Source organism: Triticum aestivum, chromosome 1A (assembly GCF_018294505.1).
Source record: "Triticum aestivum cultivar Chinese Spring chromosome 1A, IWGSC CS RefSeq v2.1, whole genome shotgun sequence".
NCBI classification, from domain to species: Eukaryota; Viridiplantae; Streptophyta; class Magnoliopsida; order Poales; family Poaceae; genus Triticum; species Triticum aestivum.
In genome coordinates, this window is record NC_057794.1 from 260,903,800 (window position 1) to 260,975,888 (window position 72,089).

Consider the following 72,089-nt stretch of genomic DNA (forward strand, 5'->3'; position numbering starts at 1 on the left):
ATGTTTAGGGTAAAAACTCTTGTCATGTCTCTTATTGGCTAGGCTCAATAGCTACGAACTTGCGTCGTTACCTTTTTAAAGGCGTTGTCTACTTGATGTTGTGATGGTCTTCACTGGCTGGTCTCAGCAAATAGGATGTAAATCCCTATCTTAGCCATATTCAGTTGGACGTGGTGACGCCAGCATAAGGAAGTGTATCATTTTAAAGGTGTTGGCGTGGAAGAAGTCGATTTAGCCAATGCTATTTGTTTCGTATCTTGTAACGGTTTGAATGTGATTGTATTGTTATGTGCTCTACTAATAATTGGTAAGAATGCTTATATGACAATAATGCAAAGGCCGGAGCTTTGAATCTCATCTTTTAAAATGAAAAAAAATGTTCATGTGATATACTCCCTCCGTAAAAGAAATTTTAGTGATCTAAACGTTTTTATATTTCTTTACAGAGAGAGTACATATGATATGGTATGTACTTTTTCTTTATAACTTGATCAAGGTTAGTTAAGTTTGCCTTTTGCGAAAATTGATGAACACTTATGTATGGCATAGATGGTGCGCATTAGCTTGTCTGATATGCATATCATTATTACTGAAAAAAATGTGTGTTCATCTCCCGTTAATTCTATGATTGAAGCTTAGTGGTTAGGCTGCACGACCGCAGTCCTAATCACTGAGCTAAGTCTCTCTCTGTATCATTATCACTAATTAAGAGGTTGACATGGATCACAAATTAAGAGGCCGACACCAGCGCAACTATCGCCTATATAGGGCCTCCGTTTCTTTTGGCAGAGCATATGTGATTTAGCAAACAAGTCAATAATCAATAATTGTTATTTAATATATTGCTTATAAGATACAAAACTACAGTCAAAATAAATTTTGAATAGAAATTTAATAATATCATACTTATGTTGTACAAATTAAATATTAGTAACATAATTATTGTCAAAATCTTGTTTGAACATAATATGTTTTTAAGACCTCTGATCGTGGAGAGTATCATAAGATAGTATTATGCAGATGAAGCTAGTTTATGATACCAACTCATCTTTCTTTGTGTGGTTATGATATCAACTCGTTAATCATAATATCGTAGACTAGTATCATATATTGCCACTTTATTTATTCGTTTATAGAAGCTCAATAATATTTTGTAAGGGAAACCGGAAATTGCTGGCTTTTTCATTATGATAGGTAGAAAGCGATATTTACAGGTGGCCAGTTGAGTGGCAAGAAGAACGAAATATCAGAGAAAATAGGGAAAAAAACAAGGTCTATCAAGGGAAGATCTCTCAAGGGGGTCCCCGAAGGGGGCCAACAGATACGTGGCTCCTGCTAATCTCTAAAGCTCCATTGCCCGCCTGATGGCTTGAATGGTGGCGGCCGGGGCAACAAACATTTTGTTGAACACCCTGTTGTTTCTCTCTAGCCAAATTTCCATGAGACAAGGATCATCATGGACTTTACTCCCTTTTTGTGTTCATCCGGAGTTGCGGAGACTATAGCTAACAAATAATCCTTCGAGGTATCTGCTCGAGTCTATGTTGTAGGGTACAACGCCGCATAGCCAGTCCAAGCAGCAATCGTCTGCCAAATCTTCCAAGCCTTAGGGCATTCCCAGAGGAGGTGTAATGATGTCTCAAGGTTGCAGACGCATAACGAGCAAAAGTAATCGCTTGGCCATCCCCGGCGCTGCAGTCGATCGGCACACCACAGCCTATCTAACATGAGCAACCACATGAAGAATTTGCGCCCGGGGGAGGGGACAGGCCCGCCAGAACATATTGGGGAAAGGAGAGTCAATCCTACCAGCAAATTGAAGCTTGTATGCAGCTCAATACTATTGTGCCTGAGAGATTATTTCTAATAAGTTTTCTCTTTTGATGCCATTGTTGGAAATATGCCCTAGAGGCAATAATAAAAGCATTATTATTATATTTCCTTGTTCATGATAATTGTCTTTATTCATGCTATAATTGTGTTATCCGGAAATCGTAATACATGTGTGAATAATAGACACCAACATGTCCCTAGTAAGCCTCTACTTGACTAGCTCGTTGATCAACAGATAGTCATGGTTTCCTGACTATGGACATTGGATGTCATTGATAACGAGATCACATCATTAGGAGAAAGATGTGATGGACAAGACCCAATCCTAAACATAGCACAAGATCGTATAGTTCGTTTGCTAGAGTTTTCCAATGTCAAGTATCTTTTCCTTAGACCATGAGATCATGTAACTCCCGGATACCGTAGGAGTGCTTTGGGTGTACCAAACGTCACAACGTAACTGGGTGACTATAAAGTTATACTACGGGTATCTCCGAAAGTGTCTGTTGGGTTGACACGGATCAAGACTGGGATTTGTCACTCCATATGACGGAGAGGTATCACTGGGCCCACTCAGTAATGCATCATCATAATGAGCTCAAAGTGACCAAGTGTCTGGTCACGGGATCATGCATTACGGTACGAGTAAAGTGACTTGCCGGTAACGAGATTGAACGAGGTATTGGGATACCGATGATCGAATCTCGGGCAAGTAACATATCGATTGACAAAGGGAATTGTATACGGGATTGATTGAATCCTCGACATCGTGGTTCATCCGATGAGATCATCGAGGAGCATGTGGGAGCCAACATGGGTATACAGATCCCGCTGTTGGTTATTGACCGGAGAGCGATCTCGGTCATGTCTACATGTCTCCCGAACCCGTAGGGTCTACACACTTAAGGTTCGGTGACGCTAGGGTTGTAGGGATATGTATATGCAATAACCCGAATGTTGTTCGGAGTCCCGGATGAGATCCCGGACGTCACGAGGAGTTCCGGAATGGTCCGGAGGTAAATAATTATATATAGGAAGTGCTATTTCGGGCATCGGGACAAGTTTCGGGGTCACCGGTATTGTACCGGGACCACCGAAAGGGTCCCGGGGGTCCATCGGGTGGGGCCACCTGCCCCGGGGGGCCACATGGGCTGTAGGGGTGTGCGCCTTGGCCAACATGGGCCAAGGGCACCAGCCCAAGAGGCCCATGCGCCTAGGGTTCAAGAAGGGAAGAGTCCCAAAGGGGGAAGGCACCTCCTAGGTGCCTTGGGGAGGAGGGATTCCTCCCTTGGCCGCCGCCCCCCTAGGAGATTGGATCTCCTAGGGCCGGCGCCCCCCCTTGGCCCTCCTATATATAGTGGGGAGATGGAGGACTTCTTACCCCACGCCTTTGGTGCCTCCCTCTCCCTCTCCAACACATCCTCCTCCTCCATAGTGCTTGGCGAAGCCCTGCCGGAGTACTGCAGCTCCACCACCACCACGCCGTCGTGCTGCTGCTGGAGCCATCTTCCTCAACCTCTCCTTCCTCCTTGCTGGATCAAGAAGAAGGAGACGTCACGCTGATCGTACGTGTGTTGAACGCGGAGGTGCCGTCCGTTCGACGCTAGGATCTCCGGTGATTTGGATCACGTCGAGTACGCCTTCCTCATCCCCGTTCTTTGAACGCTTCCGCGCGTGATCTATAAAGGTATGTAGATGCAATCCGATCACTCGTTGCTAGATGAACTCATAGATGGATCTTGGTGAAACCGTAGGAAATTTTTTGTTTTCTGCAACGTTCCCCAACAGTTGGATCATGAGCTAGGTCTATGCGTAGTTCTCTTGCACGAGTAGAACACAATTTGTTGTGGGCGTAGATGTTGCCAACTTTCTTGCCGCTACTAGTATTATCTTGCTTCAGCGGTATTGTGGGATGAAGCGGCCCAGACCAACCTTACACGTACGCTTACGTGAGACCGGTTCCACCGACTAACATGCACAAGTTGCATAAGGTGGCTGGCGGGTGTCTGTCTCTCCCACTTTAGTTGGAGCGGATTCGATGAAAAGGGTCCTTATGAAGGGTAAATAGAAGTTGACAAATCACGTTGTGGCTTTCACGTAGGTAAGAAAACATTCTTGCTAGAACCCTATTTCAGCCACGTAAAACTTGCAACAACAATTAGAAGACGTCTAACTTGTTTTTGCAGCAAGTGCTTTGTGATATGATATGTCCAAAGTTGTGATGAATGATGAATGATATATATGTGATGTATGAGATGTTCATGCTATTGTAATAGGAATCACGACTTGCATGTCGATGAGTATGACAACCGGCAGGAGCCATAGGAGTTGTCTTTATTTTTTGTATGACCTGCGTGTCATTGAGAAACGCCATGTAAATTACTTTACTTTATTGCTAAACGCGTTAGCCATAGTAGTAGAAGTAATAGTTGGCGAGCAACTTCATGGAGACACGATGATGGAGATCATGGTGTCATGCCGGTGACAAGATGAGCATGGAGCCCCAAGATGGAGATCAAAGGAGCTATGTGATATTGGCCATATCATGTCACTATTATTATTTGATTGCATGTGATGTTTATCATGTTTTGCATCTTGTTTACTTAGAACGACGGTAGTAAATAAGATGATCCCTCATAATAATTTCAAGAAAGTGTTTCCCCTAACTGTGCACCATTGCGACAGTATGTTGTTTCGAAGCACCACGTGATGATCGGGTGTTAGATTCTAACGTTCACATACAACGGGTGTAAGACAGATTTACACATGCAAACACTTAGGTTGACTTGACGAGCCTAGCATGTACAGACATGGCCTCGGAACACAGAAGACCGAAAGGTCGAGCATGAGTCGTATAGAAGATACGATCAACATGAAGATGTTCACGATGTTGACTAGTCCGTCTCACGTGATGATCGGACACGGCCTAGTTAACTCGGATCATGTTATACTTAGATTACTAGAGGGATGTCTATCTAAGTGGGAGTTCATTGTATAATTTGATTAGATGAACTTAATTATCATGAACTTAGTATTAAATCTTTACAATATGTCTTGTAGATTAAATGGCCAACGTAGTCCTCAACTTCAACGCATTCCTAGAGAAAACCAAGCTGAAAGACGATGGCAGCAACTATACGGACTGGGTCCGGAACCTGAGGATCATCCTCATAGCTGCCAAGAAAGATTATGTCCTACAAGCACCGCTAGGTGACGCACCCGTCCCACAGAACCAAGACGTTATGAACGCTTGGCAGACACGTGTTGATGACTACTCCCTCGTTCAGTGCGGCATGCTTTACAACTTAGAGCCGGGGCTCCAAAAGCGTTTTGAGAGACATGGAGCATATGAGATGTTTGAAGAGCTGAAAATGGTTTTTCAAGCTCATGCCCGGGTCGAGAGATATGAAGTCTCCGACAAATTCTTCAGCTATAAGATGGAGGAAAACAGTTCTGTCAGTGAGCACATACTCACTATGTCTGGGTTACATAACCGCTTGACTCAGCTGGGAGTTAATCTCCCGGATGACGCAGTCATTGACAGAATTCTCCAGTCGCTTCCAGCGAGCTACAAGAGCTTTGTGATGAACTTCAATATGCAGGGGATGGAAAAGACCATTCCCGAATTATTTGCAATGCTGAAATCAGCAGAGGTAGAAGTCAAAAAGGAACATCAAGTGTTGATGGTGAATAAAACCACTAAGTTCAAGAAAGGCAAGGGTAAGAAGAACTTTAAGAAGGACAGCAAGGGAGTTGCCGCGCCCGGTAAGCAAGCTGCCGGGAAGAAGCCAAAGAATGGACCCAAGCCCGAGACTGAGTGCTTTTATTGCAAGGGAAGTGGTCACTGGAAGCGGAACTGCCCCAAGTACTTAGCGGACAAGAAGGCCGGCAAAACGAAAGGTATATGTGATATACATGTAATTGATGTGTACCTTACCAGTATTCGTAGTAGCTCCTGGGTATTAGATACCGGTGTGGTTGCTCACATTTGTAACTCAAAACAGGAGCTGCGGAATAAGCGGAGACTGGCGAAGGACGAGGTGACGATGCGAGTCGGGAATGGTTCCAAGGTCAATGTGATCGCCGTCGGCACGCTACCTCTACATTTACCTTCGGGATTAGTTTTAAACCTTAATAATTATTATTTAGTGCCAGCTTTGAGCATGAACATTGTATCAGGATCTCGTTTAATTTGAGATGGCTACTCATTTAAATCCGAGAATAATGGTTTTTCTATTTATATGAGAGATATGTTTTATGGTCATGCTCCGATGGTGAATGGTTTATTCTTAATGAATCTCGAGCGTAATACTACACATGTTCATAGTGTGAGTACCAAAAGATGTAAGATTGATAATGATAGTCCCACATACATGTGGCACTGCCGCCTTGGTCACATAGGTGTCAAACGCATGAAGAAGCTTCATGCTGATGGACTTTTAGAGTCTCTTGATTACGAATCATTTGACATGTGTGAACCATGCCTCATGGGTAAAATGACCAAGACTCCGTTCTCAGGAACAATGGAGCGAGCAACCTGATGGGGAACGTTGCAGAAAATTAAAATTTTTCCTACGGTTTCACCAAGATCCATCTATGAGTTCATCTAAGCAACGAGTCGAGGGAGTGAGTTTGCATCTACATACCACTTGTAGATCGCGTGCGGAAGCTTGCAAGGTGATGATGGAGTCGTACTCGACGTGATTCGAATCACCGATGACCAAGTGCTGAACGGACAACACCTCCGCGTTCAACACACGTACGCGACGGGAGACGTCTCCTCCTTCTTGATCCAGCAAGGGGGAAGGAGAGGTTGAGGAAGACAGCTCCACCGGCAGCACGATGGCGTGGTGATGGTGGAGAAGCAGTACTCCGACAGGGCTTCGCCGAGCACACAACAGAGGAGGAGAGGTGTTGGGGAGGGCAGGGCTGCGCCTTGGAGGGTGGTGCGGCTGCCCTCCCCTCACCCCTCTATTTATAGGGGGAAGGGAGAAGGGGGGCCGGCCCCTCTAGATCCCATCTAGGGGGGGGGGCGGCGGCCAAGGGGAGAGGGGGAGAGGGTGGCTTGCCCCCCAAGCCAAGGGGGCGCCCCCTCTAGGGTCCCCCCCCCTCAACCCTAGGCGCAAGGGCCCAAGGGAGGGGGTGCGCCCAGCCCATCAGGGGCTGGCTCCCTGCCCCACGCAGCCCATGTGGTCCCCCGGGAGGGGTGGCCCCTCCCGGTGGACCCCCAGAACCCTTCCGGTGGCCCCGGTACAATACCGGTATGACCCCGAAACTTCCCGGTGCCAGTTTGACAACTTCCCATATATAAATCTTTACCTCCGGACCCTTCTGGAGCTCCTCGTGACGTCCGGGATCCCATCCGGGACTCCGAATAACATTCGGTAGTCACAAACTAGTCTTCCTAATAACCCTAGCGTCACCGAACCTTAAGTGTGTAGACCCTACGGGTTCGGGAGACATGCAGACATGACCGAGACGCTCTCAGGTCAATAACCAACAGCGGGATCTGGATACCCATGATGGCTCCCACATGCTCCTCGATGTTGTCATCGGATGAACCACGATGTCGAGGATTCGATCAAACCCTGTATACAATTCCCTTTGTCAATCGGTACGTTACTTGCCCGAGACTCGATCGTCAGTATCCCAATACCTTGTTCAGTCTCGTTACCGGCAAGTCACTTTACTCGTACCGTAATGCATGATCCCGTGTCCAACACCTTGGTCACAATGAGCTCATTATGATGATGGATTACCGAGTGGGCCCAGAGATACCTCTCCGTCATACGGAGTGACAAATCCCAGTCTCGATCCGTGTCAACCCAACAATACTTTCGGAGATACCTGTAATGCACCTTTATAGTCACCCAGTTACGTTGTGACATTTGATACACCCAAGGCACTCTTACGGTATCCGGGAGTTACATGATCTCATGGTGGAAGGAAGAGATACTTGACATTGGCCAAGCTCTAGCAAAACGAACTACACGATCTTTTATGCTATGCTTAGGATTGGGTCTTGTCCATCACATCATTCTCCTAATGATGTGATCCCGTTATCAACGACATCCAATGTCCATAGTCAGGAAACCATGACTATCTGTTGATCACAACGAGCTAGTCAACTAGAGGCTCACCAGGGACATATTGTGGTCTAAGTATTCACACGTGTATTACGATTTCCGGATAATACAGTTATAGCATGAACAAAAGACAATTATCATGAACATTGAAATATAATAATACTTTTATTATTGCCTCTAGGGCATATTTCCAACAGTCTCCCACTTGCACTAGAGTCACCAATCTAGTTACATTGTGATGAATCGAACACCCATAGAGTTCTGGTGTTGATCATGTTTTGCACGCGAGAGAGGTTTAGTCAGCGGATCTGCGACATTCAGATCCGTGTGCACTTTGCAAATCTCTATGTCTCCATCTTGAACATTTTCATGGATGGAGTTGAAACGACGCTTGATGTGCCTGGTCTTCTTGTGAAATCTGGGCTCCTTGGCAAGGGCAATAGCTCCAGTGTTGTCACAGAAGAGTTTGATCGGCCCCGACGCATTGGGTATGACTCCTAGGTCGGTGATGAACTCCTTCACCCAAATCGCTTCATGCGCTGCCTCCGAGGCTGCCATGTACTCCGCTTCACACGTAGATCCCGCCACGACGCTCTGCTTGTAGCTGCACCAGCTTACTGCTCCACCATTCAACATATACACGTATCCGGTTTGTGACTTAGAGTCATCCAGATCTGAGTCGAAGCTAGCGTCGACGTAACCCTTTACGACGAGCTCTTCGTCTCCTCCATAAACGAGAAACATGTCCTTCGTCCTTTTCAGGTACTTCAGGATATTCTTGACCGCTGTCCAGTGTTCCTTGCCGGGATTACTTTGGTATCTTGCTACCAAACTTACGGCAAGGTTTACATCGGGTCTGGTACACAGCATGGCATACATAATAGATCCTATGGCTGAAGCATAGGGGATGACACTCATCTCTTCTTTATCTTTTGCCGTGGTCGGTGACTGAGCCGAGCTCAGTCTCACACCTTGTAACATAGGCAAGAACCCCTTCTTGGACTGATCCATTTTGAACTTCTTCAAAATCTTATCAAGGTATGTGCTTTGTGAAAGACCTATGAGGCGTCTCGATCTATCTCTATAGATCTTGATGCCTAATATATAAGCAGCTTCTCCAAGGTCCTTCATTGAAAAACACTTGTTCAAGTAGGCCTTAATGCTGTCCAGAAGTTTCGTATCATTTCCCATCAAGAGTATGTCATCTACATATAATATGAGAAATTCTACAGAGCTCCCACTCACTTTCTTGTAAACGCAGGCTTCTCCATAAGTCTGCGCAAACCCAAACGCTTTGATCATCTCATCAAAGCGAATGTTCCAACTCCGAGATGCTTGCACCAGTCCATAAATGGATCGCTGGAGCTTGCATACTTTGGTAGCGTTCCGAGGATCGACAAAACCTTCCGGCTGCATCATATACAGCTCTTCCTTAAGATGTCCGTTAAGGAATGCCGTTTTGACGTCCATCTGCCATATCTCATAATCATAGTATGCGGCAATTGCTAACATGATTCGGACGGACTTCAGCTTCGCTACGGGAGAGAAAGTCTCGTCGTAGTCAATCCCTTGAACTTGTCGATAACCCTTAGCGACAAGTCGAGCCTTATAGATGGTAACATTACCATTCGCGTCCGTCTTCTTCTTAAAAATCCATTTGTTTTCTATCGCTCGCCGATCATCGGGCAAGTCTGTCAAAGTCCATACTTTGTTTTCATACATGGATTCTATCTCGGATTTCATGGCTTCAAGCCATTTGTTGGAATCCGGGCCCGCCATCGCTTCTTCATAGTTCGAAGGTTCATTGTTGTCTAAGAACATGATTTCCAGGACAGGGTTGCCGTACCACTCTAGTGCGGAACGTGTCCTTGTGGACCTACGAAGTTCAGTAGTAACTTGATCCGAAGTACCTTGATCATCATCTTTGTTTTCCTATTCAGTTGGTGTGGGCATCACAGGAACGGTTTCCTGCGCTGCGCCACTTTCCCGTTCAAGAGGTAGTACTTCATCGAGTTCTACTTTCCTCCCACTTACTTCTTTCGAGAGAAACTCTTTTTCCAGAAAGCATCCGTTCTTGGCAACAAAGATCTTGCCTTCGGATCTTAAGTAGAAGGTATACCCGACAGTTTCCTTAGGGTATCCTATGAATACGCATTTTTCCGACTTGGGTTCGAGCTTTTCAGGTTGAAGTTTCTTGACATAAGCATCGCATCCCCAAACTTTTAGAAACGACAGCTTAGGTTTCTTCCCAAACCATAATTCATACGGTGTCGTCTCAACGGATTTAGATGGTGCCCTATTTAAAGTGAATGTAGTTGTCTCTAGAGCGTATCCCCAAAATGCTAGCGGTAAATCGGTAAGAGACATCATAGACCGCACCATATCCAATAGAGTGCGATTACGACGTTCGGACACACCGTTTCGCTGAGGTGTTCCAGGCAGCGTGAGTTGTGAAACGATTCCACATTTCCTTAAGTGTGTACCAAAATCGTGACTTAAGTATTCTCCTCCACGATCTAATCGTAAGAATTTTATCTTTCGGTCACGTTGATTCTCTACCTCACTCTGAAATTCCTTGAACTTTTCAAAGGTCTCAAACTTGTGTTTCATTAAGTAGACATACCCATATCTACTTAAGTCATCAGTGAGAGTGAGAACATAACGATATCCTCCGCGAGCCTCAACGCTCATTGGACCGCACACATCGGTATGTATGATTTCCAACAAGTTGGTTGCTCGCTCCATTGTTCCGGAGAACGGAGTCTTGGTCATTTTGCCTAAGAGGCATGGTTCGCATGTGTCAAACGATTCATAATCAAGAGACTCCAAAAGTCCATCAGCATGGAGCTTCTTCATGCGCTTGACACCAATGTGACCAAGGCGGCAGTGCCACAAGTATGTGGGACTATCGTTATCAACTTTACATCTTTTGGCATCTACACTATGAACATGTGTAATATTACGCTCGAGATTCATTAAGAATAAACCATTGACCATCGGAGCATGACCATAAAACATATCTCTCATATAAATCGAACAACCATTATTCTCAGACTTAAATGAGTAGCCATCTCGAATTAAACGAGATCCAGATACAATGTTCATGCTCAAACTTGGCACTAAATAACAATTATTAAGGTTCAAAACTAATCCCGTAGGTAAATGTAGAGGCAGCGTGCTGACGGCGATCACATCGACTCTGGAACCATTCCCGACGCGCATCGTCACCTCGTCCTTCGCCAGTCTCCGTTTATTCCGCAGCTCCTGCTGTGAGTTACAAATATGAGCAACGACACCGGTATCAAATACCCAGGAGTTACTACGAGTACTGGTAAGGTACACATCAATTACATGTATATCAAATATACCTTTGGTGTTGCCGGCCTTCTTATCCGCTAAGTATTTGGGGCAGTTCCGCTTCCAGTGACCCTTTCCCTTGCAATAAAAGCACTCAGTCTCAGGCTTGGGTCCATTCTTTGACTTCTTCCCGGCAACAGGCTTACTGGGCGCGGCAACATCCTTGCCGTCCTTCTTGAAGTTCTTCTTACCCTTGCCCTTCTTGAACTTAGTGGTCTTATTGACCATCAACACTTGATGTTCTTTCTTGATTTCAGCCTCTGCTGACTTCAGCATCGAGAACACTTCAGGAATGGTCTTTACCATCCCCTGCATGTTGTAGTTCATCACAAAGCTCTTGTAGCTTGGTGGGAGCGACTGGAGGATTCTGTCAATGACCGCCTCATCTGGGAGGTTTATGTTCAGCTGGGTCATACGGTTGTGCAACCCAGACATCTTCAGGATGTGCTCACTGACAGAACTGTTTTCCTCCATCTTACAACTGTAGAACTTGTCAGAGACATCATATCTCTCGACCCGGGCATGAGCTTGGAAAACTAGTTTCAGCTCTTCGAACATCTCATATGCTCCGTGGTGCTCAAAACGCTTTTGGAGCCCCGGTTCTAAGCTGTAAAGCATGCCGCACTGAACGAGGGAGTAATCATCAGCACGAGACTGCCAAGCATTCATAATGTCTTGGTTCTCTGGGACGGGAGCGTCACCTAGCGGTCCTTCTAGGACATATTGTTTCCTGGCAGCTATGAGGATGATCCTCAGGTTCCGGACCCAGTCCGTATAGTTGCTGCCATCATCTTTCAGCTTGGTTTTCTCTAGGAACGCGTTGAAGTTCATGTTGACATTAGCGTTGGCCATTGATCTACAAGACATATTTGCAAAGGTTTTAGACTAAGTTCATGATAATAAAGTTCTAATCAAATTATGAACTCCCACTTAGATTAGACATCCCTCTAGTCATCTAAGTGTTACACGATCCGAGTCGACTAGCCCGTGTCCGATCATCACGTGAGACGGACTAGTCATCGTCGGTGAACATCTTCATGTTGATCGTATCTTCCATACGACTCGTGTTCGACCTTTCGGTCTCCGTGTTCCGAGGCCATGTCTGTACATGCTAGGCTCGTCAAGTTAACCCTAAGTGTTTTCGCTGTGTAAAACTGTCTTACACCCGTTGTATGTGAACGTAAGAATCCATCACACCCGATCATCACGTGGTGCTTAGAAGCGACGAACTGTAGCAACGGTGCACAGTTAGGGGAGAACACTTCTTGAAATTTTGTAAGGGATCATCTTATTTACTACCGTCGTCCTAAGTAAACAAGATGCATAAACATAATAAACATCACATGCAATTATATAGTTGTGACATGATATGGCCAATATCATATAGCTCCATTGATCTCCATCTTCGGGGCTCCATGATCATCTTGTCACCGGCTTGACACCATGATCTCCATCATCATGATCTCCATCATCGTGTCTTCATGAAGTTGTCACGCCAACGACTACTTCTACTTCTATGACTAACGCGTTTAGCAATGAAGTAAAGTAAGTTACATGGCATTTTTCAATGACACGCAGGTCATACAAAAAATAAAGACAACTCCTATGGCTCCTGCCGGTTGTCATACTCATCGACATGCAAGTCGTGAATCCTATTACAAATAACATGATCTCATACATCACAATTCATCATTCATCACAACTTCTGGCCATATCACATCACATGATCAATCGCTGCAAAAACAAGTTAGACGTCCTCTAATTGTTGTTGCATCTTTTACGTGGCTGCAATTGGGTTCTAGCAAGAACGTTTTCTTACCTACGAATAACCACAATGTGATTTTGTCAACTTCTATTTACCCTTCATAAGGGCCCTTTTCATCGAATCCGCTCCAACTAAAGTGGGACAGACAGACACCCGCCAGCCACCTTATGCAACTAGTGCATGTCAGTCGGTGGAACCGGTCTCACGTAAGCGTACGTGTAAGGTTGGTCCGGGCCGCTTCATCCCACAATACCGCCGAAGCAAGAAAAGACTAGTAGAGGCAAGTAAGATGACAAAATCCACGCCCACAACAAAATTGTGTTCTACTCGTGCAAAGAGAACTACGCATAGACCTAGCTCATGATGCCACTGATGGGGAACGTTGCAGAAAATTAAAATTTTTCCTACGGTTTCACCAAGATCCATCTATGAGTTCATCTAAGCAACGAGTCGAGGGAGTGAGTTTGCATCTACATACCACTTGTAGATCGCGTGCGGAAGCTTGCAAGGTGATGATGGAGTCGTACTCGACGTGATTCGAATCACCGATGACCAAGTGCTGAACGGACAACACCTCCGCGTTCAACACACGTACGCGACGGGAGACGTCTCCTCCTTCTTGATCCAGCAAGGGGGAAGGAGAGGTTGAGGAAGACAGCTCCACCGGCAGCACGGTGGCGTGGTGATGGTGGAGAAGCAGTACTCCGACAGGGCTTCGCCGAGCACACAACGGAGGAGGAGAGGTGTTGGGGAGGGGAGGGCTGCGCCTTGGAGGGTGGTGTGGCTGCCCTCCCCTCACCCCTCTATTTATAGGGGGAAGGGAGAAGGGGGCCCGGCCCCTCTAGATCCCATCTAGGGGGGGGGGGGCAAGGGGAGAGGGGGAGAGGGTGGCTTGCCCCCCAAGCCAAGGGGGCGCCCCCTCTAGGGTTCCCCCCCTCAACCCTAGGCACAAGGGCCCAAGGGAGGGGGTGCGCCCAGCCCATCAGGGGCTGGCTCCCTGCCCCACGCAGCCCATGTGGTCCCCGGGAGGGGTGGCCCCTCCCGGTGGACCCCCGGAACCCTTCCGGTGGCCCCGGTACAATACCGGTATGACCCCGAAACTTCCCGGTGCCAGTTTGACAACTTCCCATAAATAAATCTTTACCTCCGGACCCTTCCAGAGCTCCTCGTGACGTCCGGGATCCCATCCGGGACTCCGAATAACATTCGGTAGTCACAAACTAGTCTTCCTAATAACCCTAGCGTCACCGAACCTTAAGTGTGTAGACCCTACGGGTTCGGGAGACATGCAGACATGACCGAGACGCTCTCAGGTTAATAACCAACAGCGGGATCTGGATACCCATGATGGCTCCCACATGCTCCTCGATGTTTTCATCGGATGAACCACGATGTTGAGGATTCGATCAAACCCTGTATACAATTCCCTTTGTCAATCGGTACGTTACTTGCCCGAGACTCGATCGTCGGTATCCCAATACCTTGTTCAGTCTCGTTACCGGCAAGTCACTTTACTCGTACCGTAATGCATGATCCCGTGTCCAACACCTTGGTCACAATGAGCTCATTATGATGATGCATTACCGAGTGGGCCCAGAGATACCTCTCCGTCATACGGAGTGACAAATCCCAGTCTCGATCTGTGTCAACCCAACAAATACTTTCGGAGATACCTGTAATGCACCTTTATAGTCACCCAGTTACGTTGTGACGTTTGATACACCCAAGGCACTCTTACAGTATCCGGGAGTTACATGATCTCATGGTCGAAGGAAGAGATACTTGACATTGGCCAAGCTCTAGCAAAACGAACTACACGATCTTTTATGCTATGCTTAGGATTGGGTCTTGTCCATCACATCATTCTCCTAATGATGTGATCCCGTTATCAACGACATCCAATGTCCATAGTCAGGAAACCATGACTATCTGTTGATCACAACGAGCTAGTCAACTAGAGGCTCACCAGGGACATATTGTGGTCTAAGTATTCACACGTGTATTACGATTTCCGGATAATACAGTTATAGCATGAACAAAAGACAATTATCATGAACATTGAAATATAATAATACTTTTATTATTGCCTCTAGGGCATATTTCCAACACAACCAACTTATTGGAAATCATACATACTGATGTGTGCGGTCCAATGAGTGTTGAGGCTCGCGGTGGCTATCGTTATGTTCTCACCCTCACTGATGACTTGAGTAGATATGGGTATGTCTACTTAATGAAACACAAGTCTGAAACCTTTGAAAAGTTCAAGGAATTTCAGAGTGAGGTTGAGAATCAACGTGACAGGAAAATCAAGTTCCTGCGATCAGATCGTGGAGGAGAATACTTGAGTCGCGAGTTTGGCATGCACTTAAGAAAATGTGGAATAGTTTCACAACTCACGCCGCCTGGAACACCTCAGCGTAATGGTGTGTCCGAACGTCGTAATCGCACTCTATTAGATATGGTGCGATCTATGATGTCTCTTGCCGATTTACCGCTTTCTTTTTGGGGCTATGCTTTAGAGACTGCCACATTCACTTTAAATAGGGCTCCGTCGAAATCCGTTGAGACAACACCATATGAATTATGGTTTGGGAAGAAACCTAAGCTGTCGTTTCTAAAAGTTTGGGGATGCGATGCTTATGTCAAGAAACTTCAACCTGAAAAGCTCGAACCCAAGTCAGAAAAATGCGTCTTCATAGGATACCCTAAAGAAACTATTGGGTATACCTTCTACCTCAGATTCGAAGGCAAGATCTTTGTTGCCAAGAATGGATCCTTTCTAGAAAAGGAGTTTCTCTCGAAAGAAGTAAGTGGGAGGAAAGTAGACCTTGATGAAGTATTACCTCTTGAACCGGAAAATGGCGCAACTCAAGAAAATGTTCCTGAGGTGCCTGCACCGACTAGAGAGGAAGTTAATGATAATGATCAAGATACTTCTGATCAAGCTCCTACTGAAATTCGAAGGTCCACAAGGACACGTTCCGCACCAGAGTGGTACGGCAACCCTATCTTGGAAATCATGTTGTTGGACAACAGTGAACCTTCGAACTATGAAGAAGCGATGGCGGGCCCGGATTCCGACAAATGGCTGGAAGCCATGAAATCCGAGATAGGATCCATGTATGAAAACGAAGTATGGACTTTGACTGACTTGCCTGTTGAGCGGCGAGCCATAGAAAATAAATGGATCTTTAAGAAGAAGACAGACGCGGATGGTAATGTGACCATCTATAAAGCTCGGCTTGTCGCTAAGGGTTATCGACAAGTTCAAGGGGTTGACTACGATGAGACTTTCTCACCGGTAGCGAAGCTAAAGTCCGTCCGAATCATGTTAGCTATTGCCGCATTCTACGATTATGAGATATGGCAAATGGACGTCAAAACGGCATTCCTTAATGGTTTCCTTAAGGAAGAATTGTATATGATGCAGCCGGAAGGTTTTGTCGATCCTAAGAATGCTGACAAGGTGTGCAAGCTCCAACGCTCGATTTATGGGCTGGTGCAAGCATCTCGGAGTTGGAACATTCGCTTTGATGAGATGATCAAAGCGTTTGGGTTTACGCAGACTTATGGAGAAGCCTGTGTTTACAAGAAAGTGAGTGGGAGCTCTGTAGCATTTCTCATATTATATGTAGATGACATACTTTTGATGGGAAATGATATAGAACTCTTGGACAGCATTAAGGCCTACTTGAATAAGAGTTTTTCAATGAAGGACCTTGGAGAAGCTGCATATATATTAGGCATCAAGATCTATAGAGATAGATCAAGATGCCTCATAGGTCTTTCACAAAGCACCTACCTTGATAAGATATTGAAGAAGTTCAATATGGATCAGTCTAAGAAGGGGTTCTTGCCTGTGTTGCAAGGTGTGAAATTGAGCTCGGCTCAATGTCCGACCACGGCAGAAGATATAGAAGAGATGAGTGTCATCCCCTATGCCTCAGCCATAGGTTCTATTATGTATGCCATGCTGTGTACCGGACCTGATGTAAACCTTGCCATACGTTTGGTAGGAAGGTACCAAAGTAATCCCGGCAAGGAACACTGGACAACGGTCAAGAATATCCTGAAGTACCTGAAAAGGACTAAGGAAATGTTTCTCATTTATGGAGGTGACGAAGAGCTTGTCGTAAAAGGTTACGTCGACGCTAGCTTCGACACAGATCTGGATGACTCTAAGTCACAAACCGGATACGTGTATATATTGAATGGTGGGGCAGTAAGCTGGTGCAGTTGCAAGCAGAGCGTCGTGGCGGGATCTACATGTGAAGCGGAGTACATGGCAGCCTTGGAGGCAGCGCATGAAGCAATTTGGGTGAAGGAGTTCATCACCGACCTAGGAATCATACCCAATGCGTCGGGGCCGATCAAGCTTTTCTGTGACAACACTGGAGCTATTGCTCTTGCCAAGGAGCCCAGGTTTCACAAGAAGACAAGGCACATCAAGCATCGCTTCAACTCCATTCGTGAAAATGTTCAAGATGGAGACATAGAAATTTGTAAAGTCCATACAGATCTGAATGTAGCAGATCCGTTGACTAAACCTCTCCCTAGAGCAAAACATGATCAACACCAGAATTCCATGGGTGTTCGATTCATCACAATGTAACTAGATTATTGACTCTAGTGCAAGTGGGAGACTGTTGGAAATATGCCCTAGAGGCAATAATAAAAGCATTATTATTATATTTCCTTGTTCATGATAATTGTCTTTATTCATGCTATAATTGTGTTATCCGGAAATCGTAATACATGTGTGAATAATAGACACCAACATATCCCTAGTAAGCCTCTAGTTGACTAGCTCGTTGATCAACAGATAGTCATGGTTTCCTGACTATGGATATTGGATGTCATTGATAACGAGATCACATCATTAGGAGAATGATGTGATGGACAATACCCAATCCTAAACGTAGCACAAGATCGTATAGTTTGTTTGCTAGAGTTTTCCAATGTCAAGTATCTTTTCCTTAGACCATGAGATCGTGTAACTCCCGGATAACGTAGGAGTGCTTTGGGTGTACCAAACGTCACAACGTAACTGGGTGACTATAAAGGTATACTACGGGTATCTCCGAAAGTGTCTGTTGGGTTGACACGGATCAAGACTGGGATTTGTCACTCCGTATGACGGAGAGGTATCACTGGGCCCACTCGGTAATGCATCATCATAATGAGCTCAAAGTGACCGAGTGTCTGGTCACGGGATCATGCATTACGGTACGAGTAAAGTGACTTGCCGGTAACGAGATTGAACGAGGTATTGGGATACCGACGATCGAATCTCGGGCAAGTAACATACCGATTGACAAAGGGAATTGTATACGGGATCGATTGAATCCTCGACATCGTGGTTCATACGATGAGATCATCGAGGAGCATGTGGGAGCCAACATGGGTATCCAGATCCCGCTGTTGGTTATTGACCGGAGAGCGATCTCGGTCATGTCTACATGTCTCCCGAACCCGTAGGGTCTACACACTTAAGGTTCGGTGACGCTAGGGTTGTAGGGATACGTATATGCAGTAACCCGAATGTTGTTCGGAGTCCCGGATGAGATCCCGGACGTCACGAGGAGTTCCGGAATGATCAGGAGGTAAAGAATTATATATAGGAAGTGCTATTTCGGGCATCGGGACAAGTTTCGGGGTCACCGGTATTGTACCGGGACCACCGGAAGGGTCCCGGGGGTCCACCGGGTGGGGCCACCTGCCCCGGGGGGCCACATGGGCTGTAGGGGTGTGCGCCTTGGCCTACATGGGCCAAGGGCACCAGCCCCAAGAGGCCCATGCGCCTAGGGTTCAAGAAGGGAAGAGTCCCAAAGGGGGAAGGCACCTCCTAGGTGCCTTGGGGAGGAGGGATTCTTCCCTTGGCCGCCGCCCCCCTAGGAGATTGGATCTCCTAGGGCCGGCGCCCCCCTTGGACCTCCTATATGTAGTGGGGAGATGGAGGACTTCTTACCCCACGCCTTTGGTGCCTCCCTCTCCCTCTCCAACACATCCTCCTCCTCCATAGTGCTTGGCGAAGCCCTGCTGGAGTACTGCAGCTCCATCACCACCACGACGTCGTGCTGCTGCTGGAGCCATGTTCCTCAACCTCTCCTTCCTCCTTGCTGGATCAAGAAGAAGGAGATGTCACGCTGACCGTACATGTGTTGAACGCGGAGGTGCCATCCATTCGGCGCTAGGATCTCCGGTGATTTGGATCACGTCGAGTACGCCTTCCTCATCCCCGTTCTTTGAACGCTTCCGTGCGTGATCTACAAAGGTATGTAGATGCAATCCGATCACTCGTTGCTAGATGAACTCATAGATGAATCTTGGTGAAACCGTAGGAAATTTTTTGTTTTCTGTAACGTTCCCCAAAAGCCATGATGTATCATAATATGATACTAAAACCCTCTCTCGTGTCACTAGTTACAATACCACACCATATTTCTACTTACTCCTTGCTGACTTACACTAAACAAACAACAACAATCTAACTGTCTTTAGTAGCATCTATTAATGGCCAACCGATCCATGATCGGGAGTGAGCTCACGCTTGGCTAGTTGTAATGGGGAGTATCATATATCATGATACTAATATATAATACTACCTTCATAATGCATAGTATCATAAGTTAGTATCTTAGGTTGGCTTATTAATTGTTATGCATGACACAAAGTAGTACAACACTTAATATGATATGGTATCATGATATGATACCACACACTCTCTTTCCTCATTTAATTGTATTCCACTTCATCCAAAAAGTCTAGTTCGCATGCATGATACCGCTTACGATACTTCCATTACGACCAGACTTAGTGTTCACACATTTAGAGACGATGTGGACGGTCAACGAATGCCATGTACTAGTATTCTTTTATATTCGTAAACACTGTACTTAATTAAATCGGAACATCATTGGTGCTAACCCAATTAATATTGCTTTGCTTTTAAGATCTAAGTTTCTGATTTGTTCTACACACACCTAACTCGGATGTTTCCAACAATGATCTTGCCATGATTGACCACTATTTTTTTTACACTTTGCAAATAGAGAGAAAGATTTGTCTCATTTCATTGATTAAGAATAACTTTTAGTATGTGCAATAGAAGCGCTCTTATGGTAATCCATAGTTGATCATGAACACATATGCTCTCGCGTGAATAGTAAAACCAAAAGAAATACTCTCATGGCGATTTGACATCGAAGCTTGGTCCCAAAATAATTTTTTACATATCAAAGATGAATAAGTTCTCTAAGGGCGTGCAAAATCTTATGGCAATTTAACAGAGCAGCTTTGGATAGAAAAAAAAGGAATCATTGTTGCAAAATAAAAAAAACTTTTTCTCCACTGCTCCTTCGATGCCCGACCGCCACGGAATTTTTCACACCCTTAGAGAACTTGTTTATCTTTGATGCCAAAAAATGTTCAGATTCTTTTAATTTGTTATCTTGTCATCTCTTTTGATTTTACTATTATCATAGGGAGCAGATGCTCCCGCGTGAAGCTAGATAAAAAGAAATACTCTCGCGGTATGATTGTGCTCAAATGCTTTCCAATGCTTCAACCGGTAGCCTCTTCCTTTATCTTCGTTAAGATTGTTGTTATAGATTAAATATTTTGTCACTTTGTCTAGTGTACGATAGCCTTCGCTATAGGGCCATCGTACACGCCCCCGCCTACTCTTCACTAACCACATTGCTATGGGTACCAGTGGCGGATCCAGGACCCAGGCCGGGGGGGGCTGGGCCTGGGGCGTGAAGAATAATCACATGCTTGACTGTAGCATCTCAGGTACTGTAGCGGCATTTTTGCGCATTGTAGCAGGCCTGGGGCCCGGGGCTTGGCCCAATTCTAGCTCCGCCCCTGATGAGTATCCCCTATCAAAAATTGATTCTTGAACAACAACGTTGGTGACGACCATGGGGAATCCTTGTTGTGCGAGAAGTCATTAACCCATGAGGCTAGATGGCCCCGCCTAAAGTAAGTTCCGATCAAAGCCGAAGGTAAGGCACGCCAACATCGAAAGGTGAAGGATCCTCGACTACACTCACAGACACAATGTAGCCAAAAACATTGGCTACGTGAAGTGCATGAGTGCAGTCAAACGGTTTGGCACGACTACAAGTCGACTTTCTAAAGTGGTTTGGAGTCACTACAAACTGTTTGGATCTACTCACACACTTATAGTGCATAAGTATAGTCCAACGGTGTGCGAAAATTCAATTCAGTGCTCGGGCTCATCTACACCGAGTGAACGGTGAAAAAAAAGAAAATTAAAAAAAAATCCTAATTCTTTAGGGTGCAAGATGCTCAAATGCGTGGTGTTTGTGCAACATTTCACCTTGTTTGGACATTCAAGGAGCTCGTGAAAAAAAAGATAAAATCAAGTATGAATAATGTTGTTTTCAAAAGTTTGTGAGACATCCAAATTTGTCTTTTTTGTCGCAACCTTCTCAAACTTTGAAACAAGCTGAAATTTTGCATGAACATCACGCATTTAAGCATCTTACATCAAAAGATTCAAATTTTTTCCAGCTATTTGTTTTGACTACACATGCGGGTGTAGATCGGCCCGGGTGCAGAATAGTCGGCTATATACTATGGGCCAGATTTAAAAATAGGTTTATCGGGTGTCAATGAAGAGATTAATTTTCAGAAAAGGTCATTTAGTAAAAAACAGAGATGATATGGTTGGCTCCTGACACCTCACGGACCAGTACAAGGCATATGCATGGCTTTGGTGTAAGAGCATTGACGGTGTCCTGGACTAGGGGGTACTCACCACGTCTTCTCCTGATCTGTTAGATCGGGCTGAGGACCCCCATGGCCGTATACTCATGGGCCAGTTCGGACAGCTGTCGCATACAAGGAAGATTCCACAAGACTTGGCGATCAAGACAAGGACTTCTCCCCACCGGCGTATTCGGCTAGGACTCTTGTTATCCTAGGCCTCTGGTGCATTATATAAACCGAGGCCAGGCTAGTCGATAGATGATATACAACAACAATCATACCATAGGCTAGATTCTAGGGTTTAGCCTCTACGATCTCGTGGTAGATCAACTCTTGTATTACCCATATCATCAATATTAATCAAGCAGAACGTAGGGTTTTACCTCCATTAAGAGGGCCCGAACCTGGGTAAAACATTGTGTCCCCTGCCTCCTGTTACCATCCGCCTAGACGCACAGTTCGGGACCCCCTACCCGAGATCCGCAGATTTTGACACCGACATTGGTGCTTTCATTGAGAGTTCTGATGTGTGTTCGACAAAAGGTTGATGGCTCGCCTGCAGATCAACTGCGACTTCGGCATCTTCGTCACCAGCTCGACTGGTCACCTTGGTTTGACCAAGGACTGCGCCCTACCTCCGATCGTCATGTTCAGATGAGGGCCTTTATAAACATCAACTCCGATCTCTATCAAGATCATGGAGGAATCATCCAGGGAGCTCGGGGGCTCAACGTCAACATTCCCCTCGGGCGACTGTGCTGTTTTTCTAGACAGCAAACTTGTGTCCGCCGCCACCGCCTCCTCAAGTGTCTTTTTAACGATCGCTTTGGTGGAATTGTGTGGAATTGAGTGTACAACAACCCTGGAAAATTTCATTGAGTTTCGATGGATGAATCTCTGGCAATCCACGATATACCGGAGGCCTATCAAATCTGGACGGGAATCTGGATGAGTTTAGGGCGTGGTGTCCAGCTTCTAGCTCGAACGTCCTTTGGAAGATCCAACCGTTGATCGGCCGCGGAATTCCTATATCTACCACCTCTCAAAATTTCAGCTTGATCTGACCGTCCAAACTCCGGGAACCTTTCGATTAGTGCATCATTTTTCGGATCTGTTTTCTGCGCGAAAACGAATTCGACCCGAGTTCGTCTTTTTTATGAATGGGATTTCGGACATCCTTTTGAAGGAAATTTTGTATGGGGTGTTGTGTTTTGTTCCCAAACACATCCCGCTAACTTTAAGATCTTTTAAACATGATCTTCAACATCATGCTGGTGTCAAACCAGTCCGGCAATATTGCTCCACGGCTGCCGACCTGCGCTAGACACGTCGTCACTTTATTGAGCCGAGCTCAACTTCTTCGGATCATCATCTCGGCAAGCTGAACAAGAGTCCGGCATTGCGAAGGATAAATCATCACCAACATCGTCGCCCCACGGATTACACGGAGCGTGCATACCAGCATCGCCGCACGGTCGCTTCATCAAGCCGGCATCGGCCACGTCACGACCTGCATCGGCAGGGCCACACTATTGCTTCTTCAATCTGGTGTCCATCACGCTGACCTATTTCGACTCATCGGCTGACATCGAGGCTTCGACATCTCGGCTAGACCGGGGGCTTCGTCATCTCTTCATCAACCTATTCCGGACACTTCGGCGTCACTAGCCGACCAGCTCCGTCACGTTAACTGGACCGAGGGTTTTGCCTCGGCGAGCCAACCTTTACCAGCATTGCCATGCCGTCGTTTTATCGCCCATCAGGCAATGGGTGTGCGGATCGAGTCCCAATTTTAGGAATCACCTCTCTTCGGATTGCTACAACAAAATAACCAGGTGCTATTAATTCTAGTATTTTTTGCTTGTTTGGGTTCATTTTTTCCAAGGAATTATTACTCTGGTTTGTCCATCATATGTACACAGGTCTATCAAATGGTGGCCGCATTAATGACAGTCGCATGGTGGTTCGGTCAGTTTCCGTACATAGTCCGACGAACGCCGCATCCGGAGCTCGGACCGACCTGTGAATTCAGGCTTTGCCACGCCTTTACCGCATCACGCCGACGCCCTGCATCGACATTGACTTCGGCGCCAGGCCATATTTCTTTTATTACTCACTTTGCATAAATTATTTATTATGCAACGATTTTTTTTAATTATCATTATTACTATTATCTCCGGTTTGTACTATTTTTTGTGCACAGGAAAATGATCCGGGGACTTCGGCGTCACTCTGCCGGTCTGCATTGACTGTGCTATGTCACCACTTCGGCGTGTCGAGCTCTCCGCTCCGCCACCTCGGGACCGGCTTGGGGGATGGAACCTTGTCCCGCATCAAGCTCGGACCGCGTCATCAATACCGAACACATTAACCAGCTAAGTCGCTTTCATGCTCAAAGCTTTAATTTCTAACTTGTGTTCAGTTTGACCAAGCATTATACTTTTTTGGAGAAAAGTTGTTTGTAAAATTTTTTCTTGTCCAAACTTTGTTTGTGACGCATAAATTCGAATACCCAATTCATTTGGGGGCTTCCTTCATGAAGTTTTTCCTCTTGCATATGATTATACTTGTATGGTTCATTCCTTGTTCGTGTATTACGCCACAATATGCACCATATTGACTTAAGCGATTTGCAAGCTGGGTTGCCTCGCTCCTGTGTTTACCCCTATGTTCCCGATTGTTCGGCTATGGAGTAAAGGGAACACCTCTGTGATTGTCACAATCGGGTCATCCGAGCCGGACCTCAGACTGGGTGAAGCCGAAAGCTAGCGCTCTTATAGTTTTCAATGATGGTCGGCACACAACCGAACTCATGAGTACAAAAAATCTATTGCACAAGTCTCATAATAATAATGAGCACCGAAGAAAGGTATCGGTGGGGATACTATTTTCTTCGAAGATGCTTCTTACACTTCGCAGTAATATAGCATAAGTTCCCTGAGCGCGCTTTGTCTGTTACAGCCTTATGGTCTGATTGCCTGGTTATTGGAAACACCGTCGATATTCTCGACAGATGGAGTACATAACACTTTTCGGTCCTTGACCGAAGAGGGAGAAACCGACGGTCGGTTAAGACGCGTTTAAAGTTCGGTTGAACATAGATATGATATAAGTACTTAGGTACATGCAATCATTCTTTTATCCAAGTCACTTGGGGCTCTTAAATGAGCCGTTATTCTTCTTAGTCATTGCAAAGTTTTATTTTTATTATTATTATTATTATTATTATTATTATTATTATTATTATTATTATTATTATTATTATTATTATTATCTATCACTCTTTTTTTCGATACAAGCGTGTGGTCACTAGCCGGGGAGCCTAATTTCTCTCTCAAAGCCGCTAGAGTTTAGTTTGCTAAACTGGCCTAATGAGAAGTACTCCGCCCTCGGGATAGGAGGTTGATGCCGTAGGCTGACCCGCTTGAAGTCTTGAGATAGGATGTATCATGTTAAAGCACGACAGAAGCACTTCTTTTGCTAAGGCCAATTTTCGGATTGGCACCGAACACTTGATCTTGTTCGGACGTCAAGTTTTTACTGACGTTTTTTGGTTTTCCAAGCTTATGGCACTTTTAAACTATTTGTGTGTTTTCAGCATAAGTCTCGCAGTGCAACGCCAGACACCTTTAGAGATTCGGCAAAAACATTCTCGGATATTGCTATATATGCATCGGTTTCGAATTGTGTCTTCGGTCAATAGTTGGGTTGCCCGGCTCCTGCGCTTGCCTCCTACGTTCCGCTTTGTTCGGCTAGGTGTGCAAAGGGAGAACCACTGCGATTGTGCTTCCAGCTCACATGGTTAAGCACCTAAGTGGAGAAAGCCGAAAACTAACTGTCACAATAAGCGTAAACTGGTCAGCGATCCGATGACGGTGTTAAATGACGGGCCATTCATAACAATGTCCGAAGTGTTTACGGCTTGACCTCGACTGTCGCCGAACACTACCGGGGGCTATTAACTGGCCTCCCAAACTAAATCCTCGATATTTTGCTCTTACATTGGAGCTGAGGTTTCATGATCATGCTTAGCATGACAACCCAAAGAAAGAAACCGATAGCGGGACTATTTTCTTTGGAAGACATTTCTTCTGTTAAACAGTAATATAACATATCTCTCTGCGTACCTTTGTTTATAAAACCGTATGGCCATATTGCCTTGTTTGTTGTAAATCTTTGCCCTCATAAAGGCTTTATAAAGTAGGACAAACACTCCTCGGCTATTGGCCGAGGAGGTGGAAGCCGATGGTCGGTCAACAAAGTTTTATATAATGCGGATCCGAGCATTAAATGACGTAAAGTACTTGGATACATAGAGTCATTACACATAATTTGTGATTTTACTATGGATATCAATCCTTAATTCAGCCACTCGTGCCCACATTAAGGCTCGGGGGCTACTGGGCTTTGGGCTTATTATTTACAAATATTAAAGGGGCACATCGATCCCCTGATCTGGTGTTGCCACCCGACCAGTGTCTCGGGGGCTACTGCATTGCCTGTCCAATGCAGAAAATTTTAAGTGTAATACAGTTTCCGAGGAGATTTTGATCCTCAGGTTGGTCGGCCGCACCCAACCTGAGTCTCGAGGACTGAGCACGCCGCTTTTAGTGTCCCGAAGTATTCTGCCGAGCTAGGACTTGATCCTCAGGCCGATTTTGCAAATCAACCTGAGTCTCAGCGGCTACTGGGATCAGCGGTCTTACGTCATCCTTCAGGTGCATCTCGAGTTTTAGATTGATACCCACCTTGAGGGCTACCGGCTATATATCTCGGCAGAGAATAAGTTGCACCAATAAAAAATATTGACAAAAATCGGCCCACATTCGGGGTGGTGCACCACCTCGGAAGCAGTCCGGCATAAAGCTCGGGCGCTAGTGGCTGGCTCCATAGAGGGCATTTCCGGCATTAAGCTCGGCTAAACTCCTTCAAACTTCTTTGAACCAAGGTGATTTACAACACCTCGGATACAGTCCGGCGTTGGAGCTCGGATACAGTCCGACGTTGGAGCTCGGATACAGTCTGGCGTTGGAGCTCGGATACATAGTCCGGCGTTGGAGCTCGGATACATTCCGGCGTTAGAGCTCGGAAGCGGTCCGGCGTTGGTGCTTGGCTGCAAAGATACCTTGAATGCAGTCCAGCGTTAGAGCTCGGACGCAAGAGGACGCTGCCGCCCGGGAACAATTTCAAACCCGAGGTGTCGCATAAAAATAACAAGGCATTGATAAAGGCCGGAAACTTACAGGGGCTCCTCGGATACCCGACGTGTAAACTCGTCGAATGCATTTCGGCGATCCTCAAGATCGAAGGTGAGAAGATTTGTTGAACCACTTTTCAAGACCGACAACCGAAGATGAAGAACAGTTCAGAAGAATCGAAAAACGTCACTAACTTGAAGACCGGTTCAGGGGGCTACTGACGATGTCCTGGACTAGGGGGTACTCACCACGTCATCTCCCGATCTGTTAGATCGGGCCGAGGACCCCCATGGCCGTATACTCATGGGCTAGTTCGGACAGCTGCCGCATACAAGAAAGATTCCACAAGACTTGGCGATCAAGACAAGGACTTCTCCTCACCGGCGTATTCGGCTAGGACTCTTGTTATCCTAGGCCTCTAGTGCATTATATAAACTGAGGCCAGGCTAGTCGATAGATGATATACAACAACAATCATACCATAGGCTAGCTTCTAGGGTTTAGCCTCTACAATTTCGTGGTAGATCAACTTTTGTACTACCCATATCATCAACATTAATCAAGCAGGACGTAGGGTTTTACCTCCATCAAGAGGGTCCGAACCTGGGTAAAACATTGTGTCCCCTGCCTCCTGTTACCATCCGCCTAGACGCACAGTTCGGGACCCCCTACCCGAGATCCGCCGGTTTTGACACCGACAAGCATCTACAGTCAGGCGCCTCAAACCCTTCTTAAATATCTAGACGGGCCGTCCGGTTATTGATCGGTCACGTTTTTCTCGGTCCAGACGGACGCCTCAAACAGGCCTCAAACATCGGGCTGACCGGCACCCCTTATATCAAATTCAAATATAGGATGGATATGGGGTGCCCGGGCACGCCTGCCACGTTGGACTGACGAAGGCGTTCCAGCCGGAAACGCCCTCAAACCCGGCGGTCCGAAACTCGTCTCCTCTGGCGGACTGGTGGCGCAGGGTAGAGCAGCCCTGGCGGGCCGCGTAGTGCCTAGCCCGGCTATTTAAACAACCGGCGACACTGAAACTCTATCATCCATCCACATTTTCCTCCTCATGTTCGTCGTTGCCGCCACTTTTAACTTTACCCATCCACCTAGTAGCCATGCCCCATGTTGTCGGGTGAGTAGCGAGCCATTTCTGACACCGGAGCACCGACTCGAGCTCCTTGAGCAGATCCGGACTAGGCGCGAAGCCCGGATCACTGTAGGGTTACCTCCGGATGCAGTGCATCCGGAGGTGGAATTTGACGATGGGGAGGAGGAGGATGTGAGGACGCTGGCAGGAGATGGAGGCGGAGGAGGCGGAGATGCTCGCCTACATGGATAAGGTCGAGCAGGAGGAGGATGAGCCGGAGCCCTTCTACCCGTCCGTCCAGCCGGCGCCCGACACCATCGTCATGGACATCTCTGACGACGAAGAGTAGTTAGGGTAGTACGTAGAATTTCTTTTGCATGCTTTATATGAATTTAAGAAACAAAATATGAAAGAGGCCAATGCAAAATGGCTAATTTGAGACGTGAACGGTCATTGTCCGCGGACGCATCCAGTCGCGTCCATGGACGTTTGAGGGACCGGATTTGCAAAGTTTGGTTGTAGATGCTTTAACACACCAGAAAGAAGTCGAGTACTACTATCATTCCTTTGAAAAGAAAAAAAGAACAGACAAGCATGGATAAAATTAAGCGCTACTGTTGGAGCAGCTGAACTGTGGAATAAGAAACTATTGCTGGTGCAGGGATAAACAGAGGCCGATGAATAAATCAAAGACGACATCCCTAACTGCGAGCCGACCTATCAGTTATTCAGTCGAGTCGAGCAGGGAAGGAAGGGTCTCTGCCTCGGCGATCGCGTTTCCGCGAACGCGTACGTACGATCGACCACACAACACATGCATGCAGAAGCAGCTGGCGAGCCCGATCGACGCGAGCACGCAACGCAGCGACCACAACAGCCACAGGTGACAGGTGTTGCGTGGCGTGGCTCGCGATCCGGGAAGGACCGGCAACTGTAGATCCACGAGGGGTCACAACGACGACAAGTGAATGTAGCCGTAGCCGTAGCCGGCCGATCATTGCACGGCTGCCGCTGCCGGGACTTAATTTCTCAGCGCTCGCATTGAGTAGCAGGCCGGCGGGTGAGGACGACGTACGTCTGATCGTCTCGGATCTCGAGTAGCTACTTCTTCACTATGGTTGTAAATGCCTGTGTGAAGGTCTGCTGAATATTCTTTCACTGTCGCTGTGCCTAAACTCAATAAGGTGGTTAGTAATGAAACCAGCTGATATCTAATATCTCTCCAACCGATGATCGATGTCTCGTCCTAGAGTTGACTGAAAGAACTTAAGAGTGTGAGTAAAATGTTCATATTGACCATCTCTTTTTCCACAGGCATGGTACATCCCCATCGATGTATGGCATGCACGCACAACATGTTGAACGAAAAGTGTAAATCTCCAAGAAGAGCTAATTACCCTGCTATTTTTCTTGACTGCATGTATCGACAAGTCGAATAAAGCATGCCATATTGAACGATTATGATTCATCCTTTGCCAGTGGGCGGCAAACAATATGAATTGTTAATGCTTTACCGCAGCGTTTCAAAAATCTTGCTTTCGCACCATTTTTACAAAAAAAATCTCTACAATAAATTTTAAACAATTTATTATGCGGCCAAATGGGTAGGTGACTATATTACTCATAAGTAAAATAGCACTGAAAGAATAGAAAGACAAGTATTTTAAGAAAAAATGAAGAAAATAAAAATATGTATAAATTTTATTTAGACTAGAAAAAGGGTCTGTGCATTGCAACGGGAGAAAAAAAAACATAATCTTCAATGGCCATAACCACATTTTGCTGCATCACCGAGATACACTATCACTCTCAATTTCGTGAAATCATGAACATATTTTAAACTCGTGGACATATTTGAAATCATGAACAATTTTTTTAATTCATTACACTTTTACAAATTTTCGGACATTTTCTAAAATCAATTCATGAACATTTTATATTATTTGCAAACACTTTTTACAATTGTAAAAAACAAACAATTTTCTTGAATCGGCAAACATTTCTAAAATCGACGAACAGTTTCTGGAAATTGGTGGAACCATTTTTAAAATTTACGAATAATTTTTTGATTTAACGAACATTTTTTGAAATTGGTGGAACCATTTTTGAAATTCACGAATATTTTTGATTTAATGAACATTTTTTTGAATACATGATCGTTTTCTAAATCAATGACCATTTTATGAATGATAAACTATTTTGTAACTCACGAACAGTTTTTGAATTTCTAGGATACTTTTCCATTCATGAACAGTTTTTGAATTAGCAAAATTTTGTTCAATTTCATTAACATTTCCTAATAGTTAATACACGAACTTTTTAAAAATCATGAACATTTTTTTAAAGCACGAATTATTTTTGAATAAGCGAACATTTTTTTTACAAAATCGCTAATAGTTTTAAATCCACAAACATTTGATGATTCATTAAACATTTTATTTCAAAATTCTTATTTTGTTTAATTTTAGAAACTTTTTTAAGTACCAAATTATTTAAAGTAAAGAAAGAAAAAGAAAAAAGAAAATTTAAAAAGCAGGCCGCCCGGACATGGGCGTGCTGCGTCTCCTTGCAGTGCGCAGAGTGTAGTATAGGTCGTGACTGCATGGGCCGGCTAATGCAAGGATTCCATTGTGTGAAATGTTTTTTAATCATTTATAGATGGCATCAGTGGGTAATATTTTGCAACTTTGAGGGCAATTTCGATGACGTGTCGCTGGAAGTAATAGCCCATTTATTATTTGGTTGAGGTAGAGATTTTTTACATCAGTATTTTGTTGAGGTGATTTTTTTGCATCAATTAAAAATATAGATATGTATAAGTTATTTTATGAGTACATATGTATATCTAAAAAGGCTTTCACTCCGCTTTATAGATAAAGCCCAACAGCCAACAAAGTTCATCCACAACACATACACGCACAAGTCTGACACGGCAAGAAGTCAAAAGGGTTAATGCTGAGGGCACAACTCAACAAGCCCTGAAAAGCAAAAAAAAAAGGCATGCACACGGAGGGTGCTGCACAACATCTAGTCTGGCTCCGGTGGGGGGGGGGGGAGCGGGGGCGCCGAGCTGAAGGCCATCGAGCGAAGGTCGGCGATGAGGTTGTCGATGACGTTCCGATCCTAGGGACGGCTAAGCGGCCGCCAGAGCTGCAAGTATTCACATATTTTAAAAATGGCGTCAGTAGCACGTCGAAGAGGGACTTTCTGAATGACAAGCTTATTGCGAACAGTCCAGAGTGTTCAGGCGAGGACCCCAATGCAGAGCCATCTGATATGGCGGTAGCGAGGGGGGAAGCATGGATTTCCGCAAGCAGTTCAGGAAAGTTGGTGTTACACCACTGGCCCCCAACAGTCTCGTGGAAGTAGGACCAGAGGAACTGGGCCGTAGGGCACGAGAAAAAGATGTGGTTAGCATCCTCCACCGTGTCGCACAAGGGGCACATCCCGTTCCTAGGTCCATTACGCTTACGGACCTCCACGCCCGTTGGGAGGCAGCCGTGAATCCATTGCCATATGAAAATCCGGATTTTTAAGGACAGACGGATATCCCAAATCAAACTAAAGGGTTCAGGAGCCGTTAAAAAGGCGATGGCCGCGTAAAGGAATTTGGTGGACACAAGGCCAAGCCCACAACTAGCCAGACTGAACTCAACTGGTCCATCTAAGAGCCCGGATCAGGATATTCAACCAGGCCATAAAGACCGGCCTAATTAGTACATAAACACATGGCCGAAGAGACATCTTGTTCCGCGAGTTCCCTGCAAAAACTTTCCTCCTCATCAATCAAATACTACTACCTCCGTTCCATAATATGTAAAGTGTTTTTGACACTGCATTAGTGTAAGGAACACTTTTATATTATGAGACAGAGGGAATAGTAAATTACAGTAGGATAATCTCAAAAGAAATTACAGTAGGAAAAGAAAAACTTTCCCCGTCGTTTCGCCGCCAATTACAGCCACACTCACCCACCACGAGGTGTACAATCAGAGATTCGTCCCGTGCCTCACCCTCCCACCCCAACGATTTCGTCGAGCACCTCGCGGGCAAAGCAGGCGGACGGCGGACGGACAAATCATGGAGGAGAGCGGCGCGAGCGCGGCGGCCGTAGTCCCTCGGCTGTTGGCGGCCAAGGAGGAGTCCGGGAAAAGCTTCTCCGACATCGCGGCCGAGACAGGGCTCACCAACGTCTACGTCGCGCAGCTGCTGCGCCGCCAGGCGCAGCTCAAGCCCGACATGGCGCCCGCGTTCCGGGCGGCCGTCCCGGCGCTCACCGACGAGCTCGTGGAGCTCATGATGCGGCCGCCTTTCCGGTCCTACCACCCGCACATCGTCCACGAGCCCGCCATATACAGGTGCCTACCTCGTGCCGACCGCCCAGTCTTGTCCCACTCCCAAGGCCCTTGTAGTTTTATCCCCGAATTCCATCTCGAACTCGGTGTAGGGGGCGCGCGATTACTGCCAGCTACTTCAAACACTAACTATAGCGCATGATGTTGTAAAGCAAAGTGGTACCTTAAATGTCAGCGAGAAAATGGAAGAATATTGGCTCTTCTGCTGAATCTGAATGAAGACATGACGAGGGAGGGAAAGTTGCTAAAATTCCGCAATGTTTCACAAACAGCAACCTTCTACCATCCAGCTCTTTGGTATTTGTGTCAACTCTAATCTTCCATTCTTTGTATAAACTCAAATGGGATGTTCTGTACCCAAGTTCTTACTCAAGGGTAGAAGAATAAATTTTACCATAGCCTGTTGATAGTTTTGAGTCTTGATACTGATGCCTCTGTCTTTCCTTGGAATCTCTAGCTTCTGTACTTTGCCTGTTGCACTTGATAATCCACTTTGTTCTCAACAGTCTGGCACAGTTGTACCATGCTGTTTTTGTCCAGAGTAGGTGTATCACTGTTTTTTTATTGCTAATCACATCGGTTTAGCTTCTTTTGTTCCAATTTATCCGGATGGCACATTATTTCCTGGTTGCACATGTTTCATTGATGCTTCCCCTGCGCACAAATGTTTCACTTAATTATTGGAGTGAAGGTACATTTCACTGAAATTCATGCTACAATATTGTAGAATTGCGTTGTTACTAACTTTGTTATATTATAATGTACACAGATTGAATGAAGCTGTTATGCATTTTGGAGAGAGCATCAAGGAGATCATCAATGAGGATTTTGGTGATGGAATGTAAGAAACCGACCTATATAGTATTATGGAGATTGCAAAATTGATCTGTCTGTCTTACTATTACTTTCAATAATCTTTCCATGTCTTATTGCTTTATTTAAATGCTTTCAATTGCAGCATGTCGGCTATAGACTTCTACTGTTCAGTTGACAAGATTCAAGGGGCTGATGGAAAAGATCGTGTGGTGGTCACATTTGATGGGAAGTATCTGCCTTACACCGAGCAGGTCTGTTATTTTTTTTGGAGGTTTCTTTTGTTCTGATAAGCCAATGATGCTTAGTTTGCATTCATGGGTATACTGAAGCAAGTGCCTTCTGTACGGAAAATTTTGGAACATAATGATGTGTTTAGCTGCATTCATGTGTTCCTGCCAGTGATCCATTAGTAAATATGACTACCAGTGGATATTAGTAGATAGTTTTTTTTAAATAGGATATTAGTAGATAGTTATTGAGTGTGGAGGCAGTTAAAAACTAATTATGATAATCGTTTTATGTTTTAAATCATGATTTATCACACTACTTGCTCATTTGAATTTAGCAAGCAGTTCTAAGCATACAATTTATTTTTCCACATATGCAGAGATCTGAACATATGATGTCAAGATTGAACCGGAATGCATCTTGAGATGGCTGGTGTTACGAAGAGGATGTATGTTCATGGTGTAACACATTGTGTATTGCCTGATTCTACTTTGGACTTGGAAAAAAAATGAATAATGGCTTTTCTGGCATGAATGACCGACAAATAAACCAATGTGATTTGAAAATGTTACTTACAAAAGCATTTTGAAGCTTCAATTTTTTTTTTGGCACGACTTCCACCAATGTGATTTCGCGATGAATTTTTGCGTGCACGACAAACATTTATGAAAGTATGTCACAAAAAAATTCAGAGTTTATTGAATTTTTTCTATTTTTTTTATTTTACTGTTCATCCCAGAAGCATTTGCTCCTGGGTGTAGAAAGGCACTTTCGTTCTGATTGAGGCTTTTTTTTCTTTCAAAGAAGGATTGGGACGTACCTACAGGATTGGCTCTCAAGTGCATCTCCTCCCCGTGGGTGAACAGTAGATTCAAAAAAATTCAGAAAAAACTGAATGTTTTTTTGCATGGAAGATGTTCTAGTGCGTGACCTCGTGTCAAATTTCATCATGATTGGACACCTGAGTAGCTCTAAGAAACCCATGAGAAAGTTTATTGTTTTACGCACTGTGCAGACCAATTTTGACTTTTTTGCCACGAGTTCCTCATGTCATAACATGGTGAAATTTCGCCCAAACATCATGCACTTGAACATTTTCAATACAACAAAAACAGATTTTTTTTATGAATTTTCTAGTATTTTTTGTGTTTACTGTTCATCAGGAGCAGATGAATATTCAGCATATTAACAAAGCTGCACTTAAGTACCAAAGCTGGATAGAGGTAAGAGAAAGCGAGGCCACTAATATTTACGTCAGACGTGTAGCTTGTCCCTAATATTTTCATCAAGAAGACACGATTGTATTTTCTAATATTAATGTTATGTGCTGCTGACTTCTAACTACTTGGAAAAAGGATGCTTCATTAATCAGAAAATACCCTTTTGCTCTTGGGTGTAGGAGCACCTTATATAGGAAAAATTAGTAATTCCAAAAAGTCAAAAAGTTCTAAATCTTTTGTGGAAACAAACTTGACCTTCTATTGTACTCGTATAAAAACTTTTACCAAGAAAAAATTCCCATCAACTTCAGGGCAAAAACAAACAATTTTTCAAGGACAAAAAGCATGAATAGTAACCTGTATATAATGTTGGTTTTTTTTGGCCCAAAATACCACGAAAGTCATTCCTTGGCGAAACTTTTTTTTTGACATTTTTTGGAATTACTAAAATAATCCATATCAGGTGCACCTAAGCCTGAGAGCCAAAGGTGCTTGTCCAAGCAGAAGGTACTAAAGAATACAGATATTACAAAATCTTAGGACGGGTTTCATTTAGTTGGGGAATTGCCTTCTGCAACGTGTATATGTAGCATCTAGTGGTAAATGTTTTGACTGTGCAACAGTTCTATGGCCGCAGCCACAACCCCTTTCCCTTCCGAAAAGATGTCAAGTGCAGGTTCCTCAATCTTCCTCTGAAGGAGTTTGTCCAATTCACCTCTTAATCTCTGTCAAGTAAAAAGAACATCTCTCGTTAGGGTAAACTGAAAATTTTAGCTGAAAAATAAGCTATTTTATTCACTGAAATGAACTTGATTGCAATATAGCAGTAAAACCAGATATCAGTCATTCCAACTACTATGATAATCACAGCCACTATGTTTTTAAGGCGACGCCTTACCGCCTTAGGGAGGGGGGGCGCTTTGGCGCCTAGGCGACGCCTAGGCGGGCGCTTTGGACGCCTAGGCGCCCAAAGCGGTCGATTTTCCAAAGCGGAGGGGGAGCGCTTCGACGCCTAGGCGTCGCCTTAGGGACGCTTTAAAAACATAGCACAGCCAAGCTTACTTACTGTTATACGAACTCAGCTTGTATAACAAGGAATCTAGATCAAGCAGCAAGTACAGACACAAAATTACCATTAAAAGAAGCACCGGAACTAAAGTTTCATGTCACCTCTTTGTTGCTGAACGAACACTTGGATTTACTTAGCACTATATTTATAAAAGAGAAAAGGTTCAAGAAGCAAGCTATTGTTGAGAAGTTGGTCATACCTGGATCAACTCTATGATACGCTTTGGTGCAGAGAAATGAAGATACCCCGCAAGCATCTCGATGCCTTCTCCGGTGTTACTTGGACTTAAGGAACCACCAAAAAGTAGAAGAGCATAATCTGATATGTTTGTGGAGTCCCTCACATAAATGCTAGCAGTTTTCACCTTCTCGCTGTAAACCAGATAAGGCAATGGGAATTGCTGCACTCCTGCATTGACTGATGATGGGTGAATGTCCACCTTTCCGACATCTTTGGTGTAGAATGCTGTCCTCTTGCCCCGTCTTTTGCACTGTATGACATTTGGGTAAAGCCCAGCACATAAAACAGCGGAAACCATCTCCAGATCCTTGCCATAATGGTTATATGCCTGAAATTTTAGCACAGAAGTAATCGTAATGGAAACTGAAGCTCTTCAGTTGGAAAGTAGATAAAATGGTGCACTGGAATGAAAAAACATAGATAACTACATAGGTCGTAGAATTACTTATGGAATGCAAGAGAGATCTAGGGTTACAAACCTTCACTCCTCTTGTCTTGCTAACAAATCCAATATCAGAAAGTAGATCAAAAAATTGATTTCGCATGTCATCCATCATCTTCAGGGTCATAGGAGACAGAAAATTTTCCCAACAGAAAGAACGCTCCCTTCCACTGCGTTTTGCTTCCTTCCATGCTTCAAATGCCTTAAGAAGGGCAATGTGATCACTGGCAAAAGAGGTCACAGGAAACTATCAGTGTGCCTTAAACAACTGCAGCGTAAAACTTTTTGCAGGCGATGGTATCATTGGCAAGTGATACTATGCACTCCCTATCCTGGTTCTATCATTCCATATCCTGTGGCTCCTCCTGGGTCAAGCTTTCTAGCATGTAGCAACCAGTAACTAACACTCGCCCTGTTTCACCATATGTCCTAGACTAAGGCCCTTTCCAATACTCACCCCGTTTCACCATATGTCCTGGACTAGGCCCCTTTCCAATATACATGTCCATTGAGGAAATCAAGAGTGTAGTTATTGCATTTTTTGCATTTGTGCCTGTTAGAGTTATATTTATGATGCCCTTTGCCTTTCTGTATTTTGGCCTTTGGCCTCCCACCTGTACTTGTATATATGATGGCTTTGGCCTCCAGATAATACTAAGTTGCATATTCCTAACATAGTATTAGAACTTTAGGGCTTTTTTTAGCACGCGCAACTCGTGCTCTCTTGATCCAATCTCTCATGCCGCCATCCTGCTTCCGGCCGGTTGCTGTCCGACCCCCACGATCTCTTCCGCCGGATCCCGTTGCCCTCATGCGGAAGTCTACTGGAGCGTCGCCGGGCCGCGCGCGTGCTGCTGGAGGAGCGCAGCAGCCAAGGATCCGCCCGTGTGGCTAGCAGCCAAAGATCCGCCCGTGTGCTGCTGGTGCTTTGTTAGGCACGGCGCATGGTCTCCGCCCGCGTGGTCAACACCACTGCATGAACCGGCCGCCTGCTGCTCCCGGTTTTTCCTGTCACCAGATCCGCCCCCGGCTGAATTGGTCCGACAGTTACGCGTCCCCTCCGCCGCACGTCAGCCGACTGGCCGCGGCCTCGCGACTTCCATGCCGGCTGCCGCCTCCTCCCGGAGCGCGGCCCGGACTTCTCCACCGCTGCTGCCTCCTCCCAGCCCGCGGCTCCGCGACTTCTCCGCCGGCCACGCCTCCTCCCGGCCCGTGGCCCTGCGAATTCAACGGGGATTTGGCCACTGGCTTCCCAGGCTGTCGTCGCCGGTCGCCGGCCCCGTCCGCCTGTCGCCGCCGGCCGCCCCTTCGGCCCCGCCCTCTCTGCTTCCTAACAGTACCCCTATTTAATTGCTTTGCAAACTGCTTATTTAAGGTTATCATCTATTAAAATATCCTTAGATTTTGTGATTGCTTGGTTTGTGCACATGGTAGGCTGGGGACAGATATAGTGAAACAGGGGGAATGCTACGTAGGCACCATAAATAAAGCAGCACTTGATGGTACTGAAGAAATAACAGGCAAAACAACATCAAACTAAAACCATAATTTCTGTAATATTGGTTGTCAAAAAACACTTCTACATGCTTCCTCACGAAATATCAATGTGATATAAGCTTATAACAATTACCTGCAGGAGTCACCAGCAAATGATCTTTTGACAGCATCTGCTTCTTCTTTTCTATCTATTGGGAGCACAAATGGATTACGATAAGCAAGAGCAGCAGCGATTGTTAATGCAGGATCCAGGCACTGGAAGACGGATCCAATGAGCAGCATCTTTCCAATGTTTGGATCCAGTGGTAGTGTACATAGATGTCGTCCTGCATAAATCAAAGTTGGGCAAAAGTAAATAAAAACACGTACAGTAAAATTTAAGAAGTGGTACAATTGAAGGGTGGCAGTAAAACTTTGTACCTAAATAAGTGAGCTCCTCCAAGTCATCCAGCGCTCCAATGGTTTTCAGAAGCTCAATTGCATTCTTAACAGAAAGCGGATCTGGGGGTTGCAGTGACTTGGCTAAGAAAGAAGCGACTGCTCCAAGCTGTAAGCTTTTGATAGTAAGGCACAGTTCTTGCAGTGGAGTCCTAAGAATTTCAGGCAGCTGAAACTGAGGCATGGCATCATGAATGACTTTCGGGTACAACCTATAGCAAACACCTGGCTGAACACGGCCTGCACGGCCTCGCCTCTGTGTAAATTAGGAAAGTCATCAACAACAACTGTTATTGGATATTCAGTTTTGCCAGAAAAGTGGGTAACATGGTCCATGGTACGTACCTGATGAGCAGAGGCTTTTGATATCCACGATGGTAGAAGGCATGCTAGCTTATTCAAGGCATCATAACTTGTCTCCTTCGCTTTACCACAATCAATTACATACACAACATCATCTATTGTAATACTGCTTTCTGCAATATTTGTCGCCAGAACAATTTTTCTGCAAATTACATATGTAGTAGATATAAACAGTTAATGGCATTAACCATTAGGATTTAGGACAACTTGCTCAAATGAACTTAGAACTTGTTGCACGAGTACATAACAAAGAACAAATTGCATTAATTGATAAAGAAAATAAAATATCAATTTAACAGCACACAATAATAATAAAAAAAAACCTACATCAAATGTGAGGGTAAGAGAAAAAATAGCTTAAGTGGCAGCAGATAGTTTAAAAGGAAACTGAGAGGGAAAACGTGGAAGTTGCTATGGCATATGTAAAATCATCACCAAAATTTTGTACTTACAGTAGCTCCTTCCCAGACATAATTTTACCTACGAGCTTGCTAACACATACTTTTACCATTAAATACACTGCCACCGATAACAAGAAGGCAAGGAAACCGAGCATGTTTCCATTAACTTATAATAGTGGAGGTGTGACACTGAGAAAGTGAGAAGAATAGAAGATATGCAAGTAGGAAGACAGAAGTATGTCTGCAACACACTATCCATATGTAAAAGCAAAATCATATCCATAGCACATAATCCAGATCAAATGTTTCTATATATACACCGTGACTAATTACCTCATATTAGCTGGTGCTCTGTCAAAAATTTCACGCTGATTAACAGTTGGCATAGAGCCATGCAGTGGGAGAACTAGGAACTTATTGGAATTGCCAAGCAGATTATTCCCTTTAATCTTGTCCAAAAGTTTTGAAATTTCGTCCCAACCAGTAAGGAATACAAGGATTGCACCTTCTCCTTCATGACGACAGATATACTCAATCGTACCTTCCACCTAAAAATGCCAACATAAAGTAATAAATATTAGCAGCATAGATAGGTTACGAAATGGTATTAGGATGTCATGAAATGCAGGTTATTTTTCAGAGAGATATCAAGTGCATCACACAACTAGGCGACATCATAAATCACTTTTGGTTTGTGGTACCAAATTCACATGAAAAAAAATCTGGGAGAAAATTGTCTAGACGTGTTTCCTGATTTACTATAAGTCCATAACTATGTATATAATATTAAGTTCGCATTCAATCTATGTTGATAGTTACAAAAGGAACGAGTAAATGTTACAATGGATAACAAGCTTCTTGTTTTGGTCTCTTCTAATTTATTTTGAGTGAAGTTAAAGTTACAAAAAGGATGAAAGGACGCAAGGCGATGGGCCCTGATTGTATCCCCATTGAGGTGTGGAAAGGCCTCGGTGACATAGCGATAGTATGGCTAACCAAGCTTTTCAACCTCATTTTTCGGGCAAACAAGATGCCAGGAGAATGGAGACGGAGTATATTAGTACCAATCTTCAAGAACAGGGGGGGGGGGGTCAGAGTTGTACTAATTACCGTGGAATTAAGCTGATGAGCCATACGATGAAGCTATGGGAGAGTCATTGAGCACCGCTTAAGAGGAATGACAAGCGTGACCAAAAATCAGTTTGGTTTCATGCCTGGGAAGTCAACTATGGAAGCCATTTTCTTGGTACGACAACTTATGGAGAGATACAGGGAGCAAAGAAGGACTTGCATATGGTGTTCATTGACTTGGAGAAGGCCTATAATAAGATACCGCGGAATGTCATGTGGTGGGCCTTGGAGAAACACAAAGTCCCAGCAAAGTACATTACCCTCATCAAGGACATGTACGAAAATGTTGTGACAAGTGTTCGAACAAGTGATGTCGACACTGATGACTTCCCGATTAAGATAGGACTGCATGAGGGGTCTTTGAGCCCTTATCTTTTTGCCTTGGTGATGGATGAGGTCACAAGGGATATACAAGGAGATATCCCATGGTGTATGCTATTTGCGGATGATGAGGTGCTAGTTGACGATAGTCGGACGGGGGTAAATAGGAAGTTAGAGTTATGGAGACAAACCTTGGAATCAAAAGGGTTTAAGCTTAGTAGAACTAAAACCAAGTACATGATGTGCGGTTTCAGTACTACTAGGTGTGAGGAGGAGGAGGTTAGCCTTGATGGGCAGGTGGTGCCTCAAAAGGACACCTTTCGATATTTGGGGTCAATGCTGCAGGAGGATGGGGGTATTGATGAAGATGTGAACCATCGAATCAAAGCGGGATGGATGAAGTGGCGCCAAGCTTCTGGCATTCTCTATGACAAGACAGTGCCACAAAAGCTAAAAAGCAAGTTCTACAGGATGGCGGTTCGACCCGCAATGTTGTATGGCGCTAAGTGTTGGCCGACTAAAAGGCGATATGTTCAACAGTTAGGTGTGGCGGAGATGCCTATGTTGAGATGGATGTGTGGCCACATGAGGAAGGATCGAGTCCGAAATGATGATATACGAGATAGAGTTTGGGTAGCACCAATTGAAGAGAAGCTTGTCCAACATCGTCTGAGATGGTTTGGGCATATTCAGCGCAGGCCTCCAGAAGCTCCAGTGCATAGCGGATGGCTAAAGCGTGCGGAGAATGTCAAGAGAGGTCGGGGTAGGCCGAATTTGACATGGGAGGAGTCCGTTAAGAGAGACCTGAAGGATTGGAGTATCACCAAAGATCTAGCTATGGACAGGGGTGCGTGGAAGCTTGCTATCCATGTGCCAGAGCCATGAGTTGGACGCGAGCCCTTACGGGTTACACCTCTAGCCTACTCCAACTTGTTTGGGACTAAAGGCTTTGTTGTTGTTGTTGTTGTTGTTGTTGAAGTTAAAGTTACAAAGGGTGAAGAAAATTCTTAAAGCACTTCTCACTAGTTTCCACCATGTTTGCAGACAGAGAAGTTCCAATATTTGCATCATACATATCAGCACATAACTACACGCATTTGCGTCTAACAGTAGATATTATATTATTCCATGTGTTTCCTTACGCCCTTTCCCTTCTTGATCAATTTCAATACCAGGGAAGTTGATCCAATACATCTGTTAATACAAGAATAAGCCCTTCCGGTTCCTATACCAAAGAAGTTGGTCCTAGACCATTAGATCTGCTAATACCTAATGGAACAATTAACAACAGGCAATTAGCTGGTCATTTTTAGAAACATCACTGATATATCTCCAATTAATTGCAATCACTTGTACATATATGGAACTGGATCTCCTCCACTAACTATCCCAATATCTAAGGACTTAAAGGTTCCATCTACTAATGCAATCAAATAAATGCACATGAAAATAACCAGTTCAGATCTGAGAATACATACAAGGCTCAAATCCAGTTCAGTGACAGACCAAGCTTCAAGGGACTGCCTTGTTGTAATGCTATAGTTTCCGTACTCCTTATTAATGTCGACATCCTGGAAAAAAAAGTGAGCAAGCAAAACTGTTGACCCTCCTAGTTTTAAAGGATAGGGAATCAAGCATGTCTGACTTTTTGCAATATGTTCTCCACACTTCAGTTTAGTGTTAACAAATTAGTTATCTGCATTAGCAACAGTAGAGCTAAATCATCCAAATATTTGCCATCTCAGAACTTTTGATCCCCTGACATCAACACTGAATTACAAAACTACAATGGGCAAGATTAGAAAAGTAACTCAAGTTTACCTGGAAAACATCAGCCAATGGATCATTCTTAACTGAAGCAAGTCTCTTTTTTCTTGAATTTCCTTGAAAATTATCACGTTCAGACTTGATTTTGTATTGGGTCTTTTCCAAAATATCTTCCAGAAATAACTCGGCAACAGGAAAAGTGAAACCCTGCTCAAAACACCTTGATGTAAGTATAATGCACAAAAATCACTTCAACGGGCACTGTCTACAAAAGGTTACAGTACCGGAATATGCATAATTGGGGCATCTCCAAAGTATTTGGAAAATAGTTCAGCATTTATTGTTGCACTCATCAATACAAGACGAAGGTCAGGACGCCTTGGCAGAAGGTCGCGTAAAATGATGATGAGAAAATCTTCATTCATGCCACGTTCATGAATTTCGTCAACTAGTAAATGACTTACACCAACTAAGTCTGGCTCCTGAACCTGCGACATATAGTGTTTGCATTGAGTGTAAGTGCAATAACACCAAAATGACTGAACATTTGGAAATAAACAAGCAATTCAATTTGATTTGCCAAATCTCAAGATGCAATATAGTCTATAGCAAATTAAGACCCCTGCAGTAAATATCTTTGCATAATTAAGGTCACACGTGTACATGTTAACAGTAGCTACAGTTGTGATATGATTGGATCATTGGAGTGCTAGAAATCACACAATATTTGACTAGTTTTGGATACATCTTCTGTAAAGGAACAGGATCATGTGCATGGGTGATGAAATAATTTGCACAACAAAACCTCAATTCTTTCACATCTCAAAAAAAAACTACTGTGTTCTGCTTGTGTCAAAATCGAGAAGTGTCCATTGCCAGTGTAATCTACTTTAGTCGAGAAGTATTCAATTTCCAATACTCAGTTTCACAATATCTTTCATCACACCACCAACCACTGTGCACCCAGATCAAGGAAGCACTAAATCCAAGATAAAGTTAATAAAAAATGGCATACACTAGAATCAGAATGTCGTGCTGCAACCACTAAACATCTTCCAAAGCATTAAAGTAGGGATAGATAGTAGAGACCATGAATTACACTCTTGGTTTCCCCAATGGACAGATATTTTGAAACAGAGACTCGCCAGAGTAGTTTTAAAAATCGGACCGCTGAAGCTACCGGTTCGCAGATCTAACCGCCGGCACAGACAGTTTGATAAAGGCAAAAGGAAATATTATAGCTCATTGATTTTCAAGTTTATAGAAAATTTGACTCCGTGAGCTACTCTGTTCTTGGTCTCGGGGAAGTCTCCGTTTCTATTGAGGGGATCAAGAGCGTGGTTCTTGCAATATTTGCACTTTTGACCCTATTTAATTGCTTCCAGAATTGCTGATTGGTTGTAGTGTGTTAGTTAAATCTTGTATTAAGTTCTTGTAGATTTAGAGCATCCTTGGGATGTGCACATGGTGGGCTGAGGACAGATATAGCAAAACAGAGGGAGCGGGTAATAGAAGTTATACTGGCTAACTTAGTCAAAGCAATGCAGGCAAGCTGGTGATGGGCCTCCGAAGTCCAAACACGCGTGGGAAGGTGGGGCAAGGGTCTTGCATTTGATTCCTGTGTGTGACAACTCGTTAACCAGTAGTTGTATTACTGTTTTTATGGGTAAAACGGTCTTTTAAGAGGACTGAACCGGTTAAGGTGCCACTCAGTTTTTTTCTGGTCAGATCGCTGGTCCGGTACAGCTTTTAAAACTAGGCTGCCAAGGCTAGTGACGGTTATAGCGAAACAGAGAGAGTGCTGAACATGCAACTGCACAACAAATTCAGATCATAATTGCCATAGGCTTTGTAATGTTGCATATATAATGAAGCTTAAATTCCTTGGGAGTATCTTAATAAACCTGGAGAAAGATTAACAGCTACAACCAAATGCATAAATCAAGCTACGATCAAACCAGAAGTTCTAAGATATGCAGAAAGCGATAATGGACAACAAACAAAGAACAAGGCGATATATACAATTCACAGTAAAAAAATCGACAAAACAAACAATGCAAAAATGACGTGATGCGGTAAGTCACTCGTGCATATGCAAATCTATCTGTCAGTCATACCAGTTTTCTAAGCAAAACTCCTGTCGTGCAGAAGAGCAGTCGTGTTTGTGTGGAACGTTTTGATTCAAGGCGAATCTGGTATCCAACAGTCTCACCAAGCTCTTCACCTCTCTCAGATCCTACACGTGCTGCAACCGATATGGCAGATATACGGCGGGGTTGAGTACATATTATACTGCAATCAGCACCACGAAGGTTATCTATCTCCTCTTCTAGTATGAACTGCGGAAGCTGTGTTGTTTTACCACAACCTGTCTCACCAGATATGACCAAAACCTGAAACAGTAAATTCAGTAAGAAAATAAATTAAATGGACGTACTAATAAGATCAACTATAGAGCCCGACTCTATGGGCAGTATTAAGAATATAGTAATGAATATCACCAGGTAGCAAAGATGAACAAAACAAACGACAGTGCGACCTTAACTCTGCCAGCATTAAGTACAAAATATCTAAACCTGTGACACTGACTTGACCATGAGATTCAAGTTAATTTAACTGCACCAAATCATTCAAAAAACTAGCAACGAATTTTACTCGTTACTAAGGATATAAAGCAGAGTGTCAGGAAAACACAATTTCAGTATATGGATGTAACGTGCTAGAATTGGTACCATCCCTAAAGACTGATTAGTGACAAGGTTCAGGGTATAGCTGAGGAAAGAGAGCTGATTGGCCAAGGTGATGGGGATGAGAGGGAGAGTAGGTTCGGGAGAAGATAAGATCTTTGCTGGTTTATTCACGTTCACTGGATAATCCATATGGTGTACATGGTGTACCTTTTATAGAGAAGACTGGACTTGATGCCTAGGAACAGAATCCTGATTATCCTAATAAACCATAGCTTTTATCTTCCTAACTAAATGGATCTCTTTCCTAGCTAAATCCTTACTAACTGCATAACTAATGGGCTAACGGCTGACTGCACGCCTCTGACATTACACCAGCCCTTTTGAACAGCTCATCCTCGAGCAGTGGTTGCCACAGTTGGAGCCTTGGAGCCCAAGGCAGTCCCCCAAGTTGTTGATAGATTCCACCTTCGTCTCGTGGGGCTAAAGCAAAATAACCAAGCTGCATACATGCATTTATGTGACCCAGTTTGGAGGCCTGCTTGCTGCTGTTCATTGTGTTGACCTGCATAGGAGTTGTGTGGTCTGCCCCTTTGGTCAAAGTACGCTCAAGCCCAACAAGGAAATCCCATGAGCCTTAGGGTTTGGATGAAGGGACGCAAGGAATGGTTCATCACTTGCTGCCAGCATAAAGAGCTGTGATACTGCTGCTACCCTATGGAGGAGTGTCGCTGGAAACAGAAGCATCGTCACTGGCTTGGGCAGAGCAGCCGTTGCTTTGAGGAGAAACATCTCGCTCTCATGGCTGCATTCCAGCTGTTGCTGCTAGGAAGGGTACCACCGCCACTGCTGGCTGTGTGGCCACCGCAAGAGAACTCCGCCACCACTGCTGTTGTGTGCATCACTGCCATCGAGATTGATTGCATGGCTGCCTCTAGAAGGCACTCCATCACTGTTGCTGGAGTTTGCCCTGCCACTGCTGCAAGTTGCACTACTGCTGCTTCTTGTAGTTGCAGGCTTTGCTGCTGCCCATAGACGCGGGAGTGAACTATGTTGTCCTCCAGATGGCCAGAAATTTCAGCGATACATCTGTCTGGAGTGGCTTGTGGAGGCCAACCACAAGCAGATCCACCTAATGCCACTCGGAGAGCCCTCAGCACCTGCATGTGGAAGTGAGAAATTGCTCAATGTACTCATCCACCGCACAGGTCTGCTGCATAATCTTGATGGTGCCAAGCAGTTGGGACAGCGCATTTGCTTCCCCTTGTGCTCCTCCCGCATTCGCCTTGCCTGCCCTTCCTTGAGGTCGAAACAGCTTTGCCCAACGTATTTGTCAGCTTGGATTGGTTTTCACCTCGAGTGTTGGTGGATAGGGTCACGGGAGGTCGGAGAGCTTGCTGTTGACAATGCCCTCCAGGTCTCCACATCTTCCTGGGACAGACGATCCAAATGCCTTGCACGTGATGCTAGAATTGGTACCCTTGCTAAGACTAGTCAATGTGAAACGGTTGAGGGTAAAGCTCTGAGAAGCGAGGGTTGGTCGGCCATGGTGTCGGGGATGAAAAGGGGAGAAGGTTGACTGCTGGTTTATTCTAATTTATTGGATAATCCATATGAGGTATACAGTGTCCCTTTTATAGGGAAGACTAAACTTGATGCAAAATCCTCCTAGCAAACCATATCTTTACCTTCCTAACTAAACCGATCTCTTCCAAGTCTTCCCTAACAAAATGGATATCCTTACAAACTACGTAGCCAATTGTATTTATATCACTAGTGGGCTAAGGGCTGAGAATCTTTGACAATGTATGTGAATATATTCATCTAAATAGATCAAACTTGGAAACATCTTATAGTTCTTACTTCGTACCTGATTAGCTGCTACTGCTTTCAAAAACTCCTCTCTCGCTTTGAATGCTGGTAATTTTTCCCTGAAAGACTGCATTGATCTAGCACTTGGCATCATCTGAAACAAAATGTAGATGATGCAACTTCAGAATTTAGGGTTGCTCAATGTTTGATATTGATGGGGTTTGAGCCAGTCACTAGAAAATCACTGGTGATACCTTTTTTGATCTCTGCATATCTCTAAGCTGAAAACTTAGCTTCTGTTTATCAACATATGTTGTTGATTCAGCTACTGCCGTGGATGTGCTGGGCAAAGATTGCCTCATTGAGACAGTGGATGTGCTAGCAGAAGCATTGTTATTTGACTGTGCCCTGGATAAAAGGTTTTCCACTCGTCTCTCTGTCTCATTGGACATCTTAATCTGTCCATAGTTCAAGCACAATGTCAGTAAAAAAAACACATATATTGATGTTCACTGTCACAAAGACACTGCATAACACCTCGTTTTGTGATGATCCATGCCTCTCATCAAGATCTGCTCGGTAATCAGGCAGTGGCACTTTGCTAAAAACAAGTGTCTTCCCTTTGTTGTATGCATTGCTATCTTCCCCAGGTTAAAACACAAAATAGAGAAACTATAATTCATCAGATTTCAAGTGTGATCTAAAGGTATAGCACAAAAGGCATAAAATGATCAACGTGAGAAAGTCAGATAGTCCTTCATGTACAGGAGACATAACAATTAGAGTTAGTCGTAAATTACTTAATTTTGGTACCATCGATGAGCTGATGACAGGAAGAATGCTGCATCTATCAATGGAAGTTAAGCATGATGGTGATGAGAGAAATAAGGCACAGAATAGGTGTGCCATCCTTACAAGTAAAGGCCGTGTCTCTGAGCAATATGTGCAAGTGTATTCTGTCCATCACGTCCGAAATTCTTCTTGACTACTAACTCCTGCTGAGATCCTTCTCTTAATTGCCCAATCGTATTCCACCACTCATGCTCATCAACCTTTTCCACCTGGCCATTAGGCATTCACAAGAGTGCAGATCTTAAAAAATCAACTTAGACAAGTGCGGAAATTCTGTATGTAGTATATAACTTTAAGAAATAGGGCAATTCAGTAAAGTCTCATGGGCCTAGACCTTGTGTGACCATACCATTGGGATGGAAATTAAGTAATTAACATAGTTGAAACAGTTACTAACAACACATTTGTACAGAACAAACATCAGAGGAGATGTGATGTATGTAGTCTAACTCGTGATTGTTCAAACTTCCTGAAAAGTAACACATAGGACAGGTAACTACATGTGGTACCATTGCAGTATGTAGACTTTCACTCGATTGCCATGGCAGCAAATTAGCGATGACCCTGTGGACCAATCTACGGACCTAGATGGACGTTAGCTACATGATTCCAAGCTTTCGAAAAAACAAGAACACATTCCGAATCATAAGATACGGATGACAGCATCGAGCCACCACACGAAATACAAACGAAACAAACAGAACATCATCCAGCCACGACGATACGCACGGGAGTAGAGCCCTCACCTCTGAGGCCATCTGCCGCAGCCGCTCGGCGCGCCACTGCGGATCCCACCATCTCTGCTCACCACGGCCCCCGCCGCCGCCGCCACGGCCTCCTCTGCCTCCGCCGCCGCGCCCGCGCCCGCGACCACGCTGGGAGTTGGTGCCGCCGCCGCGCCCGCCGCGATACATGTTGGGAGTAGCTGCTGCGGTTGTGAGCGCCCTTAGGTTTCTGCGGGTGGTGGTGGCCGGGAAGGGGAAGCCGCTGCGGAACAGGAGACTGCCGCGGCAACCGGAAGAGTGGAGGAGCATCTGGGCCGGGGAGTGCACCTGCGCCTTCACCTAATCCTATTTGGCGCCTTAAGCGCCAAATAGAGGCCATTTGGTACGGGGGCCACACACCCCTCTCCCAAGTGGGCTGCCGGCCCTTTATCTCTCCCACCAGTTTTCTGTTCTGGGTTTTCAACTTTTCATCCGGGTTTTTTGTTTTGTCGTTTTTCATTTTTTTTTATTTTTTCATTTTTTTTTCTGTTTTTACTTTTCAATTTCAATTTCAAGTTCACAGAGTTTTTTCAAATTTGTGAACTTTCTTGAAAATCATGACATTGTTTTAAATCACAAACTTTTGTCAAAGTTGTGAACTTTTTTCAAATCCGTGAACACTTTTCAAATTCATAAAAAAATCATGAACATTATTTTTTCAAAATACTTGAAGTTTTTAAAATTCATAAAAATATCAGATGCGTGAACTTTTTTCAAATCCATGAACTTTTTTCCATACCCGTGGCCTTTTTTTAAGTCAATGGGTCAATGGACAGTTGTCGCCGGGTCAGCATCTTTTTTTGTAGGGGCGGGGGGGGGGGCTAAAACAGTTCAACAAATGACCGAAAGGGGCTACTGGAAGGATCTCGCTCGAACTAATGAGTCGGACCAACTGAGGGGCATGTGGATGCCAGTTGAGCTAGTGAGCGCACTAAGCGATGACTAGGAACTCTCGGCGTCATCGGAGTTTGAAATAGAGGTGTTTAGTTCGGCCGATGGGCCTGGGCCCTGGGCTCATATTCCTAGGTCACTATAATCCAGAGGAATTTGAGGGTTTGCCATTCTGCTCTAGACAATTCGAAAAAAATTGAGGATGGGTAATTCGGAATTTTGTTTTCCACAAATCAGTTATTTTCATTGTCTTGTTTGGAATGTAGGGCATGGTGGAACGTATACTGCATGCTTAAAAATTATGCAGGGGTATATAATTTACTATATGAAGAACGTTATGTTTTTAGTATTTGCACCAAACGTCTTTAGTCACTTAGCCTAATTGTATGTATGGAGGTAGGCGTGCAAGGTGTTCGACGTTTTCTCCACAAGGTACAAATGGATAGTGGCAATTAGTACCTTTTCAACAACTTCATTTGCGACTCAGAGATTGTGGTTGCTACTTTGGTCGTCCATGACCACATTAGTAGGCAGCGACCGATGTTTAGGGGCTCGATCCCGGGGCATACTTCGGTGTTGAATCGTAATAGAGAGAGCGGCCATTGCCTACCCTGGTAGGACTACTTCCAGTCCGCTGACCCACCCTTCTAACACAACCTATTCCGGCGCCGCTTCCGGATAGCTAGACATGTGTTCAATCATATCCGGGAGGGGGTGGTGGCATACGACAAGTATTTTGAATGCAAGGAGGATGCCCTGGGAAAGGTTGGCTTCTCTTATCAGAAATGCACTGCAGCTATTCGGATGCTTGCATACGGAATATCCGGTGATTTATTTATGAGCATGTCCGCATGAGCGACTCCACGTGCCTAGAATCCATGCATAGGTTCTGCAAGGCTGTGGTGGCAATATTTTGGCCCGAAGTACGTGAGAGAACCAACTGTTGCGGATACAACCCGTTTGTTGGCGATCAACGCCAATAGGGGCTTTCTGAGGATGCTTACTAGTATAGATTGTATGCACTGGGACTGGAAGAATTGTCCTTCTGCTTGGCAGGGGCAGTATAGGGGACATGTGAAAGCTTGCACTGTCATACTTGAGGTCGTGGCTTCATAAGATCTCTGGATTTGTCACTCTTTCTTTGTCATGGCCGGCTCTCACAATGACATCAACGTGTTTTAGCACTCTTAGGTGTTCGCAAGGCTTGCGGAAGGCAACTGCCCGAAGGTCAATGTTGAGATCAATGACCACCACTACAACAAAGGATACTACCTAGCTGATGGTATCTATCCTCAGTGGACTACTCTTGTCAAGACAATCTCCAATCAGATATGAGAGAAGAGGCGAAGATTCTCCCAAGCACAAAAGAGTGCTAGAAAGGATGTGGAGCGTGTTTTCGGTGTTCTTCAATCTCGATGGGGCATCGTTTGGTATCCTGTTAGAATTTGGAGCATCAGGAAGTTGTGAGAGGTGATGACTGCTTGTGTGATCATGCACAACATGAACACAGTGGATGAGCGTGAGGATGAAATCTTCGATCAGGGGTTTCAATTTCAGGAAGAAAATGTTGTGCCTGAGCAGCTACAAGATGATTTGTTTGAGCATATGTGACTTACCTTGGCAACCAACAGATGTATCGGCTGTTTTATTCTTTCAAATGTATTTGTGACAATTAATATTTTTTAGGTTGTAAACTACAAGATTTTATTTGGTTGTGAAAATATAATATTTGTATTTGGTTGAATTATGTGAACTTTGGGCAATGTTTTTGATATGTACGCAAAAAGAACAAGTATTTGTGACAATTTAAATTTTATTTGGTTTTGTAAACTATGAGATTTTATTTGGTCGTGAAACTATGATATTTGTATTTGGTTGGATTTATGTGAACTTTGGGCAATGTGTTTATATGTACGCAAAAAAGAGCAAAAATATAGCCGCACACTAGCCGCGGATAAAGTTGCATCGGCGCGTTGAACGCAATGTGAACCCAAACGCGGACGGGGGCGGATAAGAAAGAGGCAAAATCCGTGTCCGTTTGCGACGGCAAGTTGCCCTTAGATCTACGCATAAATAACTCGGAATGCATGTTCTAAGTTAGTTGTCTGGTGGAGGTCACTAAACAGAAAATAAAAGGAAGAAGACCGAAATTCTGTCATTTGAACTGACGAGAGACTGGACTAAGATTTAGTAACCTACCGAATAAATAAGCCTTCGGATTTTACGGTTAAATGAATTGACGCGAAGCAGGTTAAGGGTTTTCAAATCAGTGTTCCTATTAAGTGATCAACATTTCATTACGCATTTCAAATCACGAAGGATAATCTTCTAAAAGTTCAGTGCAAAAACCTTTGATCTGAAAGACATAATGATCACATAACATGGGGGAAATCTGGAAATGTGAACTTAGTATAAAGTCACAAGGGAATCTTTCCGTTCATCATTGCTGAACTGCCTGAACAGACTGGATGCCAGCAAATGTCCACCAGTCTTGAGCAAAACCACCGACCAGAATACCATCTCAATTAGTGCATGACAAGAGACTGCTACCTAAGCCTCTGCATGAAGCCATGAACAACAGTGAAGTGTCTCTTCCATGGGGGGAGGCATCCAAGAAAAGTCTACAAGAATACTGTTTGAGGCTATCTTAGTGCTTGACAACCATGTTCAATCCATCCAACTACAACCACTTTGGTTGCTTGCCACCAGTATCCATCACAATCCTGCCACACAACATTAAGACATGCTGGTGCTATACAGCAAATTTCAGAACCTTGGTAATGCAACAGCAACTTAGACTCTTGGAAATTTTATGTGCTGCCTGGAATATTATACTGTACTTGACAACAAAAACAGCACTATAATACGAAGGCCTCCAGGAACATCTTGCATCTTGTATGATTTTAAACATATGAAGAGAAAAATCCATTACCTAAAACTTGAGACAGTTTGCTTCTCAAGATATATTGACATTATAATGTTACTGACTAACATATTAGGTCACAAAAGCTCATAGTAAATTGGGAAGAACGGCATTGTTCTTCCTGTATAGAAAACAAATTTCAACTATATATTGAACTGTTAAAGAAAAAGGAAACATTGCCCGATGCTATTATCTCTCAATCATGTAGGTCATTTCTGGAACTTTGTAATCTACTTCATCGGTGTAAGTGAAACAAATTTGAAAGAATATACTAGCTTACAATTTCTATAGCCCCTGTACATATATGTCATCTGAAAGGTTCTACAGGTGCTGTTTCCTCAAGAAGTGCAGCAGCTTGGAAACATTCAGCAGCCTCAGCTGCTGACCTGCCACCTTCCTCTTTGTAGAGTAGGCCAAGATTAAACCATGCCATATGATTTGTTCTATCAAGCTGCAGTGCATCAGTCAGGAAGCACCGTACAGAAGGCAATGGCCTGTCCCCAAGTTGTCGTAGAATAGTAGCAGTCGATATCAAACTTGGAACATGTTTACTATCAAAGTCTAATGCTCGAAAATAAGCCCCCAAAGCTTCTTTTGGAAGATCTTTCGCTTCGCATAGTTTTCCTGGAAATAAAATTGCAGTAAGTAATATGAAGGAACTATCTTTCTTATAGTGCAAAAACCTGAAGAATTTTTTGCAAATACTTGCTAAAGAAACTGAAAGAAATGCATTCTAAATTACAATGACCCCATCTATACATGGTTAGATTGATAAATGAAAACTGTGCCTAGAGAATGACATGTACGTATATTTTCAAAGGTGAAACAAACAAACTCGAAATTTATCGACATTTTGTAATAATAAATGAGTAAACCCCAACTGGAGCTTTGATGATCAATTAAGTAGACATGTTAATGTTTTCTTACTTCCAACTCCTAAAATATTTTTACAGAAGATAATATTTCGACAGTATAGTTGCATAAAAAAGGACAAGATTAACCTGTAGCATGCCAAGCGAAGGCAGAATAACAATTAGTTGCTCTTATCTTTGATACACAAACTTCTGCATCCCTCCACTGTGACATGCCTAGGTACAAGAGAGCTAGATCATACCAGGTCTCTGTTTCCAGGCTTTTATCATCTTCGCCACCCTGTAGAAATCATGTTAAAATGTCATACATAGTGACCTTCTAAATGCTACTCTGTTATGGACATAAGCCGCATAACCACAAATATAAAAGGATGAAGAGGTCACTATGGTGGACCTTACTAAACTCTTGACCCAACAACTAGTCCTATGCATGTATGCAGCAGTCAACATAAAAAGAACACTTGGAATTGAAGGCATAATTACTGGCAGCAATCACCCTATGGCTCTAGTTGGTTAGCCTGTCGCTCATGTTGGTTCAAACTTTTCCTGTTCTCACAAAGGAGAACGAAACAACTATCACATCAGCAGAACTATGCCCTGAGCCGAATCTTGAAATCATAATTAATGTATATGAAATGTTCATGTCTTATTGTCTTCAGATCATTACACAATGCACCCTACTACTTGGCAGACAAGGCTACCAGAACTTTTTGTGTAATTGTTCTAATAGCAACATGGAAACTTTAATTTTGTGTAATAATCTAAATGCTATGAACAAGAACTTGTGATTCCACAATTAGATTTGGAAACAGGAGAGCACCTTTGCCAGTGAGATCCCAGCTCCAAAACTTTTTGTTCTAAGTTGAATTAAAGCAAGAAGTTGGGTATATGTCCCAACCGCATCCCTCAATTGCCCCTGTGCAGCCTGAATTCTGGCTTTGGTTCGCAACAAATATCCTTGATTCCATTTCCCAGTCTGATCAAGAGCAGCATCAACAACGGTTTCAGCATCAGTAAACAGTTTTTGTGCACTCAGTATTCGAGCTAAAAGAAGCCAACTCCTCAACTCTGATCCAGCCTCTAACTTCACCAGTTTTTTTGCATAAAATACTGCTGCGTCTAACTTCCTTTGCTCAGCATTTTCAAGGCTCAGATTGTACATTATCCTACAATCTTGCCCATGCATGTTTTTTTCGGCACTGCCAAGTACTTCGAGTGCTTCACACTGCCAAGAAGCTCGCTCGGTATCAGATATAGCATATCTAGCTTGATTAGAAAGGGACACACCAAGCAAAAGATCTGCAACACCCGCCAATTGTTTGCATCCTCCTTGTATATTAGTTATAGCCCTCCGTGCATAGGCAGCGCCTTCAGCATGAGCACCCTTCTCAACGCAAACTTTTGAAGCTAGGAGAAGTTCTTTGAGGTTGTCAGAATCCTGTCCAATCTTCAGTATCCTTTTGAGTAGATTCAGGGCAGTAGAATCATCTTTTTCTGCCAGGTAACACAATGCAACATTGTATGACCATTCTCTTTTGTCTAGCAGACCAGGTAACAGTTCTTCAAATTGTACAGCCAGTGGTTTTAGTTGCCCTGACATGGACAGCGCAAAAGTAAGGTGATGCATCACAGTGGGATCCCGCTCAACCCTCCTCAGATTAAACTTCCTCAATAGAATCATTAAAAGGAGTGTAGCCTCTTCCATATTGTTGCGTGGTACAAATGAACCATCCAACTGAGAATGGAGATTTGGAGGGCGGGCTTCACAGCCACTGTACAGAAGAAAAACAGCAAATTCCTTTTGTATTTTAGCTATGGTCTCTCCATCAAGATTCCAATTATTGAGAAGAGACCTCCTATATTCAGAAATGGCTTCAAGCGAAAACCCTGCTAATTTCCATAACTCAGGGAGAAACTCTACGGCCTTGCATATTATTTCGTTCAATTTACAACCTTTTCCAAAGCCTGCTGGTAAGCCTTCAGGTACTGCTGCTTCCACAATATCCAATATCATTCTGCACTCTTGTGCAGCATCTGCAATATCAAATTGAATTGAAGTTATGCTTACAGTAAACACATGCATGACAGCGGAAATGCTAGATAAGAATCTTTTTTAACACCAAATAACTAAAATGCCAAGCAATTGTGCACGCATGTGTGAGTGTGCATGCCTAATCATGTGTGTGACAGAGAGATAGGGTACCTTTGAACTTTCCGAGATCATGAAGTGCTCTTGCTTTGAGATATATGGCCTCCATAAGTAGGCTCACAGCATGCAAGGGCATTGGTGGAGCATCCCATTGTGAACGAGTCTTCCGGCGATGTGCTTTTCTAGCAATTGAGATTTTCATCTTAGGAACTAACGAAGATATGTCTATCCCATCAAACACACGAAGTGCTGCTTCTACATGTCCTCGTTGGTACTCTAGCCTTCCTAGCAATGCCCTTGCTTCCTGTAAAATGCAAATGCCAAAATAAAATATACATTTATGATCATGTATTGAATGTGGGTTAGTCAAGAATGCAATCAGTAAATCCACCGACGGTAGAGTTAAGATACTGTAAAAAAAAGGTACTCAAGCATATGATTAAATCAAAGAAACAAAGTTCATGGTAAAAAAATGATCAATATTTTTCTGAAAGGACAAAAATAATGTACTCCTACAAAGCTTCTCAACTAAATTGCTTGGGTAGTATATATTGCAAATAGAATAGTAAAAATTCAAACTAGAAATCAGTTTTTGTTTGGCAAATTGCATGCAAGAAAAGGATAAAGCAGATGGTTTCCTAAAACAGCAAGGAGCTAGTGAGCCAATTTTGGTAGGAGATAAAATATGAATATTTCCATTCGTTTAACTTCACGGAAACAGGTAGCTCGGCACATGTTAAAATTTTACAACTAAATTCATAAGGAAGCATAAATGGAAAATAGGAACCACGATTAACTTAACTACGAAGCAAACTAGCTGTTAATAAAATTACTTCACAGGGAATTTATGTACAACTAAATTCGTAAGGATGCATAAAAGGAAAATAGCAGCCGCAGTTAACTAAACTATCAAGCAAACTAAATGTTAATAAAATTACATCACAGGGAACCACAAGACAGATGGGAAGCATGTTCAAAGACTTTACATTCCGCAAGCAATGCAATTACTCAAAGCATACTCTTATCAAAACAACAGCATTAGTTCCACAAAAGGAAACACCGACCTCATAGTTAAGGCACACGCCCTCCCGCAGTGACAACTCAGCTTCCTCGATGTTGCCATTATCAAGGTATTGCTCAACCTCTCCATTCCTGGAAGAGTACCCACTTGCTGAGAAATCTTTGGTAAACATAGAGTCCGATGACCGGATGGTGTCATCTGCCCCTTTCAGCTGCTCTCCAGAGCAAAGGCACTCCATTGCCATGCGCCGGACAAAATTCCTTAATCTCCCCCTTTCTTTCCTACCCTCCATCCTGCTGTATCATATATCGCCCCATCTCTCCACACAATTACCTAACATTCAATAGCATGTCCAAAATTACAAAACATTGCGCGAAAAGATAAAACCAAAATAATCACATTGTAATACAGCCTTGTCATGCTACCATAACAACCAATTTAGCAACGGAAGCACATCTCAGCGATACTCCACTACAGCATGTACTCGGTGGTTTACACGAAACAGAACTGGGAGATAAGGAGTTTCTGAAAAGAGAAAAAAAATCAACTTACCCATGAAGAACGAGACAAGATTCGGCCGCCGCCGACAGCAGATCGAGATATCTGTGCAAACTCCAGCCCCGTGTTCCGAAGAACTAGCCCTAAATACGGATCCCACGGGCCGAAAATCCCTCCTTTATTCCAAGAACTCGACGAGAGTTCCCCCCAGGAAAGAATACGGCCACCGACGGAGCCCTATCTACCGCCTACCAAGACCTAGCGAATTCCCCAACTGAATGCAAGATTCGGAGCTCGCAACCTCCTCCCGTCAGGTCTAGAAAACCCGGGCGGTGAGAAAGCGAAAGAGTGAATCAAGATACATTGCAAAGAATAAAGCAAAAAGGTGTAAAAAGACCAATCGACCGGGGCCAAGCACCGAATAGTTGAGTTTTAATTTAAAAAAGAGAACCGGCTCACCTTTCCTCCTGCCCAAACCCAAAGGGAACCTAGCTCGCCGCCGACTCCGTCAAAGAACTCGACCAGCCGCCTAAACGACCAGTGTCGCGCTTGGCGACTTGGGCGAGCCGGGGGTTCGAACGGATCACCGGAGCGCCGAGGAAACCACGGTTTTGCGCCGCCGGATCGATGAACGAGCCGAGCTCCGACTTGAAAATGGACGAAGGCTCCCGAATCCAGGAATCGGGAATCTACCCTTGTTTGAACACTGAGACGTGGGTGGGGTAGTTGGGAAGAATGCTCATAGTCGTACTGACTCTGTGACTCGTGTTTTTTTCCCCTAATGGGCCGGAACGGCCCGTCTGCCCCCCCCCCCCCCCCATTTAGGTACGTTAAAACTGAACGCCTTTCCAACAACCCTCTAGTCAAATCACTAAAACCGGATCAATCCCTCCTTAAGCAGACTTTTTTTAAGGAAAGGTCATCATGACTAGCTTTATTAAAATTAAAACACGGTTACATCGTCTACGAGCTTACCATCAACAATGTCAGGGGACTCGTTAGCCAACTAAAAGAAGACTTATTACAATAGCTATGACTTGCTAGCACGTGAGCCACTTGATTACAAGAGTAAAGACAATGCTTGAAAGTGACCTTCCCGATCATAGTACCTATATCCACACACTCTGCAAATAAAGCTGCTGCTTCATCCCACCATCTCGTGTGGCCAGTACAGAAGTTAATGACTTCGAGTGAATCTGATTCCGCCTCGATCTGGTTAAAACCGAGAGAATTTGTAAATTCCAAACCATCTCTCATAGCCATTGCTTCAGTGGTAATAGCATCGGCCGCATATGGGATGAACTTACATTGCGCAGCAACAAAGTTCCCCCTATCATCTCGAAGCACAGTCGATGTCGCATCTAACCCCTCATCTGCAAAGAATGTTGCATCAACATTTAGTTTAGTATATCTTGGGTCTGGTTTACTCCATCTTGTTTCAGGCAATACTACAGTACGTGAGGAAGCCATATGAAAGTTCCTTGCTACAGATAGGACTGAGATCGACCATCTTCAGGTTGGTGGTACCGACTCATTATGCGTGATTTGCCGCCGGATCCACCATATATACCAACTTCCTACAGCCAGTGCTTGTTTAAAATTGACGTTTGGATGTACCTGTAGGTGGTTATCCGGTAGTGACAACATATACTCAAATATGGTCGAGCCTGATCTATCTACATGTAATGAATGCTCAATGAATTCCAGCATACCCAATCGCTCCCATAGCTCACTTGCATGCGTGCATCTAAACAGAAGATGTCGGATGTCTTCTGCCCCTTGGTGTCAAATAGGACAAGAACCAATGGATCCAACATGTCTATTTGCCAGTATAGCTTTAAGAGGCACCATTCCTCGCAGAATCCTCCAACAAAAAATCTGAATTTTACGTGGCACCGGAAGTTTCCATAGAGTAGTCCATACTGCTAGGTGGGCGGACCTTCCTGGTCTCTCTATCTCAGTTGCATGCGCCCTAAAAGTGTGTAACCACTGCAAGTGATACACTGTTCTAACCGAAAAAACTCCAGTTCTGTTTGGCTGCCATGCAACAAAGTCATCATAAGCTTGATAATGAATAGGAATCTGCAATATCCTTCGAACATCTACAGGGTAAAATATAGCTTCAAGCAGCGTCTCATCCCATGTGCCAGTTGAAGGGTCAATTAATTCACCCACCTTGGACAGAATTGTTTCCCCTTTCGGCGTGATCACCTTCATATCTGGGCTAGCAGGTATCCACGGGTCGTTTCAAATATTGACTTCCTCTTCGGTTCATATTCTCCAAATATATCCTTTTTTAAAAGTTTCTAGCCTCTTCAAGTAAGCTCCCGTTGGGAAAATATTTAGTTTTTAGTACTCTTGCTACCAAAGAATCCTGGTCAGTTATGAGTCTCCAACTCTGTTTCACTAATAGAGCTAAGTTGAAAGAGTAGAGATCACGAAAACCCATACCTCCTTCACTTTTCGAAATACAAAGCTTCCACCATGCCATCCAGTGCATCTTCCTATGTTCTTCATCATCCCCCCACCAAAACTGAGCAATAACATCCATGATTTCTTTGCAGACCCCCTTGGGTATACTAAAGACAGACATTGCAAAAACCGGAATAGCCTAGGCCACTGCTTTTAATAAAATTTCTTTTCCCCCAATAGATAATTGCTTTTCCATCCACCCTAATATTCTCACTTTAATTCTTTCAACAAAATGCCTGAAACAATCACTTCTATCTGCCCCAACCATAGCTGGAAGACCAAGATACTTATCTGACAGTGCTTCTGTGTCAATATGAAGAATTTGGCATATCTCTACTCTGGACACAACACTGGTATTAGGACTGAAAAATATGTTGGATTTAGCCAGACTCACCATCTGCCCTGAACTTTGACAATAGGTATCCAATACTTACTGTAAGGAAGTTGCATTTAAAACATCTGCGCTCATGAGAATTAGAGAATCATCAGCAAAAAAAGGTGTGATACTGACGGTGCATTCCTGCACACTCTAATCCCATCCATGCCACAAACTTCTTCTTCATACTGCAACATACTGGACAATCCTTCTGCACAAAGGAGAAACAAGTATTGGGAGAGAGGATCTCCTTGTCGAATACCCCTCGTAGGGGTGAACATCTCTGTTTCTTGGGAATTGAATCTCACCTTGTATCTAACAGAGGAAACACATGCCATAATCATATTTATCCATTGGCCATGGAATCCCAATTTCTCTATCATTCTTCTCAAAAATGTCCACTCCACCCAGTCATATGCTTTATGCATGTCTAGTTTCACTGCACACAGGCCCGTTTGCCCTGCTCTCTTATTTTTTTTCTTATGGACACATTCATAGGCAATAAGAATATTATCACTAATCAACCTCCCAGGTACAAATGCACTTTGAGTGGGGGAAATAATATCCGGAAGAATTACTTTCAGCCTAGCGGCTAACATTTTTGAGATTATCTTATATAGCACGTTACATAAGCTAATGGGTCTGTACTGTGTAATTACCTCAGGTGAGTCAACCTTGGGGATCAGAACTATTGATGTATCATTCCATTCCTCCGGTATTTGCCTAGAGTTTATAGCAAAAAGGACCTCCTGTGAAATATCATCTCCTAGAATATGCCAGAATTTTTTAAAAAAGATCGCATGGAGGCCATCGAGCCAGGGTGCCTTCAGGTCCCCTATACTGAACACTGCTTTACGTACATCATCATGTGTATACAGAGCCATTAACATGGTATTCATTTGATCTGTCACCTTTGGCTGGACTTTGTGGATGATTGAGGGATCAACATGTTGAACTTCCGAGGAAAATAGATTAGCGAAGTAGCTCTGGATATGTGATCTGAGGATTGTTGTACCTTCCAATACGTTACCAGCTCCATCATTAAGCTTCTTAATGAGATTTCTTTTCCGGCGTGCAGATGCATAGGCCTGGAAAAACCCGGTGTTACGGTCATTGCTACCTCTTGAGCACTGCGTTGGTTTTCCCCGAAGAGGAAGGGATGATGCCGCAAAGTAGCGTAAGTATTTCCCTCGGTTTTTGAGAACCAAGGTATCAATCCAGTAGGAGGCTACGCGCGAGTCCCTCGTACCTGCACAAAACAAATAAATCCTCGCAACCAACGCAAATAGGGGTTGTCAATCCCTATGAGGCCACTTACAAGAGTGAGATCTGATAGATATGATAAAGATAATATTTTTGGTTTTTTATGATAAATATGCAAAGTAAAATAAAGGCAAAGTAAATAGCAAAGTAGTAGGAGAACAATATGATAAAGATAGACCCGGGGGCCATAGGTTTCACTAGTGGCTTCTCTCGAGAGCATAAGTATTCTACGGTGGGTGAACAAATTACTGTTGAGCAATTGACAGAATTGAGCATAGTTATGAGAATATCTAGGCATGATCATGTATATAGGCATCACATCCGAAACAAGTAGACCGACTCCTGCCTGCATCTACTACTATTACTCCACTCATCGACCGCTATCCAGCATGTATCTAGAGTATTAAGTTAAAAACAGAGTAACGCCTTAAGCAAGATGACATGATGTAGAGGGATAGACTCATGCAATATGAAGAAAACCCCATCTTGTTATCCTCGATGGCAACAATACAATACGTGCCTTGCTGCCATTACTGTCACCGGGAAAGGACACCGCAAGATTGAACCCAAAGCTAAGCACTTCTCCCGTGGCAAGAAAGATCAATCTAGTAGGCCAAACCAAACTGATAATTCGAAGAGACTTGCAAAGATAACCAATCATACATAAAAGAATTCAGAGAAGATTCAAATATTGTTCATAGATAGACTTGATCATAAACCCACAATTCATCGGTCTCAACAAACACACCGCAAAAAGAAGATTACATCGAATAGATCTCCACAAGAGAGGGGGAGAACATTGTATTGAGATCCAAAAAGAGATAAGAAGCCATCTAGCTACTAACTATGGACCCGTAGGTCTGAGATAAACTACTCACACTTCATCGGAGGGGCTATGGTGTTGATGTAGAAGCCCTCCGTGATCGATGCCCCCTCCGGCGGAGCTCTGGAACAGGCCCCAAGATGGGATCTCGTGGATACAGAAAGTTACGGCGGTGGAATTAGGGTTTTGGCTCCTGTTCTGATCGTTTGGGGTATGTGGACATATATAGGAGGAATAAGTACGTCGGTGGAGCAACAGGGGGCCCACGAGGGTGGGGGCGCGCCTGGTAGGGTAGGGCGCGCCCCCTACCTCATGGCCTCCTTGTGCCTTGGCGTAGGGTCCAAGTCTCCTGGGTCTTATCTGTTGAGAAAATCACGTTCCTGAAGGTTTCATTCCGTTTGGACTCCGTTTGATATTCCTTTTCTTCGAAACCCTAAAACAGGCAAAAAACAACAATTTGGGCTGGTCCTTCGGTTAATAGGTTAGTCCCAAAAATAATATGAAAGTGGGTAATAAAGCACAATAATGTCTAAAACAGTAGATAATATAGCATGGAGCAATCAAAAATTATAGATACGTTGGAGACGTATCAAGCATCCCCAAGCTTAATTCCTGCTCGTCCTCGAGTAGGTAAATGATAAAAATAGAATTTTTGATGCGGAGTGCTACTTGGCATAATTTTATTGTAATTCTTCTTAATTGTGGTATGAATATTCAGATCCGAAAGATTCAAGACAAAAGTTCATATTGACATAAAAATAATAATACTTCAAGCATACTAAATAAGCAATTATGTATTCTCAAAATAACATGGCCAAAGAAAGTTCATCCCTACAAAATCATATGGTTTAGTCATGTTTCATTTTCGTCACACAAGAATGCTCTCATCATGCACAACCACGATGACAAGCCAAGCAATTTTTTCATACTTTAGTAATCTCAAACCTATAAACTTTCACGCAATATATGAGCGCGAGACATGGACATAGCACTATAGGTGGAATAGAATATAATGAGGGGGTTATGTGGAGAAGGCAAAAGAGGAGAAAGTCTCACATCAATGAGGCTAATCAATGGGCTCTGGAGATGCCCACCGATTGATGTTAATGCAAGGAGTAGGGATTGCCATGCAACAGATGCACTAGAGCTATAAATGTATGAAAGCTCAACAAAAGAAACTAGTGGGTGTGCATCCAACTTGCTTGCTCATGAAGACCTAGGGCACTTGAGGAGGCCCATTGTTGGAATATACAAGCCAAGTTCTATAATGAAAATTCTCACTAGTATATGAAAGTGAAAAAACAATAGACTCTCTATCATGAAGATTATGGTGCTACTTTGAAGCACAAGTGTGGCAAAGGATAGTAACATTGTCCCTTCTCTCTTTTTCTCTCATTTTTTATATATATGGCCTTTTCCCCTCTCTTTTTATGGCATTTCTCTTTTTTTCCTCACTCAGGACAATGCTCTAGAAAATGATGATCATCACACTTCTATTTATTTACAACTCAATGATTACAACTCGATACTAGAACAAAAGATGACTCTATATGAATGCCTCCGGCGGTGTACCGGGATATGCAATGGACCAAGAGTGACATGTATGAAAGAATTATGAACGGTGGCTTTGCCACAAATACTATGTCAACTACATGATCATGCTAAGCAATATGACAATGATGAATGTGTCATGATGAACGGAATGATGGAAAGTTGCATGGCAATATATCTCGGAATGGCTATGGAAACGCCATAATAGGTAGGTATGGTGGCTGTTTTAAGGAAGATATAAGAAGGTTTATGTGTGAAAGAGCATATCATATCACAGGGTTTGGATGCACCGGCGAAGTTTGCGCCAACTCTCAATGTGAGAAAGGGAAATGCACGGTACCGAAGAGGCTAGCAAGCATGGAAGGGTGAGAGTGCGTATAATCCATGGACTCAACATTAGTCATAAAGAACTCACATACTTATTGCAAAAAATCTACAATTCATCAAAAACCTCGATACTACGCGCATGCTCCTAGGGGGATAGATTGGTAGGAAAAGACCATCGCTCGTCCCCGACCGCCACTCATAAGGAAGACAATCAAATAACACCTCATGTTTCAAATTTGTTGCATAACGTTTACCATACGTGCATGCTACGGGACTTGCAAACCTCAACACAAGTATTTCTCAATTTCACAACTACTCAACTAGCACGACTTTGATATTATTAACTCCATATCTCAAAGACAATTATCAAGCATCAAACTTCTCTTAGTATTCAAAACACTCTTAAGAAAAATTTACTAACTTTGAATACCTATCATATTAGGATTTTAAGCAAATTACCATGCTATTAAGACTCTCAAAATAATCTAAGTGAAGCATGAGAGATCAATAGTTTCTATAAAACAAATCCACCACCGTTCTCTAAAAGATATAAGTGAATTACTAGAGCAAAACTATATAACTCAAAAGACATAAGCGAAGCACATAGAGTATTCTAACAAATTCCAAATTATGTATGACTCTCTCAAAAGGTGTGTACAGCAAGTATGATTGTGGTAAACTAACAAGCAAAGACTCAAATCATACAAGATGCTCCAAGCAAAACACATATCATGTGGCGAATAAAAATATAGCTCCAAGTAAAGTTACTGATAGAAGTAGACGAAAGAGGGGTTGCCTTCCGGGGCGTCCCCAAGCTTTGGCTTTTAGGTGTCCTTAGATTATCTTGGGGGTGCCATGGGAATCCACAAGCTTAGGCTCTTGCCACTCCTTGTTTCATAATCCATCAAATCTTTACCCAAAACTTGAAAACTTCACAACACAAAACTTAAAGTAGAAAATCTCGTGAGCTCCGTTAGCGAAAGAAAACAAAAGACCACTTCAAGATACTGTAATGAACTCATTCTTTATTTATATTGGTGTTATACCTATGTATTCCAACTTCTCTATGGTTTATAAACTATTTTACTAGCCATAGATTCATCAAAATAAGCAAACAACACATGAAAAACAGAATCTGTCAAAAACAGAACAATCTGTAGTAATCTGTAGCTAGCGCAAGATCTGGAACCCCAAAAATTCTAAAATAAATTGCTGGACGTGAGGAATTTATCTATTAATCATCTGCAAAAATAATTAACTAAATATCACTCTCCAAATAAAAATGACAGCAGTTCTCGTGAGTGCTAAAGTTTCTGTTTTTTACAGCAAGTTCAACAAGACTTTCCCCAAGTCTTCCCAACGGTTCTACTTGGCACAAACACTAATTAAACACAAAAAACACAACCAAAACAGAGGCTATATAATTTATTTATTACTAAACAGGAGCAAAAATAAAGGAATAAAAATAAAATTGGGTTGCCTCCCAACAAGCGCTATCGTTTAACGCCCCTAGCTAGGCATAACAAGCAAGAATGGATCTAGGTATTGCCATAATAGTAAGATACATTATTAAAACTCATCTCATATTCTCTACGTTCGGCAGCAAGCTTTCTTTCAGGCAAGCAAAAGTAATCAAAATGGCTAAATTTAATGGGACAAAAGTCCCCAAGATCAACCTTGGGAGGTATAGGTTCCTCCTTTGGTCCTTCATATTGCACCACCAATTCATCATTATAAGCATTCTTTTGACAGAACTTTGTGAGCCTATATTCAAGAGAATATCCTAGTTCATTATTTCGAATAGCCAAATCATCATTAAGTTCGGAGATTCTGTCAACTAAAACATCGGTAGGAACCCTTTTTCTAAGATTTTCATTGAAAGCAACATAATCTAGATATTGAAAACACATTATTTCTTCTTGATCAAAGAGGATAGCCTCTATGGGATGACGGCAAGCGTCCACCCTATAATGTGCAAAGATTTCTTTGGCCTCTTTTATTATGAATCTAAACTCATGAGCCAAAAAGATAGTAGCGGCACGCTTAACAGAAGAATGCTCAGTATTGGAAGATTTCATAAAAATCCTTTGTATGGAAGGATGCAAGTGCATGAATTGTCTTTCAAGTTCAACTATAAGCATGGCAATAGCGTCCGCAAGGCTGCTAGTTCTGTGAAGGATAGAACTACCCATAGAAGGTAAAGCACCGGCACAAGTAAAGAAATCTTGAATAACTCCTTTTCCAATAATATTACCACTACCAACACGGAATCTTTTTATATGTGAGATAGTGGGTTCTTTAGTAGGAGCATCAGAATTATTATTGGCGATAGTTTCCCCAATTTCAGACATAGAGGCAGAAGGTAAAGGACTAGCCATAACGACAAGCAAACAAAAGGCAAGCGGGCAAAAAGAGGCAAATAGAGAGGGAGGATAGAGAGAGAGAGTGAATAAAATGGCAAGGGTGAAGTGGGGGAGAGGAAAACGAGAGGCAAATGGCAAATAATGTAATGCGGGAGATAAGGGTATGTGATGGGTACTTGGTATGTTGACTTTTGCGAAGACCTCCCCGGCAACGGCGCCAGAAATCCTTCTTGCTACCTCTTGAGCACTGTGTTGGTTTTCCCCGAAGAGGAAGGGATGATGCAGCAAAGTAGCGTAAGTATTTCCCTCAGTTTTTGAGAACCAAGGTATCAATACAGTAGGAGGCTACGCGTGAGTCCCTCGTACCTGCACAAAACAAATAAATCCTCGCAACCAACGCAAATAGGGGTTGTCAATCCCTATGAGGCCACTTACGAGAGTGAGATCTGATAGATATGATAAAGATAATATTTTTGGTATTTTTATGATAAAGATGCAAAGTAAAATAAAGGCAAAGTAAATAGCAAAGTAGTAGGAGAACAATATGATAAAGATAGACCCGGGGGCCATAGGTTTCACTAGTGGCTTCTCTCAAGAGCATAAGTATTCTACGGTGGGTGAACAAATTACTGTTGAGCAATTAGCAGAATTGAGCATAGTTATGAGAATATCTAGGCATGATCATGTATATAGGCATCATGTCTGAAACAAGTAGACCGACTCCTGCCTGCATCTACTACTATTACTCCACTCATCGACCGCTATCCAGCATGCATCTAGAGTATTAAGTTAAAAAAAGAGTAACGCCTTAAGCAAGATGACATGATGTAGAGGGATAGACTCATGCAATATGAAGAAAACCCCATCTTGTTATCCTCGATGGCAACAATACAATATGTGCCTTGCTGCCCTTACTGTCACCAGGAAAGGACACCGCAAGATTGAACCCAAAGCTAAGCACTTCTCCCATGGCAAGAAAGATCAATCTAGTAGGCCAAACCAAACTGATAATTTGAAGAGACTTGCAAAGATAACCAATCATACATAAATGAATTCAGAGAAGATTCAAATATTGTTCATAGATAGACTTGATCATAAACCCACAATTCATCGGTCTCAACAAACACACCGTAAAAAGAAGATTACATCGAATAGATCTCCACAAGAGAGGGGGAGAACATTGTATTGAGATCCAAAAAGAGAGAAGAAGCCATCTAGCTACTAACTATGGACCCGTAGGTCTGAGATAAACTACTCACACTTCATCGGAGGGGCTATGGTGTTGATGTAGAAGCCCTCCGTGATCGATGCCCCCTCCGGCGGAGCTCCGGAACAGGCCCCAAGATGGGATCTCGTGGATACAGAAAGTTACGGCGGTGGAATTAGGGTTTTGGCTCCTGTTCTGATCGTTTGGGGGTACGTAGATATATATAGGAGGAAGAAGTACGTCGGTGGAGCAACAGGGGGCCCACGAGGGTGGGGGCGCACTTGGTAGGGTAGGGCGCGCCCCCTACCTCGTGGCCTCCTCTTACGTGCCTTGGCTTAGGGTCCAAGTCTCCTGGGTCTTATCTGTTGAGAAAATCACGTTCCCGAAGGTTTCATTCCGTTTGGACTCCATTTGATATTCCTTTTCTTCGAAACCCTAAAACAGGCAAAAAAACAACAATTTGGGTTGGGCCTCCAGTTAATAGGTTAGTCCCAAAAATAATATAAAAGTGGATAATAAAGCCCAATTTGTCTAAAACAGTAGATAATATAGCATGGAGCAATCAAAAATTATAGATACGTTGGAGACGTATCAGTCACCATTCTTCAGCCATCCCGCTCTCGACCGCTGCATGTAATGAATTTGCTCAAGCTCCAATAAATGCTCAGTGAGTCCTGATAATTCTTTTCTCTTCTCTTCATTTTCCTCATTAATAGGATCAAACATAATTCTCTCAAGGTCGTTTTGTGCCTTTCTTAGTCTCTTCTTAGGTTTCTTCAGGACCCTTTGGTCCTAATCATGAAAAGCATCATGCATGCGGCTCAGCTTTTCGTGGATTGTGATCGGTTCTGTGTTTGCTCCCATGGCGTTCCATGTCTCCTGTACAACATCCGGGAATGAGCTCTCTCTTAGCCAGCATGCCTCAAAGCGCTTAGTATGCCCACCCCCTGTTCCCTATTGGGAATAATAATCTGTATCAACGCAAAGCGGCCTATGGTCAGAATGATTGTAATTCAAGTTTTGTAATGCGGCATCCGGGTATAACGTGGTCCAGGCATCATTGATGAGTCCCCTATCCAGTCTCTCCCTTATCCGACCTCTCTGCCACGTAAACTTATTGCCAACGAACCCCATGTCTCTCAGATCACAATTGCTTATGACAGACTGAAAAACTACCATATATTGTTGCGGCCTTGGGTTACCACCTTCCTTCTCATTCAGATATTGTATCTCATTCAAATCCCCAATTAGAAGCCATGGTGAATTATTTGTCTGATGCAACCGACGCATCCTTTCCCAAGTTTTATACTTATGTTCCTACGTGAACTCGTCGTACATCCCCGCCAGTCTCCACTTAACATTGCTCTCATCTTCTACCATTACATCAACGAACATGCATGGGATCAAGCTCCAGCCTTTGTATTTTCACTCCCTTTTTCCAAAACAGTATCAAACCACCTTTTCGACCATCTCCCGCACACACCAATTTGTGATCAATCTTTAATCTCCTTCGTAAACACTCAGCCAGATAGCTTTCGAAGTGAGTCTCCGACAAAAACATCACGTCTGGGTTGCATGCTCGCTGGACATCCAACAATGCCCGAATTGCTGAGGCGTTTCTGAGCCCGTTACAATTCCAACTTAGAACTTTCATGATGACCGGACAGCCTCCGACGAGAAGACTGTGAATCCGGTGATCGACGACAAAAAACTCTCGGTCGGCATAGCCGCCGGAGGACAACAGATCACTACTTTGCAGCAATGATTTACAAAGAGAACTCACGGCCAGCCGAGCCGCTGGAGGACATCAAACCCTGACTTTCTAAGCTAGGGGACAGGAACCTGAAGGGAGGCACCTCATTAGGGCATCAAGCCAGCCTCACGAGGAAGTCACGGGGCCAGCAGTAGCCGCCGCCGCCGGCGATGCAGCAACCCTAGATCACAAGAAATATCGCCTCCATTGAGATTGTATTTTTGGATCTCATCTATTTTTGGATCTCAAGGTGGTTTCAGACTTGATTTTGAGTGGTTTGAACCTAGACCGTTCACTTCTCGCTGACTAGGCTGACCGTGCTCCAGGGTGACGGCATGGCGGACGCCTACTGGTGGTCTCACTACAAAAAATACACTTTCGTGATGATACGTGTTTGTCACAGTAGGTCGCATTTTTTGTCATGCATGTACATCCATGACAAATTTATGACAGAATCAAGATAGTCATACCTGTGCTGTCGTAGAAGTGTTCCATGACATTACCAAAATTATCATCACGGAAGTGTCCACTTCCATGGCGATAAATCGCGCATCATAGAAGTGCTTTCGTCAAGGGTGACCGACACGTGGCATCCACCGTAACGGAACGCCGTTAAGCTATCAGGTCGGATTTTGGATCCGATAACCCATTAACAGCCCCGACCAATGGGAATTTTCCACATGTAAAATCATCATTGGCTGGAGGAGACACGTGGCAGGTCCGCGTTGGCACAGGTGTCACTCATCCAATGGGCGAGACGCGCCTATGATATGTTGACACGTGGACCGGCCCATCAAGTTTAAATGGGCCGGCCCAACTGAAGGCCCACAAGATTTTGCGGACCATAATGGGCCGGCCCAGCTAAAGGCCCACGAGATTTTGCGGACCATAATGGGCTGGCCCAGCTAAAGGCCCACAAGATTTTGCGGGCCATAATGGGCCGGCCAGGTAAAGGCCCACAAGATTTTTGTGTGCCATAATGGGCCGACCCAGGTAAAGGCCCACAAGATTCTTGCGGATCATAATGGGCTGGCCCAGCTAAAGGCCCATGAGATTTCGCCGACATTAATGGGCTAGCCCAGCTGTAGGCCCACAAGATTTTGAGGACCCTAGTAGGCCGGCCCATTAACTGGCTGCCATGTTTTGGGCCAAATGCCGGCCCATATTTGATCCGGTCCATTAATGGCCTGCCACGCTCCGGGCCTAATAGTGGCCCATATGAGATCCGGCCCGTTAAAAGCCTACCATGTTCTGGGCCAAATTACGGCCCAGATCAGGTCCGACCCTTTAAGAGGCTTTGGGCTCAATTATGGCCCATATCAGATTCGGCCCGTCAACGGGACACTATGCTTTTGGGCCCACTTGCTAAAGGCCCACTTAGTAATTCGGCCTGATATTAGTTTTGGCCTGTTAAGGGCCCGTTTAACATTTCGGCCCTATATTAATTTCGGCCTGTTAAAAGCCCGTCATATAGTTGGGCCTAACTACGGCCCGGTTTGCATCCGGCCTGCTCGCAGCCGATATCTGATTGGGCCAAACAAGGACCGAGACAATTTTGGCCTGTTAAAAGCCCGTGATTTGATTCGCACAATCATGGGCCGGGGTTCATTTCGGGCTGCTGCCGGCCCGTGAGCTGTTCGGCACGTTTCAGGCCCAACCTACATCGTGATTGCATGACGGCCCGATTATGTACCGTAATTTTACGGTTTGGCCGGTTTACTGCGAAGACAGGATATATATACAGTAAAATAACTGCAGCATCGTGAATAAGAAAAAACCTAGACTATACAATAAAGAAATTACGGCATATTACATCCACTGGGCATCAAAGTTCGCCACTATGATAATAAAGCACAAGCAGACAGCAGATTACATACACTGGGCATCAAAGATCGCCACCAGTGCAAATAAACACGCCGACAAAATAATATACAAAACCGACAACACTTCAATAGAGTTCAAGAAAGGTTAGCCCTGCTGGGGAGCTGCAGCGCAAGCAGCTGAGCAAGATGATGAGACTGCGCTTGTTCAACACTTATATCTTCCTCACTCTGAAAGATAAACAAGCAGACAGATGACAGGTTTTGCACATAAAAGTATCAGTGCTGACAATTCATCACATTTCTTACTGACGAATAAAGTGACACAGTTTAAAATTGCATTAACACAATATGGTATTGTTCAGGTCAAGACATGGCAGGAAATGACATTGTGAAGGAGTTGGCAGCTTCACGACACCACTGGATTACAGATCAAGAACTCATAAGTATCAATGGTTAGTGTGCTGTCAATTTATACCATTTCAGATTGGCAAATAAAGAGACGGTTTAAATAATAGTAGAATGATATGACATTGTTCATAGTTAAGACATTGCAGAATATGACATTGTGCTGTAGTGGGTAGGTTCACCACACCACTGGATTACGGATGAAGAACAGAAGCATACATGCAGTGCAAAAGAAGATCACTTGCTCTGTATAGTTTAATTTACATGGTATGAAGAAGGAACTTGGTTGTACAACTGAAAACTTAAATTGAGAAAGGACAAACTTTTGTTTATGAACTACATAATAAACTTTAAACAAGCAATTTGATGCAAACACCAAAAATAAACAGCTGTTGCAGTCATGCCTAACCAAATATATACAACAAAGTTTGAAGGCTTGAGATGGACAAACTTACATTATTGGTGAAGACAGGCTCTATAAAGGCCTTGTCCATGCTGATGGGGGGGGGGCAATTCAAGAAGTTTACCACAGAATCTTCTTCAAAAGCATTGCCTTTATTCTACATTTTGTTAAGAGTAAATATAGATGTGATAATATACGAAAAAATGGAGAATATTTAAGATAAGATGAAGAGTGATGCTACATAACCAAGTAGCTATAAATGTAAGTGCAGCGATACAGGCAAAAGGTACAGCCAAGAGCAATGCACAGCTAAACTTCTTCAGTACCAACCTTATGGTAAGAGTAAATATAGATCTGATGTGTAGAAAATGGAGGGCAAAGGAAAATAAGCTGCAGAGTGATGGTACATGAACAACTACCTGTCATTATAAGTACACTGATAAAGGACAACATGTACTTACAAGAACAATGCAGAGCTAAAAAAACATTGGCATTGGA

The 72,089-nt window shown here is 43.8% G+C and overlaps 3 protein-coding genes across 5 annotated transcripts; 1 reads left to right on the plus strand and 2 right to left on the minus strand.

The window, feature by feature from the left end:
• Positions 1 to 32,051: 32,051 nt before the first annotated feature.
• LOC123045158 (cyanate hydratase) lies at positions 32,052 to 34,050 on the plus strand. Its single transcript, XM_044468102.1, has 4 exons — positions 32,052 to 32,426; positions 33,193 to 33,264; positions 33,382 to 33,490; positions 33,847 to 34,050. The coding sequence occupies exons 1-4, from the start codon at positions 32,149 to 32,151 to the stop codon at positions 33,889 to 33,891; spliced, it is 504 nt and encodes a 167-aa protein (XP_044324037.1). The 5' UTR covers positions 32,052 to 32,148; the 3' UTR covers positions 33,892 to 34,050.
• A 983-nt stretch (positions 34,051 to 35,033) lies between these two features.
• LOC123045164 (DExH-box ATP-dependent RNA helicase DExH1) lies at positions 35,034 to 48,761 on the minus strand. Of its 2 annotated transcripts, none has more exons than XM_044468111.1 (16): positions 48,454 to 48,761; positions 47,771 to 47,916; positions 47,393 to 47,492; positions 47,110 to 47,313; positions 46,914 to 47,009; positions 44,474 to 44,749; positions 42,641 to 42,844; positions 42,411 to 42,563; positions 42,068 to 42,160; positions 39,471 to 39,685; positions 38,719 to 38,878; positions 38,356 to 38,629; positions 38,069 to 38,261; positions 36,476 to 36,662; positions 35,956 to 36,324; positions 35,034 to 35,412 (listed from the first exon to the last, which is right to left on the minus strand). In XM_044468111.1, exons 1-16 carry the CDS (start codon positions 48,739 to 48,741, stop codon positions 35,281 to 35,283), a joined length of 3,090 nt encoding a protein of 1,029 aa, XP_044324046.1. In that variant the 5' UTR covers positions 48,742 to 48,761; the 3' UTR covers positions 35,034 to 35,280. The 2 variants fall into 2 exon arrangements, with proteins under 2 accessions (XP_044324046.1, XP_044324054.1); XM_044468119.1 differs by having other exon boundaries at positions 47,393 to 47,496; positions 48,454 to 48,740.
• A 3,650-nt stretch (positions 48,762 to 52,411) lies between these two features.
• On the minus strand, positions 52,412 to 57,593 carry LOC123045177 (protein NPGR2). 2 transcript variants are annotated; one of them, XM_044468131.1, is made up of 6 exons: positions 57,285 to 57,593; positions 56,371 to 56,660; positions 55,361 to 55,610; positions 53,978 to 55,191; positions 53,287 to 53,437; positions 52,412 to 52,909 (listed from the first exon to the last, which is right to left on the minus strand). In XM_044468131.1, the coding sequence occupies exons 2-6, from the start codon at positions 56,617 to 56,619 to the stop codon at positions 52,593 to 52,595; spliced, it is 2,181 nt and encodes a 726-aa protein (XP_044324066.1). In that variant the 5' UTR covers positions 56,620 to 56,660; positions 57,285 to 57,593; the 3' UTR covers positions 52,412 to 52,592. The 2 variants fall into 2 exon arrangements, with proteins under 2 accessions (XP_044324066.1, XP_044324074.1); XM_044468139.1 differs by having other exon boundaries at positions 56,880 to 57,593.
• Between the last annotated feature and the right edge of the window lie 14,496 nt (positions 57,594 to 72,089).

Coding starts and splice junctions, on each gene's coding strand:
- LOC123045158 (XM_044468102.1), top strand. CDS start 32,149: ATGGAGGAGAGCGGCGCGAGCGCGGCGGCCGTAGTCCCTCGGCTGTTG. Junction 33,265..33,381: donor GAGGATTTTGGTGATGGAAT/GTAAGAAACCGA, acceptor TTTCAATTGCAG/CATGTCGGCTATAGACTTCT. Junction 33,491..33,846: donor ATCTGCCTTACACCGAGCAG/GTCTGTTATTTT, acceptor CCACATATGCAG/AGATCTGAACATATGATGTC.
- LOC123045164 (XM_044468111.1), bottom strand. CDS start 48,741: ATGCTCCTCCACTCTTCCGGTTGCCGCGGCAGTCTCCTGTTCCGCAGC. Junction 47,314..47,392: donor ATGGATCATCACAAAACGAG/GTGTTATGCAGT, acceptor AACTATGGACAG/ATTAAGATGTCCAATGAGAC. Junction 36,325..36,475: donor GCAAGACAAGAGGAGTGAAG/GTTTGTAACCCT, acceptor CTAAAATTTCAG/GCATATAACCATTATGGCAA.
- LOC123045177 (XM_044468131.1), bottom strand. CDS start 56,619: ATGGAGGGTAGGAAAGAAAGGGGGAGATTAAGGAATTTTGTCCGGCGC. Junction 55,611..56,370: donor GCGTGTGCCTTAACTATGAG/GTCGGTGTTTCC, acceptor TGCATTTTACAG/GAAGCAAGGGCATTGCTAGG. Junction 52,910..53,286: donor CTTCGCTTGGCATGCTACAG/GTTAATCTTGTC, acceptor TTTTATTTCCAG/GAAAACTATGCGAAGCGAAA.